Source organism: Varanus komodoensis, unplaced genomic scaffold (assembly GCF_004798865.1).
Source record: "Varanus komodoensis strain SLA01 unplaced genomic scaffold, ASM479886v1 scaffold19, whole genome shotgun sequence".
NCBI classification, from domain to species: domain Eukaryota; kingdom Metazoa; phylum Chordata; class Lepidosauria; order Squamata; family Varanidae; genus Varanus; species Varanus komodoensis.
The window spans coordinates 3,671,156-3,742,493 of record NW_025335550.1 but is presented as its reverse complement, the minus strand read 5'-3'; the positions used below and the strand labels follow the sequence as shown (position 1 = coordinate 3,742,493).

General features: G+C 46.5%; 1 protein-coding gene across 1 annotated transcript; it reads left to right on the top strand.

The window, feature by feature from the left end:
* The first annotated feature begins 16,402 nt into the window (after positions 1 to 16,402).
* Positions 16,403 to 43,862, top strand: SHCBP1 (SHC binding and spindle associated 1). Its single transcript, XM_044428059.1, has 14 exons — positions 16,403 to 16,562; positions 16,764 to 16,931; positions 18,625 to 18,807; positions 20,270 to 20,385; positions 21,796 to 22,004; positions 23,721 to 23,813; positions 26,517 to 26,750; positions 27,169 to 27,337; positions 28,224 to 28,344; positions 32,824 to 32,955; positions 40,103 to 40,221; positions 41,123 to 41,209; positions 41,570 to 41,711; positions 43,251 to 43,862. Exons 1-14 carry the CDS (start codon positions 16,403 to 16,405, stop codon positions 43,553 to 43,555), a joined length of 2,238 nt encoding a protein of 745 aa, XP_044283994.1. The 3' UTR covers positions 43,556 to 43,862.
* Positions 43,863 to 71,338: the final 27,476 nt, after the last annotated feature.

Below are 71,338 nucleotides of genomic sequence, written 5' to 3'. Positions count from 1 at the left end.
AGGTGTGAATTTACTCTCCCAAGCCCCACTGTGTGGGAAGTGTAACCTTTATATAATAAATGCATTGTCTTTGAGTAGGCCTACTTCATCGCAGCAGGACAATGGCAAACAATAGAGAGAGATAGGCGTTGAAGCATGGCAGGCTGCCTGGCCAAGAGAATTTCTGGCTGGGGAAGAGGCAAAGTGGGAGGCAGCTGCAGATCCGTCTGCTGTTTCTTGGAGCTGCACCATGGGGTAGCGGAGGAATTGCCGTCGGTTCAAATGAGTTCAGGTTTTCGTCAATCTCGCTGGTGGATTCCACAGTGGACTGGCTTCTTTGACTCGTTCAGATTCTGAGTTAGTTTGAATTTGCATTCACAAGTGCATCTGGGAGATTGGGAGCTCAGGAGGGCTATGTGCCCCCCAGAGGCTGGGGTTCTGCACCCTTGCTTTGAAGAGGAGGGTTCCCTGCTCAGTGATAGAAAGAACAGGGTGAGTGGGCCACACCGTAGCTGGGTTGAGAGAACAGGAACAGTCACGGTGCTTTTATTGGTCTGTCCTGTTGTCTGAATGCAGTCATGGTATTACACCATGGTAAACCTGGCCTTTGGAAACCAGGATAAGAAACTATGGGTTGCTCTATGGTTTCTTTGTACCACCATGGCTTGTCATGGTGTCTGAACCCAGGATCATGGTTTCTATGGTCCTGATATGCAACTACCACAAAATCCCATGGAAAGAGCAGCAACTGCAGAAGTTAGTCCAGCCATCTGGACCAATGAGGAAGAAAAAGGGAGCAATGTACCTTGGGATTGAATTTCAGGCACAGCTGCTGATGAGATACATGCCTCTCACCATGCTGAATTCTCCTTGTGGAGTTGTCTGCTCCTAGCTCAGCTTAGTGATCATCTTCCCCTCCTCAAATGCTGCCATCCCTGTTTTTTTTTTAATATGGTTTTCCCCCAGTCCAAAAGACGAACTCTGCACTGGCTCCCATGTTTGGGAAGGCTCTTAGGCCGTGGACTCATCTCCCTTCCCCATCATTGTCCCCAGATGCTGCTGCCTCCTTTCCCATCATTGTCAGCACTTGCTCGCTCGGCAGGCGGAGAGCCAAGGAGCACGTAGGCAGGGCATCTGTCATGCCACCCTTCTCAGCCACAGCAAAATGGGCCTATTGACAGGTTGCGATGGTGAAGACAATGAGCAATTTTGGTGGGCTTTCATCAGTAAGACCCTGCTGCAGAACGGGCCCCCACAGGGCCTACCTTTGAGGACAGCCCTCTTCTCACCCTAGAGTGCATCTAGGAAGACAGGTGGATTATGCGTTTCCCACGACCAGGTTGGTCCTCACTGGTTCATCCCTCACTTGAGGACTGTGTCTGCAAAGGCCTCTCTGGCAGCCCAACCCACCAGGCCAAATGCTTGCATCTGGCCAATGGACTGCCTTCCAGCAGAGTCAGTTCCCAGATCTGAGGACGAGCTGCTGTGAGAAATCAGCACAACGGATGACCCTCCGGGTGAGAACGTGGGTGGCAAGCCCCTGAATGGAGGCATTTTTTACACAGGGATGGCAGCTGTTGATGATGTGGAGGAGGAGGAGGAGACACTTGCTAAGCTGAGCTAGGAGTAGACAACTCCACAGGAGAATTCACATGGCCAGAGGCAGGGAGACCTTTTCCACACAAGGCATTTATTGTGTGACTCTGATTCCTCACTCCTGACAGTTATGGGATGGTGGCATCCTGCACCTGTGACATCCACTTTTATTCCAGCTAGACAACTCAGTTGATCATCCTGGATTTTCGGGGGGGGGGCTTATAAGATTGGAGACAAGAGACAGACGCAGTTGGAGCGAAAGGAAAGAAAGCATTATTATTATTGAACTGGGTACCACCAAAGGAGGAAAATGCAAAAGAAAACAGGTAGAGAACTTTGCCACCAGATGGAGCTACCGCGACACTAACTGCCAACGTGGATGTTGGAGACAGGTGAGCGACTGAGAATCACACCAAGTTCTTTCACCAAGGATCTTGCACACAACTCCCAAGAAGAACCCATCAAATATGACAAGATGCATGCCTCAAAAGGGACGTAGATGCTCTCCATACCAGCAGAATATGAAAACACGAACTGTCTCATCTAGGAAGCCCACTAGATAACGTCCCCTTATCCGTGGGATGGACCTGCAGACAGAAGCCAGTGACACCAGACTCCTGGCTAACCATTCAGTCCCATCTAAGCCTGTGTGCACAGTTCCTTTCAGGCTGCGGTCCCCACACTTTTTTGGGCTGCCACTCCTTTTCCTCTTGGGTGACTTGGCAAGGCCTAGCTTCCCCATGCTTCTTTCTTTGTATTAGGTCCATTGCTCTACCGCCAGTTCAAAACAACCTCCTCCCTGGATCTTTCTATTGGCCACTTTGAGAATCGCTGTGGATGCAGCCGTCTTGATAAGGCCTCCTGCATCAGGTCCCTTAAAGGAAAGGATGCAGATGCAGAGGATGCTCAGGCCAGGAGTGGGCCTTGCTCAGCTCTCCCTGCTTTTCCACAATCCAGTTCCCTCTGAAATTGTCTAGGCGTTCATACTCACGCACTTGCAGCTTAGGGTGGCCAGAGCATAAGCGTACGCGGAGGACTGGATCAGGTCAACCTGTGAGTGATGCTGCTGTTGGCCCTTTCAGGTTGATTTTGGGATGGCACCATCCTTGTACATTCAAAAGAAGGAGGATCGACGTGGAGACACTTTGTAGTTTCTTATTCTTGTGAGAAGCAAACTGGCGCTGCCTGTTTCAATTTGTTCCTTGGAAAGTTACTTCTGCTTATCTTGCACCGCTTCCTCTTCTCTCTCTCTGTATTAGTATTGCCCTTCCTTTCTGTTATCAGATTTTTTTAATCTCAGGTTCACCTCATGCCTCTCCCTTTTTGCTCCCTTCAGAGCTATCATCTAAAGGGAGCAAATCCAATCAGCTTGCCTGGAAGAGAAAGCCATTCATGCAACTTTTACACCTTCTCTCGCATACACAACTTTGGGAGAACTCCTCAGGTTGGCCACCTGGCATTGCTAGATTGCCCTGCAAGATTCTTTCCTCCAGGGCATCACAAAAATCATTTGACATAATAAAGCAACATCGTTAGAGCAATAGAAAAACCATTCTTGGGTTGAGGGAAAGATGGCTTCTTCAAGCACATCCTTTAAGACATTCTAAGTGAAAGAAAGCAGAGCATTCTGGTCCATTGTAGACCAAAGTTCATTCTACCATTTCACCAACTTCTAATACAGAATAATTTTCTATAATCCCAGGATTTCATCTTCTTCCCAGTCCTCTTCCATGTTCTCCTACTATTAATGTTTTGTAAATAAAGAAGTTGAAAAACAATATTCTCTTGAGAAAGCCAGAAAGCTACACAAATGCAATAAAATCCAACAAGAGACAAGGATATTTTCAGGCTCATTGAAAATCATGTTTTTCAGATATTTCTCCCTGCATGTTTCCCAGCTAGCTCAATACAAATCACCAGTTTAGGAATTGTTACCACATAGCAGGATTGTTTCTGTGCACTGACAGCCCAATTCCAGGCACGTCCCCACAGAAAATAATAAAATAAAGCATAGAAATGAATGCAACAATTTAAGACAGCAGCAGTCCTTTCAGACAGATCAGAATAGAAATGCCCAAATGAGCTCTTATTAAGTGCATTATTGAAATATATTTATAAACCATCTTCCTGCCCCATGAGGCAGGCAACACCTCTAACCCCAGCTGCCTAACAAGAACCATTGAAAAGTAATAACATAAAGAAAACTTTGAGAGATCAGCAGCCCCAAGAACAAGCAAAAACAGCAAAGAAAGCAACAGAATCACTAATTAGCTTCTCAAGAACTAACAGTGCGATCCCATGCACGTTTAGACAGAAAAAAGCACTACAAACCCCAACATGCTCTGGCCAGTTATTATCCAAGGACAGATTACTGTCAATACGAGCTGTTATTCTGGGTATTTTGAACCCTGTCCTTTTGATCTCCAGCCTCACTCACCACCAGAATAGAACCCCAAGAGCTTCTGAGATCTTGAGAGTTCAGCAGAGCCGTATTACGTCTTGGATGTGTGATACCCAGTCCACTTGGGCAGGGGATGTCCAGCTGAAGCCATCAGAATCCGAGAAGGCACCTATGGAAACACTTCTCTAGAAAGGGCTCCGGTCATTTTTCAAGGCTCCTGGGATACACTGGAACGTGTACAGCAGAGAGACCTGTGAGACCAAAGAAGGGGCAAGGGCACTTGGGTTCACTGTGTTAGGCCAGGGATGTCTGAAGACAGAGATGACTGTGTCTTTGAAGCTCCCAAAAAGGCACCGTCCCAGTAGTGATCCCCATTAGAAGCCTCCATGAGGTGGAGCTCTAGCTTGCAACGAGGCCGCCCTCTCCAGATCGGGAGGAACTGTATCTCTCCTTGGAGATTGTGTGGCGCAGCTGTGCTGTTTCTCTTTTTTAAATGCAATTACTGCTTGGTGGCCGCCTGTTCACACATACTGCACAGCGCAGTAACACAAGACGAACAAGCAGATCCTAGATCAAGTCAAGCCAGAACTTTCCCTAGAAGCAAAAATGAGGCTGTCATACTTCGGGCAATTCATGAGAAGAAAAGACTCATTGGAGAAGACAGTCATGGTGAGGAAAGTCGAAGGTAGAAGAGGAAAAGGAAGAACAAATGCCAGATGGATTGATTCCATAAAGGAAGCTGCAGCGTTGATTGTGGAAGAGCTGAGCAGAGCTGTCACGGATAGGACACTTTGGACGGCTGTATTTCACAAGGTTGACATAAGCTGGCGATGTCTTGACTGCACATAACAGCACCAACACAATCCATCACCACATTGCACCATGCTGTGATTTTGGGAGGAGCATGAAAGCCAGCCTGTGCTCTGATGTTTCACCTGATAATGTGACTCTGTGCCCCATGTGAATTTGCAGGGCTTGTTTTGCATTAGAGGTGCGAACTGTTTATCAGATGAACCCTGTTGCTTCTCTTTCCTCATGCATAAACATCAGTGCTGTTTTCTCAACATTAACTGGATGAAAGAGGGTTTGTTTGTTTCTTTTGCAAACCAAGCTACATAACTCCCACCTTCAGCACCCTCAAAGACCTTCTTTTCTCTGGCATTTGGTCCTGAATTTTTGTTCTTGCCAGTAGCTTAAAATAATTTCGGAATGCATGCACGTCTCTGTGCGTGCTGTTTGTATGTTTGCATGAATATCCTTTCATGATGTGTTTTTAAGGTTTCAATCTTTACCAGCTGCTCAGAGAGTGTCAGCTACTGGGCAGTAATGCAACGAAGGATAAATGGATGAATGGAAAGATTTGGCAGAATGCTGGTCTTCCTTCCTGAAACTACTAACCGTCCAGGTAGAGCTCGCTTCTCCAGCAGCCCGACGAGCCCAGTATTTTTAGGAAAGCTCCGATATGTTTGCATGAGGAAGTGCAGTTCCAGTGATAGTGTGCGAAGTGGTAACATTTGGCCACTGTGGTCCTTCTAAGCTTCACCCCCAAAGAGGGACTGAAAATGAGAGGAGTGTGCTGACGCCTAGCTGTGTGCTATGTTGTGTGTGTAGTTGGGGGTGGGGGGAAGAGAGGGAGCTGTACATAGCACAATACTCGTTTTATCAGCATCCGCTGGCAGCCATAAATTGTGTCCCAGCAAAGGGGAGTGCAGTTAATAGCATATTGGCTGTGGGCTGCAAAGACCTGAGGGGCCATGAAAAGGGGAAAGAGAAGCATGGGGCTTGGCCCTGCAGAATAGGACCACCTGCCCTAAATATGCCAGGACCCAGTGCTAGGAAGAACGGCTTGATCTCAAAGGGAGCAGATCTGCTCTGGCAGCTTTTCTCTGTGTCGGGAGCAGGTGTTTTGAGAAGTGAATGGGTCTTAATTGCCCATTCAGGATCAAGCCAACACAAAATGTTGTAGATTATAGCAGAGGGAGCTCATGATGGTGTATGGCAGCTGGGAAAACCCACCTGCTCCCGCCTGCCAAAGGACAGCGATCCGCTCGGAGGGGACGGGGAGTCTCGGGGGTGGCAGCTGATGCCATCATGCCCTGCACCCCATGAAGCCCTCCCCAGGATGGGGAGGCCCTCCCCTTTCTCCCCACAGGCCCAGACCATTCTGGCAGGTGGTGCTGACGAAGATGCCATCAGGGCCATTTCACTGCCTTTCCCCTTCCCCTTGTGTCTTGTCCTGTCTTCCTTTGCTGATGATTTGCAAGCTGCACGGGGAGCATTTTGTGGCCAAAGAGTGGGCTGAAATGCCACGAGTAAAGAACCCCTTTCTACTAATCAAAGGGTCCCGATGCGTCAATCTTCGAGCCCTGGATAGACTCCAAGGCGAGTCCCATGGAAAACGGAGCCTCTGAAATGAAAGAGGCTTGTTAGTTGTGACTGACTTAAACCTCATTCATTTCAGTGGGTCCACTCGTCCTACACCTAAACTCAAGTGCTACCCCCTGGCTCTACAGTACCAAATCCAGCTCCTTAGTGAATCTGGTGTCTGGCTCGACCCCAGAGCAAGTGGCAAGCACCTTTGCATACCTGAGCAGAATACTGCCAGGGGCTCCAACCTGGAACAGGAGACTCCCTTAAATGGCCAGAGTATGGCCTGAAGGTGCATAAGGCATCCACCAGATTGAAGCTAAGCATGTCTGGGGCTGGCTGGAGCTTGGAGGGGAGACCACCTGGGATCTGCATGTAGCCAGCCTGACCTCCACAGTAGGAGAAAGGTGGGATTTAAAGAAACAATTGGCTTAACACTGCCTCCACCTACAGTTCCTTGGATGAAAGATCCCCAACTTTGTAGGATCTGTAGGCATGTTTAGGAATTTTAGAAGCTGCATTGGGTAGCACCATAAGATTATTCATCAGTGGGCCACCACTTTGATATCTTCCAATCATGTTTGTGGATTTTAGCATGAGTCCTATTCAGTGCTAGTGTTTACGTTGTGTCTATTGGGCATCTCTTTAATAAGAGATGGCCTAATTTGGCTAGCTGCTGGAGAGACAATCCAGTCAATGCCTCCTTTAAACATATCTTTTGGCTGTGCTCCCTGGTTACATCACAGGGAAAGAGGGCCCTTGGAAGAGAGACACTTCTGTTCGTGGTTTGAAGACACAGAGGTCCAACTAAAGAAAGACTCAGTTATAAAACTTTAAAAGGGAGAAAGAGAGAGTTATTAAAAATGACAAACATTACACAGTCTGGACAGTGTCTCCATTACATCCCACAGGCAATCAAAGTATACCAGCAGGCCCCGATAGCCAATAAGAAGGCTTAGATTCAGCTAGATTCTATATATGGATCTGGCCAATCAGAAATGTACATGACAGTTTTCCCTTATATGGTACCTGTTTTCAACTCATGTGTAGCACTTTCTTCTACCTCATTCACAATTGTCTCCAACAGCATCTTTTTGGAAGAAGTTTGTTCCGCAGCTAAATTTTGTACTGGAACCCTCTTTCTTATTCACCAATGTTCTTTTAAATTATTTACCTGTGTCATGGAAATTAAAACTAAAAGAGAAATGGATTCTTTATGTCTTTTTGATGGCTGAAAGACTGTTATCACAAAACTGGAAAGATAAACACTCACCTATAATGCAATAGAATGAAGACCTTATATAAATAAGTGGCAACTTCAACTTTATTTGAATATTTCATCTGCTTTTCTTAACACCCGTGTATCATTGTTAGAAAGTTGTATTCATTTCATACAAATCAATGCACATATATTTAACAAAAGGGTAGACAAATTAAAAGAACTGGGGGCTTATGGGCACCTTCATGGGCACCAAAAGAGGTGTTTGCAAGCGCTGTGGTTCCCATGGGCCATTAATGGAACAAGCCATTGATGCAATAGAGCCAGAAGGGACTATTTATTTATTTAAAACATTTCTATGCCTCCCCCATCGCAACAAAGCCTCGGGGCGGCTCACAACAAAAAGAAAACAAAAGCATATAAAAATTTATACACTAAAAATATTAAAACCCGGTGCATCTTGGCTTAATTTTTTTAAAAAATCCTCAATAATAAATTAACACTTAAAATAAGTTTTAAATAAAAAGGTCTTAGCCTGGCGTCGAAAAACAAATAACGACGGTGCCAGGTGGACCTCTCTGGGGAGCGCATTCCATAGGTGGGGCGCCACCACAGAGAAAGCCCTCCTCCGGGTACTCACCCTCCTAATATCATTCGCAGAGGGTTCCTGGAGAAGGGCATCTGTTGCTGATCTCAAGGGGCAGGAGGGCTTATATGGACTATAAACATGCCTTGTAGTTTTACACCCCGAAGGGAAGGATCTGTTGTTTTGGAGAGCAATGGCATGTGCCGAAAAGAATGGTAAGACGCAGCACAATCTCTAGAAAGCGTCTTAAGGAAGACCACCCAAGAAGTGGATTATTTTAAGCTTAAAATAACAATATAAAAATCTTGCAGCAGCTTGAGATGTGGTATCTCCTTTCTTGGAGCTTCCCTAAGATAATGTAGCTCATTTGACAGTCCCCATATGTTCCAGTTTTCCTTTATGACAACACACACACACACACACTAATATATAGCCCAGTTATGTCAACTGATCGAGAAAAACTTAGGGTGCATTCCTATGCATGTTTAGATGGAAAAAAGGCCTGCATCTCCAAAAATGTTGCAGCCACCTATGTGGGGAATAAGAGACCTTTTCTCTGTCTAAATATGCAGACAGAAATGTGCCCCAAATGGTTAATTACACGTCTTTTAGCTGATTGATTAGTTATTCAGTTAAAAATAAATATGCACATCACCCAGACCTCAACATAAGGTATGTTCTTGCGATTCTGAAGAGAGTGTACAATGACTTATAGTGTTATAAACAAAAGCCACCACGCTTAGTCAGATGGAAAATATGTCTTCACAACCGACTTGTTCATTCTGTGCTCCAGGAATCTGCAAGTACATCCACAAGTCTTGCAATATATTCTAAACACAATGTGTCCTAAACTCTCAGCCTCACTGATTTAAAATCTGCACTGATTGATTTAAATCCCCCCACTGATTAATTGTCTAAGGCTTGAGTTGAGTAAGCTAGCAATTAAACCTTGCAGATTTGGAAGAAGAATCCAGAGGCCTTCAGAAAATGCGATGGACACCTTTCCTGTCTTGCTGCTTCTGAATGAGCAGGTTCTGCCTGGGCCTCTAGCTCAATGGCTAATCGTCACTGAAGGTGCAAGGCCTCCAGTAATCTCCAGCCAGAATGGACCCGGGGAATGAATGCTACCGAATTTGGCCTTTCATCTCTTTGGACTTTTATTGTTGACAATTAGTATTTTCACAGTTAGATTCTTATTCTCATTTTTTAATATTGTATCTTATTTTGTACTAGTATTATACCTCCGGGCTGATCCAATTGCAGTTTCTGTGGGTTTATTGTTCCTGTTTTAATTCATGTATTATTTTTGCTGATGTTATGTTATTTATTGTTGAGTATTCTTTGTCCATTGCGTATTTTAACAATGTGAACTGTCCAGAAGGCATTTTAGGCTGATGGATGGTATAGAAATTTTACAAACAAATAGTGAAAGGGACTGTCGTAGTTTTGATACACCGGACATTTTTGTCGGCTCTGGAATACAATGCTTCATTGTGGAGAAGCCCAGATCCTGCCCATACTTGTTGCCATCAAGTTGACTCTGACTTAGAGTGACCCCCTGAATCTCACATCAGAAGAAGGCAAACCTCCTTGGAGAAGACAACCATGTTAGCGAAAGTCTCAGCCAGGATGATCTCTTCCACTGAGACTTGCCTTCTCATGATGTACCCAATGTTTGACAGCTTCAGTTTCATCATTTTGGTTTTCAGGGCAAGTTCTGGCCTAATTTGATCTAGGATGAACTTGATTGTCTTTCTGTTAATTCAGGATATTCTCAAAACTCTCTTTCAGCACCACAGTTCAATAACATCAATTAACCTCTGGTCATCTTCCTTCGTTGTCCAGCTTTCACACCTGCCTGACCTGACACTAATTCCTGACTTAGGGATGCTCAATTTATGTATTTATTATTAGTTTATATTTTATTTTATTTTGTTTATTATATTATTTGATTTTTAGCCTGCCCCATTAGTCACATGGCTCCCTATTCTTGGACCCACGTTGTATGGAGATTCCAAATATTGGAGCTTTGGACTTCGAAATATCTGTATGTAGAGAATTGCGCTGGACTTAATGTGATCTTGGTTCTGCCCTTCTTCAGCCACAGAGTCTCAGGTCATCCCACACAGAGGTTCCACTGCAGTTTGCAAGGTTGTTATTATTCTGAGCATGTGTGCAGTGAGGCTCAGCTCTCCCTCTAGAATCCTTTTCCTAGTCTCAGAGCCTTCCTTGTTGTGTACTGTCTAGGAAGACGGCTGCTAAGAGACATTTGGGTTCCTTCCCTCCATAAGGAACTCCTCCAAGAGCTGTAGCAAAAAGACACCAGCTGTGTGATTTCTGAGGCCTGGGATGGTTAAGTCAATTCTGTGTGATCCTAGAATGGGTGATGGCAGGACTGCAGCCCCGACACCCAGATTGGGATGGGAGCCACAGCATAGCAGGATCCAGTGTGGTGTAGTGGTGAAGAGCAGGGGACTGGGACTCAGGCGATCTGGGTTCGAGTCCCCGCTCAGCCATGGAACCAACTGGGTGACTCTGGGCCAGTCACAGACTCTCAGCCCAACCCACCTCACAGGGTTGTTGTTGTGGGGATAAGATGGAGGAGGAGAAATGATGTAAGCTGCCTTGAGCCCTTTGTAGGAAAAAGGCAGGCTATAAATTGAAAAATAAATAAAATAAAAATAAACCTTCTCCACTCGGCCATTTGCTTCTGGACTTCCCCAGCCTCCTCCCATGCATGGAAAAAGGGCTCAACCAGCATCAATAGAGGCTTTTGTGTGGGGGACTTCAGCAAGCAAAGGAGGATGTTGATGGAAGGAGGTTTAGCTTCACTTCCCTGGGCAGAGTGGTTCCAGGCCAAATGAGCACCATGTGCACTTACCCAGCAGTAGAAGGAGCGGGAGGGAAGCCCCGGCGATGCGTTCTGCCATTAACGCAATGTGCACTTTGATCCGAAATGCATGGCCATCGGTGCGTCTTCTGCAAGCCCTCAGTTGATCATGTGACTCCGATGCACATGCTTTGCCCAGCCTGGTGGCTTCCAAGAGTGCTTGGGCGGCGATCCAGCACACCTGGCGGGCTGCAAGAGGCATTCTGGAGACTTGCCTCCAACTCAGCTCATAGCCCATCTGGCACTCCACATACTTCTCAGCACTCTGAGATTTGCTGACTCATATGTGGCAAGTGATGAGCCAGAAAGACCAGAAGACACGAAACTGACTCATCCAGGGCTTCCGTGGCTGTCCTCAGATGATTCCAAGTTCTTAGATGCCTGATTTCACCCCCACATTGGGAGACAAATGAAGCGCATGCTGCGGTGTGCCAACTACACGAGCTTGATGGCTTGGGGGATAGTTTAGTTTTTGCCTTGTTCCTTTGGGTTATGTAGGCTTTCAACCCTGGGCACCCGAGTGGAGTGGTCTGTATGAAATCACCTGCTTTGAAATGTGATGATGAAACAGGAGAGGGAAATGGAGATTGCATAGTAACGCAACTAAACCAAGAGATAGGTAAGCTTCCAGGCCATCGGTGTGTGAAGATTTCCTGTAAATGAGCTGCTTTCATGTCTTTGGTAAACAGTTAGTTGTATAACAAGGAAAAAAAAGGGCAGCAGAATAGAAGAAGGCAAACAAATTTTCTTCACCTTGCGATGCCTCCTTCTCACAGCCAAAGCAACGTGATTTTTTGATGCTTCAGTAGGTTGTGGTGGGGTTCTTGATGCACTTTGATGCATTTTGTGAATTATTTGTACATTTTATCTCAACATTTCTCCAAGGAGCTTATGGGATGATACTTGGTTCCTTCCCTTTGGATCTGCACAACAACCCTATGAGGTTGGTTGGGCTGACAGAGAGTTGTTCAATAGGCACCCTGGCTAAGAATCTCTGACTTGAAACAAGAGGGGTCTTCCGTGCCCTAATCCAAAACTGCACCTCGTTCACCAGACCTTACTTGAGTTCTCCGGTTCTATCCCAAACAAGTAACACTGAAGATTTCTGTACTACATGTTCCAATTCCAAGAGAAATGCAAAATTATTCTGATAATGACACATCTATAAAATATATAGATCACTGAATTATGAATAGAATTGTCAAAGCATTGCTCATTAATGCATCCTGTGCAATTTATTCCAGAAGCAAACTTACTTTCTTTTGCAGGATATGGAAAGGACTGCAAGAAGGTATTGCACTGCAGAAGTGATAGGTTCTAATCAAATACATGGCCTCTGCTCTCCTCTTCTCTCCTCTTCTCTCCTCTTCTCTCCTCTCCTCTCCTCCCCTGAGAGCTCTGTTGAGGAAATGTTGAAATTGGCTCCCCATTTGGTTTATCTTCTGAAAAAGCTTCTGGACATCTTGGAAAATATGACCATCTTCCTTCTCCCCTCCATGCCCAAGCCAGCCCCAAACCTGCTAGCTTCAACACAGTGGATGCCTTATGTGCCTTCCGACTGCACTCTGAGCTGAGAGATGGTTCTTCTTTTAGTTAAGGATATTCTCTAAAGCCAATACAGTTTGATGTGACAAGCAGAAATTGTGCAATTGTTGTATGCTGCCCAGAGTAGCAAAGTATAGAAATATTTTTATTTTTATATAGAAATAACAACAACAGTAGCTGCAGGTGAGCAACTGGTTTAGTGGAACATTCCATTCCTTCTCTGTACGTGGCCTAGAAACCAAGCAGGAAGGCATCTTTTTCTGCTGAACCCAGCGGAAACATCTAACTGGCTCCGGCAACTCGCAGGGGACTAGTACACCTTGGTGCTGCTTTTGAAGGCCAGTCACTTTTGGGAATGAGCCATGGATTACCCACCCCTGCTGTAGAGATTTGCAACCTATGGTTCCTCCAGAGATGGATCTCCTTAAATTTGATCTCCTTAAAAAATAAACTGATTTTTGTTTTTCTATTGTGTGCGATTAAGAAAAAGGAGAGAAGCTGTCAGAGGGGAGGGAAAACACACGAGGTCTGCAAGTGGGAGACGGCAAGGTTCAGACTCCTGTTTGAGCAGGGCAATTGCCGAGTCTCAGCCCCATCCGGAAGCCACAAGAAAACAAGCCTCAACCGAACAATGCTCAGCCTAATGAAAACCAATAAGGTCTCTATTACTTCCATCTCAGGAAAGATTTACTCTTTAATCATTGGAATGCAGGGCTTTCTTAACGAGACAGCTCATTCTATTCCGAGAATTACAGAGTGTTGTGGCGTATTGGCGATGAACTTAATAAGGCTGTTTATTGGAAAACATATATTACCAGACAAGAGCCAGGCTGTAGAAGCAAGCTGTTTGTTTCTGAGTCAGGAACAACATCATTAATGAAGCGGATTTTCTTTCTCTTTTCTTGCTTGGATGCTGTTTGGATGCCAGGGGATTGTCACCCACCTTAGAAATAAGCAAGACCTTTGTTCGGTACACACAGCCCTTCCTGGCTCCCATCTTTCAGTCACTCGGATGTGCACAGGCGGCTGACCCAGAGGTCTTGCTGGCCACCAGTCACTTCGCAGTTGCCCAGCTTTTGTGCCATTTTCTCCCTGTGCCAAAAGGCTCAAATGCCTCTTTGAAGGCTGAGTTTACATCAGGAAGGTAATTTTAGGGTGGATGCTGACATATGCGACTTTTTCTCCTGCTCCAGCCACCTCTGGAATGCAGTCCCCTAGAGCTAGAAGGTTCTGCAGCCTTGTTCAAGCATGTCTCCCATATGGTACAGTCTCATCTGGCTCATTCCCTTTGGTCCTGGATATTTCTGAGATGTGGCTCTTTCTCTCACTCCACGCTGATCCCTTGAGGGATGCCAGTGCTGTGTAAGGGTTAGCTTTGCCTCCAGTGTTGGCTCTCCATGACTGACTTCCATGCAATGGTGGAGAAATGCCTGGCATGGGGAGTATCTTGAACCCTAACCCATATGGGCATTCTGCACAAATTACCAGGCTGGCCCATTTCAGACACTCACCCTCTGTGCAAGGAAGGCAGCACTGGAGACATGACAATGGGGAGGGGTGCCATATCACTGTCCCCCCTTTGGTCTCTTTTCTTCCAACCTTCCTCTTCCTCCCCTTTCAGACTTTGGACTGCCAGAGCCTCAGGGCAGGGGCTGGAGTGAATCCTTTTTGCTGTTACTCTGCAATGCACCATTCGTACTGATGGCCGGATGAGCAACTGAGCAAGCCAAGGGCACTTCTTATTTTGCTCCTGCTGAGATTCTGCAGCATGGTTCTCACACTGCAGTTTGATGCTCCAGGCACTCTCTGGCCACCTGCATGTGTGGAACAGAAGTGGGGGTGGACCGTCTGCTTTGCCAGCATGATTTGAAAAGCTTCGTGGCCTCCTTGTGGCCATAACAATTAAAGTATCTAAAGGCTCCATCCTATGCATAAGCCAGAAAAAAAGCCCCACCATTCCCAGCATCCTGCAGCTGGTGTACTTCAGCTGGCTGGGGATGCTGGGAGTTGTTGCACCTTTTCCTCTGTTGAACTGTGCATATGATTGTGCCCTTAAATTCTAAACTCACACCTGTGCACATTCCAATTATTTCTACAAGGGATCATGAAAATTGGCATTTCCTTTGGTCAAACCAGGAATCAAACTTGCTTAGTTATACAGATGGGAATGGTCTATAGGCCATTTCCTGAAGCTGACATGAAAAGACACACAATTTGTTCTCAAACTGGGGCCTTCTGTGGTCCAATTGTCTTTTAGATTTGTTATCGGACAAGGCCTTTCCTTATATTCCGTTAGGTTATATAGGTACTGTCTTTTTTAGGGCCTAGTTTTGTTGGCAGGAAATGCTGGGAGATTTTTCTGTCTAAACATGTGTATTATATGATTATTAAAATACACTGATATCCTGCTTCTTTTCCTCTTGTGAGGAAGCCGAGGTTACTTATGCATCCCTCTGCTCCATCTTGTCCTCACAACAACCCTTTGAGGTAGGTTAGGCTGAGTATGAGTGACTGGCCCAAAGTTGCCCAGTGAAGTTCATGGCCAACAGGGGACTGGCTCCCCAGTCCAACACTCCACCCACCTCGCCACATTGGCTCTCAGCATGTTTAGGATTGAGTCCTTAGGGTTTTTTTTTAAATAGTTATTGTCACTAGGAAGGTACGTAGTACAATCTGTCCTGGTCTACCTAGAAATAAGCGCCACTAATTTCAATAGAACTTACTCCCAGGTAACTGCACAATCTTGCCGCTTGCATTGCTCTGAAATAGTGTGTATGGTTATAATCTTTTATCCACTTACCTGGCAGTAAATCTTATTGCAGACTATAGGGCTGAGTAGACGCTCTCCGAATTGCCATGACAGCTGCAAAAACATGAGCATTGCAACCTGTTTTTATCACACGACTTATGTTGATCTATGTTGTGCCAGGATGCGTGTGTTATCAGGAGCAACATTTTGAGCATATGCACTTGTGATAGTGTGACTGCCGTTGCCACTACTTGCTGCGTTGGATTCCTTTTGACTTCCCCCACCCACCCTCTATGTATAAAACCTGAAACTCTCTATAATGCGTCAGGGATCTGAAGAAACACACTATGGCCCTCAGACGTTTAAGCTGGAATACATGTGTTCGTCTAAATCTCCGTAACACTTTGCACTTTATACCACGAAGCAAGTCACGCCCATTTAGTGCTGTAGATCTGTGTTGAATAATTGGCAGTTTACCCCTAGCACTGATTTGGGAGAGCAACCCCAAGTAGAGAGGCCAGTATAATCCTAGGCGTGTCTACTCAGGAGCAAGTCCCATTTAGTTCAGTGGGTATTATCCCAGCCTGCTGTGTTCAGACTGCAGTCTAGCAGTCCAAATCCTACACACATCTGCTCTGGGCCACTCACATATGCTCAGCCCAACCTACCTCACAGGGTTGTTGCTGTGAGGAGAAGACTGAGAGCAGGAGAGTGATATAAGCTGCTTTGAGTTCTTTGTAAAAATGGAGGGATAATATTAATAATAATATTAATATCTGTCCGGAGAACTATTTCCCTTGGAGCTCAACGGGGGTTTTACTCTTCGGTAAGCGACTACAGTATCGGATACTATTGTAGCTACACAGGCGGTGCTTGTGTTTGCTCCTCCACCCTTGCATCTGCAAATAATTTTCCTCTGTCCCTGTATCCCTTCATTCAAATAGCGAGGAGACGTCCCTATATAAAGACACACAGAGACTTTGGCAAACTGGCATATGCAAAAACCTGCGTTTATTTTGCCCTGTGCACTTGGATCCCGAGCCTTCCCGCCCCCTGCGCTTCCGCCTTCCATGCGGATCGAATCCTGCGACAGCGCCCCCGTGTCTCAACGTTCCACGATTCTCCTTTCCGCTTGCCGATTGGCTCCGCCGCGTTCGGAATCTCCTCTTCGGACCAATCGCCGCTCTCCTGCGAGCTACGTACAGGAAGAGAGGCACGCCGCCCGGGAAGGTTTGAATTTACAACGGAGGGTCGGCGGCGGGTGAGCCGCGCGGGCGGCGATGGACGAGCCGGACGAAGGCGGATCCGCGGGAGCGGCCAGGACAGAGCCGGAGCCCGAGCCCGAGCCCGAGCCCGAGCCCGAGCCCGAGCCCGAGCCCGGATCGCCGTTGCGGGAGGAGGTGGCCCCGGCGGAGCCCGTAATCGTGCCAGCAAGTGGCGCGGAAGGGGCGAGGGAGAGCCGGCTAGAGGGGGCGGTGGAGGCCGCGAGAGGAGAAAAGGGGAACGAAGAGGGCGATGCACGGGAGGGGGAGCCCTGGCAGCCCGCGCCGGACGACGGCGGCACGGAGCCGCAGGCAGCGGAAGACGAGCTTAAACTTGGCAAGTAGCTACTCCCCCCCCCCCCCCCCCCCTGAGAACGATCGCGCAATTTGCAAGCCTTTGGCTAGCTCGCCGTGTTCATTGTTTGGTTGCGGTTCTCAGCCGAGCTTCTTCACGAGGAGCCCTAGAGGAAGGAAGGCTTAGAAGTGCAGCTAAGCAGCTGAGACAGCAAATGAATGATCTTTCTACCCTCTGCTTTTGCAACCTTCCTTTGCATGGTTGTTTTTTTTGGGGGGCAGAGGCTGAACCCCAAACCCTTCTAGCTACCTGCCCCGTAGGGGTGGGCTGACTAGTCCTTTTATTCTGCACCAGCGGCCCTGCGACCATTACTAAGCTGTCTGGCAGGCAAGGGGCGGATCGGTCTGTCTAGGGCTGGCCCTTCCTTTGACGGGGTGAGGCAGCCTCCATAGACAGCTGACGATGACTGCCTTTATTACTTTAAAACATTTGCATGCTGCCTATTGTGCTGCAGCACCTCTGGGCGGCTCACAATCCTAAGAGAAAAACCACAGCAAAAACTAATTGCAACAGTTAAAAGATGCAGTACTAATTAGGCAGTATTATGATGGCCGAGGAGGAGAAAGGGGGCTTGCGGGATGTTCTGACTGGTGCCAAAAATAACGGGAGTAGCTCAGGCTGCTTTGCACCAGGACATGGGCAACTGTGCCTTGGGCGGCAGATTATATTGGGCTGTCGGTGACTTTGTCCCAGCAGCCTTCGGTGTTTCTCTGCTCGCTGTGTAGGAAGAGACTTTCCTTCTTCCATGGCTAGCCCAGAAAACAGACAGACTGGCCGAGGAGCAATGGAGTGACCTCTCTCCCCTCTGCCAGCTCACTCAGCAGCTGGGTGAGTGGTTAAACACCTTCTGGCCTCTTTCCACTCTTCCGGGAAAGCCTGGGGCCATCTCGGACCAGAGACTTGAAATTCTGCCTGCCTCCGTACAAGTCTGCCTGACTCTCCAGATCGTTGTAGGTCCTGCGTTAATGTGCAGCTCCTAGAGGCAGGGCCTTCTTAGAAGTGGACCCTCCACTTTGATCATCTTCATGGCATGTCTATAGCATTGTATAGCCAAAGCTTGCCAGGCTGCTTACAAAGATTAAAACCACAATATTACATGATAGAAGCCTTATATATGCAAATAGATGATACATGCATATTCCTAAAAGCAATAGAAAGCCATCAACAACAAGAAAAAAGACCTGATTAAAATCTCATGTGCCATAAAGGGGTGGGAAGGCATAATTTAGTATCCAAAAGACAGCAGTGTTGGCACCAAGGTTGCAGAGATGGTTAGGTCGTCATCACCAAGGTACTTTTTCCCCAGTGCAGTCCTCTAAATCTACTTTTCAACGGATACCTGGAGGAGGGGCATATCTAATGTTATTCCAGGTGGCATGCTGTGTCCTTCTGCCAAACAGTAGAGAATGTATGGAGGAAACTCTGCAAAAGTGACCTTTTCCTGGGAGTGTGTGGAGGGCAGGAGGAAAACCTTCTCTCCCCCAGTCTTCTGAGAACTCCTGGCTCAACACTAATTGAAACTGGTGCATGTTTGGGTATTCAACTGCAAACACATAGGGAGAGTTAGCTTTTTGGTAGGAGACAGACTAGAGGGTTCCATCAGATGTGCTGTCCATCAAAGAATAAATCCACTTTGGAAACTAACTGGATGGATGACTTTTGTCTTTGGCCTAAGATGGGGGCGATGAAAGCGACAGCAGTGACTGTTGCAGCCGCAGTGACTACGGGAGTCGTGGCAAGCCGGGAAGCGCCTTGCAGCGGCTCGTGCCGGAAGGGAGCGTGCTCTTCCCGGACACCTTCCAGACAAACAGCCTCCTCTTCTACGAGCGCTTCAAGGCCTACCAGGACTATATGTTGGGTGAGTGACCCCCTCGTCTTCTCAGGCCCTGCTTTGGATCTTGCCACCATTCCAGGTTCACTTCTCATTCAACCCTACCTTCTCTCATCCCAGTTCCCTTCAGACGTGCAGTTCCCATCATCCCCAGCCAGTGTGATGGCTGGGGATGATGGGAGCTGTAGTCAGCACCAGAGGGTGCCAGGCTGGGGGAAGGTTGATTTCTGCATTTGCTTGTGGAATTTATATCCTGTCTTATTTTAGACTGCAAAACTTCACAAGACAGACATGCAGAAAGTACCCACGATATCAAGGATGCAACAACCCATTTTTGCAGGCCTTCCTTTGGAAGCTGTCGGCATTCCCTGACTTATAGGCCTCTGCTCATCCGTGCGGTGCATCCCGTTCTGCTTGCAGGGCCGAACTCCTTCCTTCCTGCTCCAGTAACAGTTGAGCAGCCAAGTCAAAACTGTTCTTTCTGTGTCATAGAAAATGCGAAGCTGGAGAGTGCTTTTCTGGTTGCTTTTGGCTTGGTTTGCTCTTAGAGGCACTCCTGTTACAAAGCTTTTTGCTCAGCAGGTCAGGGGCTGGCTTGCAGGGTCTGCTTTATCTGTACTCACTACGACGAAGGTCCAGATCTGTCTGCACTTTGTATTAAAGCGTCCAGGCTGCTGTTCTGAGTGCCAGAACAGAAGGGCTCTCTCCGCCCTCCTGCCCAAACATTAACTCCTGGTTTCTTCATTTCAGTAGTACAGTCTGGGACCAGAGGGGCCCATGCATTATTTTGTGGTTGCTATTGGAGCAGGAGCAGTGAACTGTGGACCCATGAGTCACAATTCCTAATTTTTGCCTGTTTACAAGAGCTGGGTCATCATGGGAAGGACGTTTTACTTATTCGATTTATATCCTGCCTTTTTCCTACCAAGGGCTCAAGGCAGCTTACATCATCCCTCCTCCTCCATCTTATCCCCACAGCAACAACCCTGTGAGGTAGGCTGGGCTGAGAGTCTGTGACTGGCCCAAAGTCACCCAGCTGGCTCCATGGCTGAGCGGAGACTAGAACCCAGGTCGCCTGAGTCCCAGTCCCGCGCTCTTAACCACTACAACCACTACCATTTTGGAGAGTATTCATTCGTAGGGTTTTGCATAGTTGAAGGACACGTGACTGTTGCTGTTATGTGCCATCAAACGTCTCTCTTCCTGAACCCAAAACGAAAACCATAGAACGGTTTTCCTTATTTACGGATGGCAAGGGTGCTAAACTAAAGTAGGCCAGAACTTTGTAGCTTTGCCTCTGGAATCAAAGGAATGCAGCCCCTTGAGAGCTTCTCCAGAACTGGAGGCAGCCCTCGGCCTGCATGGCATGATTGGGAATCGGAAATGCAAATCACCCATCAGTAGATCTAGGAGTCCTCTCTTCCACACATAGATGGTGCGTGCTAAACGTCGATCCTCATCTCCCCTGGCCCCCAAACTTTGTTTCCAGCTGACTGCAAAGCTTCAGAGGTGAAAGAATTCACAGCGGAGTACTTGGAGAAGGTCCTCGAACCGTCTGGCTGGCAGGCCATCTGGCGTACCAACGTGTTTGACGTGCTGGTTGAGGTAAAAGGCTGGTTTGCTCCTTAGATCAGGGTGGGCTACCCTGTTGCAGCCCCACAGACCTTCTGGCCTACAGCTCCCCAGGGCACGTGGCCAGGGGTGAGGCCGATGGCACAGGCTAAAATACCTGGGAAGCCACAAGGGTGCTTGTCCTTCTATTTTAGACATTGACCTCCTTACATTAGCTGATTCCTTTAAAATAATGCAGGGATGTGGCCCTGCCAGAGTTTAACTGCAACTCCTGTCATCCCTCGCCCTTGACGAGGCTGGTTCAGGATGATAGGAGTTGCAGTCCAGCAATGCCTGCAGGCCCCTGTGTTCCCCATCCCTATAGTAATAGGTTTAGGAGAGCCACCTAGGTCAACGGTTCCCAAACTGTGTTCCAAGGGTTCCACAGAGGCTCTGTGAAAAACCTCAAAGATCGAATTTCAAATGAATTTTAAAATGGAACCACACGAGGCCAATGAATCGATTGTCAGTTGGTGCCCAAGCAGCAAAAAAGGAAACACATCACGTCATTTGGTTCCTAGGACTCTGTTGCGTAGTGCTGGGAATAATCAAAAGACTTCGTTTGAGATATTACCCTATAATTGCTTTATTCATTTGTTCTGCTGAAAATGTTTTCTCGCTATTTCCAGGCCTACTACCTTATGCAAAAGCACTCAGGCAATAGGAACAGATGAAAGAAGGAAGATCGTTGTGGGTTCACAATGCTTAGTAAAACTCAGGGGTAGAGTTAGGGTCCCGCAGGGGGAAAACTGTCTTCAGAAAGGTTCCATGACTGGAAAGGTTGGGAACCGCTGACCGAGAGGGCCAGTGGTAAATCTACATGGATGCCGAAAAGCTGCAGGCATTGTGGGAGGGTGTGATTTTTGGCTGAGAAGTGCCCTCCCCTGCAGCTTTCCCCATGCCTCTTCTTTTCCCCCCACAATGCAGCAAACAGTTCTTACTGCTGCCCTGTGGAAATCCAGAAAATAGCCCAGTTTTTCTCTCAAACAGCTTCACAGGCTGATCGGGGGCGAAAATGCAGCGATGCTGTCAGCACATAAGCTGGGCAGGAGCTTGTTTCAGACACCCTTGGCTGGCAGCGACTTGCTGGCTCACCAGCCTTGTTCTTAAATGAAAAGGACATCGCTTGGTCCCACGCACCTCTGGCTGGGTGACCTGCAGTCCTAGGAGCTCTGATCCAGTGCTGCCTTCAAAGCACTTGCTGCAGACAGACTCTTGCTGCAGTTTGGGTCCTTTCGGCATGCTTGTTTTGGGGTCTCGGAGCTCTCGCTGCAGCCCCCAGGGGGTGCCATCCATGCGTCCGATTCTGCCCTGACTTGGGGTTATTTTAGAAGGAAAAGCAGACTGTGTGTTCTGCAGTTGAAGTAAATAAAAACCATGCACCGCTTCTGTGACGTGTGCCAGGTTGTCGACGTGGAGTGCGCTGCCCTGAAGGCCGTCGTGCGGCTCTCGGAGCCCTTCCTGTGCGAGAGCCAGGAGGGCGTCTTCACGCTGGAGCGCATGCGGGAGCTGCTGGAACTGAAGGAGCACCGGCTGCCGCTGCAGGAGCTGTGGGTTGTTTTCGATGAATCGGGGGAGTTTGACCAGACGGCACTCGCGGTTGAACATGTCAGGTATATGTGGGGCGGGGAGAAGGCAGATCGGGGGCTCCTGGGAGAGCTGTGGGGGTTTTGCGGAAGATCTGCGGGGTCTTCTGGCTCCCAAGATCAGCAGGGCGTTCCGGATCCCAACAAAAGCAGCGAAACAAGGAGCCTAGGTTGTTGAAAAGAAGAAATGTGGGATTTGAGGTGGTGAAAGCAAGGAATGGATATTGTGTGTGTGAGTGGGAGGGCGGGAGGGAGGGAGGACGGACTGTCAGCTTAATCCTGGAATTAATTCATAAATCCCTGGACTGCGTATGTGCTCTGATCTAACTGCTTAATTCTGTCTGCGCATCGAGTCCCGCAAGCTGCTCTTTCCCACCTGCATCCACTTGGATTTCCACTGATCTTGGGAAGGGCCGAACCTCCCATGAAGCAGGGAGAATCCCTCCGTTTACATGGCAGGATGAGAGGGGCAGCAACTCTGTACTCCCCCTTTCCCGACAGAGGACTTGCTCTTGCCATCGTTCTCCTCCCACCCCACTAGTTAGCTTTCCATCCGTTGGAGCTGCAGATTAGCAATGTGAAGGCCTGGGGGGAAGAAAATCTGAAAAACCCAGCAAATTATTTTGGGGAAAAAACTTGTTTCCTCCAATTTTCCCCCCCTTAGGTTTTCCCATCTCTACTGTGGATCCCCTTGGAGAGAGCAATAAGTGCCTGATCTCTCTGGAGAGCTGTATTTTCTGGAAACATAGCCTGTGCACCTCCATCAGCTGGCGAGACTCAAATGTTTCATAGCTGTTTCTCTCCCCTTCCTTCCAGGCAGACCTGGACAACACAAAGCCTTCCATGTTAAAATGGAACAGCTAGACTAGCTTTGTAGTACAAAAGAAACAAGCCAAGTTAGAATGCGGGCCAGTAGGGAAAAGATATGTAGCTTATTTTTTAAAGCTTTTATATGCCACCCAATACTAAACGTCTCTGGACAGCTTAGGGTTAGCTTAATGATACCAAACTGATTTCGGGCTGAATGCCGGCCTCCTTTGCAAACTGAAAAAAGCAAAACCACTCCTTTGAGTTCGGTCCTCCAGTTTCAGGGCTGATTGCTTGAAGCAAGAATTAGACGGTCTTTTCCTGACCCTCCAGCCTTCAGATTAGACTTGTTTGTTTCTTAAATTTCCGTACAGCCAGTATCTGAAGCTCTCTGGGTGGTTCCCGGCAATTAATGCATACGTACATGCAACATAAAGTGCACTGTAAAATTTTAGAAGTATAGCATGAAATAGAAATAAAATGAAAGTAAAATGCAACAGCTAGCAGCTTGCTGAAAGGCTACCTAATTTGTTTTTGTCTTCCGTCCCGATTCCTCGTTCTTTGTGTGCCATTTCTCGTTGATTGCACGGCTGTGGGAAGGGACTGTGTTAATTTTGCTGATTGCATGGCACCCACCGCAGGAGTTTTTATGCCTGAGGAGCAGGATAAAAATACTTTAAATGGAAACAAATGTTTTCTGAAGCTGAAACGGCAAAAAACAAGAGACCAAATTAATTTGGAGAAGCAAATTAAAGGGGGACTAGAAGGGTTATCGTGGGATAAGAAGATACGAAAGCCGGTGCAGCCAAAGACTGAGTTAGACATTGAAATGGGAGAAAATGTTTTGTGGTTCCTGCATTCTGGACTGCTTTGTGAATCTTCTCCTCTGTTTCCGGGTCCGAATCAGCCACCTTGATTTAATCTTTTCTTTGGCAGGTTTTTCTACAAGCACATTTGGCGGAATTGGGATGAAGAGGACGATGACGACTTCGATTACTTTGTCAGATGCGTCGAACCTCGGCTCCGATTGTAAGTGCCCCGGCAGATACTTTTGAGCCCTGGAGCCGGCCGTTCCGGGGGATCTGGACCGCACTGTGCTGCCTTTGTGGCATAGCTTTGCTGCAACTCAGGTGTGCTGGTTTGGGGTATTCAGGTGCTCAGGCCACAAAGGGATGGGTAGTCCAGTTCCTGTGTGCAGGTAGTCTCCTCTCTGGCCCGGGTGTCAAATTGGGTCTGTGAGGCTAGTCTGCCAGTCCGTGGAGCCCCCAAAGAGGCCTTGTCCGATGAAGAACAGACAGGATTCCCCTGCATGTCACCTGACCCTCTGCAGAGGTGGGTTCTGTCGTGTCTTTGCCTGCTGGTCCTAGGAGGGCAACCGGTGCGAAGAAGCAAAGGCAGCTGGGCCGCATTCCTTGGCTTGCCCCACTCCCTTCTAAGCCAACGAGAAGAGCTGAGCTGGTTTGGGCCAGGGACGCACCAGTCCAGCATTCCCTTCTCCTGGTGGCTGACCAATGCAGTCCAGGTAGGAGTGCAGGTGCACCTGGCCGCTGATGTTCTCGACTTACAGAGGAAGGCACTGACGCTGGAGGCCTGTTGCAGTGTTAAAGGGCTGGACCTGCAGGTACACATTCCCACTCAGCCATGTTGCCTAGTGGGTGGCAGTCAGTCTCTCAGCCTGATCTAGCTCCAGCGGAGCGAAGCTCAGGGAGCCAAGGTTCCATTTGGATGCCAGGAAGCACTTCCTGACAGTCAGGACCCCGAGGGTGTGGAATGGGCTTCCACAGGAGCTCGTTGAGGCCCCATCGGTGCGGGTGTTCAAGGATAGGCTGGACGTCCACATGGTGGGCATGTTGTGAGTGGAGCCGGCTGGGGCCAGGGGCCAGACCAGATGGCCCGGGGGGCCCCTTCTGACTCCCTCTGTTTCTATGTTTCTAGCTCATGGGGTTGCCATGAGGATAAAAATAAGGGGTGAAGGAAGGTTCTGTAAGCATTCTTGCAGTCCTTGCAGGGGAAAAAGACAGGGTATAAATGTAATATGAGCCCAGTGTTACAATGATAGCTCCATTCTCTGTTTCTAGTTTTACAGACTGGGGGCGGGGGGGGGGTTCTTTTTTTCCTCTTTTGCAGCAGAAACATTCTTAGGGAAGATTGCAGAAGCATTGATTAATGCTGTCCCATGCCTGGCACTGACTTACCTCTAGATGGCAGTGCAAAACTGACTTGTAGGATTTTATAGGTGGGATGGAAACATTTTTAATTCAAGGCATTCTAGTTTAGACCAGAGACATCAAGATGCTTTGAGCCTTCCTCTGGTCCAGGAATACACGTCTCCGCTGAATAAAGCAGGATTTGTCCTTTTCCACCCTTTTTGCTGAGTTCCTTTTAAAGTGAACTATCTAAATCAGGGCTGTTGGAAGTCCTTTGGCCCATGGGGTGGATTCCTTTTTGGAGGAGCCTTTCAAAGGCCACCCTTTGGCCAAAATCAAATGCAGACAGGGCCAAATATCAACGTATTCTAGCCTGAAGTGCTTGCTACTTGTAACTAAGCATTACAGAGGCATTTAAAACCTGGAAACAGGAGGAAAGTATGTAATAGCCAGGAATCAACCCACCCAGTTGTAGTCGGGGTCCGCAGATGTGGATCCCAGGAGACAAGATTTGGCTTCCTGGCTTGAGGTTCTGCTCTTCTGATCTAAATCCCAGACCCCAGTGGCCAACTTTTGGTTGCTTGGAAGCACACAAGCATGGACAGAAGACAGAAAGCCCCCATGGCTGCTGACTGTTGATCGCCAAGGTGGGGACCTTTTAGCTCAGTGGGGGTCCATGCACTAGAGGCCGGAGGGGCCTGAGTCCAAAGTGGGGTGTAGGGAATCCCCTTTCCTTCCCCTCCCCATCCCGGTCCATCAGGTTTCCAGGGAAGGGACAGGCCCCTCTCAATGAAGAACTGAATTTCTTGCTTCTAGAGGGACTTTTGAGATTTCTATGGCTGCAGGTTTCTGGCCACTCATTTGTCATCTTAGGTTGCTGCAAGCAGCTGGAATTTGGAAATTGTGAGATCTGAGCATGAGCAGCACAGGAATTTGCTGCTGATTCACTGGTTCTCTGTGATTCATGTATTAATATTGATATGCTGCCTTTTTTCCTCCAAGGAACCCATGGCAGCTTATCTAATCCACTTCCTCTCCATCTTATCCTCACAAGAACCCTGAGAGGTAGGTTAGCATGTCGTGAGCGGAGCCGGCTCGTGCCGGAGGTCAGACTAGATGACCCGGGAGATCCCTTCTGACTCACTCTGTTACTATGTTAGGTTGAAGGGCAGTGACTGGCCCAAACTCACCCCTTTTAATTTATTAGGACTAGCCTGTTGCACTAGTAAACGCTCACATGGGCTCGTAGACCAAATAAAAATAATTAAACAGCTTGCAATAATAAAACCTGTAATCTCACTAGCTTAATTCCTTAATATGGTGTTTGCTGCAATATCTTATGGCATAAATGAATAATGCGTGGTGAGAAGGGCTTTTTTTGTCTTGGATTTTTTGCCAGTTTTTTTCACTGGGCCTCAGCTGCAAGTGGGTGGTGAAGAGTTATTTCTGGCTCAGAGATTTTCAGCTGGGATCAATGACTGCAAGTTTTTAAAAGCTCGAGCTTCCTCGTACAGCCTTCAGACCCATTTTTCTTGCCAAATCTGTTCAGATCTCCTCCTAACAGCCCCCTAATCCTGACTTCCAGGTACTACGACATTCTGGAAGACCGCGTCCCTTCTGCTCTTGTTGTGGACTACCACAACCGCCTTTCCCAATGTGAGGAACTCTACCGCATGTTTCTAGACCTCAGGAACAGCATTTCTGGCAGCGATTCTGAGTCTGAAGCAGAAAACATCTCCATGGTAGAAGGGATGAAACTGTATGAAAGGATAGAGCACCTGAAGCAAAAGTTGAAGATTATTGAAAATCCTCTGTTGAGGTAAAGTGATTGTTTTGTTTAATATTTAAAAATAGAGTGAGCTCAGTGCAACAGACTAATATAGTTGTGAAGGCCTGGGGAAAGTCCCCAAAAGAAAACCAGGGTGCAAAACCCAGAGAAAATTGGGGGAAGTCCATACCCCAGTACACCCCATCCTCCATATATGAAGGACCCGTTTCCGATCAGAGCTCCCCACAGCTGCTAACTTTAAAGTAGGGGGAGTATGTTAAATGCAATCCTGATTTTTTTTGGTGGCCTTCTCCCAGGTGTGTTTGACTGCAATGCCCATGATTTCTAGCAAGAATGAGGTGGAGGGCGTCAGGTTGGGGTATCGCCTCTTTTGACCCCCACCCCCTCCTAGTGCAAAATCGTCTATGAATTTTAGATGCCCCTCTCAGCAGCGTTGCTCTTTCTCAAGGTACGTGTTTGGTTATCAGAAGCACACCGGCCTGCAAGCGAAGGGCGTCCGTCTGTCCGGCACCACCATCACTCACGTCGTCTCTTCTACCGTGATGTCCAGCCTCTTGCAGTGTCTGATCCGGGACAAGCTTTCGCCAGAGTCTTTCACTGAAGAAATAGAAATCCAGGTATGGTCCTTGCATCTCTTTTGGTGACACATGAAATTGTTTTGGCCCAAGAAAGCACTTTCTTCCCTGGCATCCCTCAGCTCACATTCTGTACTGTGATTTACACATGAGTAGTCCTCCTGACTTGTTCTTCTCGGACCTTGTTACAAAGTGCCTAGTCTAAAATGACTCCAAATTTCAACCTCCTGCCTTTTATGTTTTTTTTTTCCATAAAACAAACCTGCCTGGGACTGCAAAGTACCCCAGAATCGCTATAGGAATAGCTGTGTGGGGTATTTTCATATCTTAAATAAAAAGCCCCCACAAAAGGAACAAGAGAATGTTCAGTACGGATCGTTGAGCCAGTGTCGTGTAGTGGTTAAGAGCAAGAGACTGGGACTCGGGGGATCCGGGTTCGAGTCCCCGCTCGGCCATGGAGCCAGCTGGGTGACTTTGGGCCAGTCGCAGACTCTCAGCCCAACCTACCTCACAGGGTGGTTGTCGTGGGGATCAGATGGAGGACAGCAGGAGGAGGAGGATGTAAGCTGCTTTGAGTTCTTAAAAAAGAAGAAGAAGGCAGGATATAAATCAAATAAATCTTGGTCTCTTTTGAAGGCTGAGCCTGGCTAAAACCTCAGCAAAGCAGAATTAAAATCTATGGAGGGAAAGCTTGCTATGATTAAAAAAATAATAAGAGGCCAAACTGCAGTTATGCAAAGAAAACATCAAGAAATGGGTCTCGGATGCTGGACCTAAAACTTCGGCAGGCTCATACGGGGCTGGAAGGCGGCTTCATATTGAATGTTCCATGTGTTCTGAAACCCCAGAATCCTGAAATGGAAACAGGCGGGGGAAGCCACCCAGGTTGTTCCCCTTGCTTTTATGGCCGCCGTGGTTCTCTCCCCAGTTCCACCATGACCTGCAGTCCGCTGTGAACGCTTGCTATGAAGGCGATAGGATCATCGTGTGCCCCGGTCACTACTTTGTGGAGGGCATGTTGTACATTGCAGACTCCATTGAACTAGAAGGTAAGTGCCTCTGCTCAGCAAAAGGCCCGACGTATTTTCCTCCTCGCTAAAGAAAACACGTGCCTGTGTTTCTCTTGTTCTGCTCTTTCGCAAGCGGCGGCTGGTTTTCCTTTGAAGCTTATTTCCTTTGTCAGTGGCAGAGGAAGGCGTGGGGCAGGAGGAAGATGGATAAAATTAGACACAGTGCAAAGGAAATGCACCAGCAGAAGGGTTTTCTCTTTCTCATCATTTATTTTGTGTTATGAGGTGAATTATGAAATAGGATCATGTTCCGTTTCCCAATTTATGCTATATCTTGGTGTTCTGAAGCTGAATTGTGCAAAATTCAGGACAGGCAGAAGTTGATACTTCTTCGGATGGCACATACGATATGGAATTTGGTCCCGCGAGATACAACGATGGCTGCTGTCTTAGCTGGGGATTAGACAAATTCACGGAGAACAAGGGTATTGATGGCTCCGAGCTGTGATGCTTACATGTTTTCCCAAGTCTTGGAGACCCTCTAGTCCAGAGGGAAAGGCTGAGGACCACAAGCATCTGGGCGCTGCTGTGTCCCTGTCTTTATTCTTGGCTTTCATAGACATCTTGCTGGTCACGGTGGGAAGAAAAGGCTAGGACAGGTCCTTAGTCTGATGCAGTAGGGTGTTGATGTTCTCATCCATGGGAACCACTCCAAAAAGATGCTCCTGAGAAACTCTCCTCAGCTCTTCTTGATTGCTTCCATGAAACACTCCTGCTTTCATCTCCACAATTTTATGCCCGTGAAGTTTGCCGAAGGACAGAAAGCTGCTTTATCCTGGACCATGTAGTCCAGCCCTGTCGACGTGGGGGTTTGCCTGCCTTACGTGGAGATACTGGGGACGGAACTGGGGACCTTTGCCATGCAAAGCGTGTGCTCTGCCACCCTGAGCTGTGGTCCCTCCAAATGGGTGGGCTTTTGTATAGCCTGAAATGCCTGATCCTGCCTAACCTTGGAAGCTAAGCAGGGTCGGGCCTGGCTGAAATCTGGATGGGTGACTTCATGTTGTAAACTGCCCAGAGAGCTTCAGCTATGGGTGGTATAGAAATATAATGAATACTAATAACTATTGTAATTGTTATTTCAGGCCTGCCGTTCAGATGCTAATAGAATAGGCTGTAATTTGGTGTCAGGCTGCCACCAAGTTCTGGTGGCAGGTTGTGCTGAGATCTCAATCTTTATCTTGTCAAAACTTCTTAATGGAAAGCGAGCTGAGGGTTTAATTTCTTGCGGCTCTCAGCTCTTGCCCCCTTCCCTTGCCTGTCTTTTTTATTTACTTTTATTATGATGATTTTCTTTTTCTTTCCCGTCTCTTGTGCACTTGATTTATATACATATCTGTGACAGTCTGCAAGGCCCCTGCAGGATATAGGGTTTCGATAAATTTATTTTATCTGTGGGAATGAGGATAAGATGGTTGGGCACGCGGGGTGGTATTTATGACAAATCGCATCCCCATCAGAGAGGTCAGGCGAACGTTAGCAAGGAAATTAAAGCCTGTGAGAGCAGACATAGCCACCAGCTTTTAGGGAACAAAGGCCTATGCTGAGTTTATTCACAGAGTCGACTCAGTGATTGAAGAAGCACTATTGCTTTTCATCGGAAGGATTTTTTTTCCTGTCCCCTTTCTGAAAGCCACGGAAGCTGGTGAAAATACAAGTCTTCGGTGACACTTTAACGATATGGGGGTATTAACGAGGTTGGATGAGTGTTAATGATGTGGGAGGAGGGGTGTGGGAGAAGGAGACCTAATTGATCCATTGTATATTGGCACAAAGCACCTAAGGTCAAGCTGAAGAGATCATTCTTTGGCCAATTATCGATAATTGCAAAAAAGAAGAATTTGAGGAAAAATGGTCTAGTAACGCTCTCTGGTAAAAGTTGGCGCTGGCCCTGTTATGCGGGGAGTACTCCTGTACTGGGGGATTAGAGCTCCTTTTCCTGCACAGGAGCTCACTAATCTACCATTTAAAATAATTGATAAAATGTAGATAAGACTTCACAGTATGAGCTGCAAAGATAGATTAATTAGTGTGGTGGCTCTAGCTTGGATTCACGGTGAAATTGCAAAACTTGAAAAGACGATGTGCCACTGCAGAAGGCTAGCTAGTCAAAGCAAATGATCATCTGAGCAACTGGATATTTGTAATATTGGGGTCATGATCTAATTCATCTGTCCTGCAGCGCGTTTTGCATGCGGTTGTGAATTAGGAAACTGGTTTGCTTTTGGCTTCCCGTTTACTGGTGTTGGTATCTTTTTGTTCTAAGTTTTAGCTGTGTTTACAGATTATTGTAAGAGGAAAGCATTGCTGTATTGGAATGGGGTGCCGTTAGTCAGATCTCCTTTTGTAAAGGAGGGGAGGTCAGGTATGACTAAGCCTAAGCTGGCCTGAGGACTTCTTTTTAACTAGGCCAACTGCTGTGTGTTCCAGTTGGCCACCTCAAGAAGAAGTGCTAGTTTACTGTAAAAAATATTAAGAGTATCCATATCTGGATGCACAAGCTCGGTTCAAATGAAAGAGCAGGAGATGGAGTCCCAGCAGGACTGGTCTTTTTTTATGTTTTGGGTGGTGGGTCAGGCAGGGCACTCCATGCTGCCCCCCAGTGGGCCCCTGCCACTGCCACCCTCTGCTGTAGCTCCTCATCCATTCTGTTGGTGACATGCAGGTGTGTCAGGGGGTGCCACGCAGAGGTGGGTCATGGCCTTTTACCCCCTGCAGAGGAGGGCAGGACATGTTCCAGTGGAGCAAAGCTCAGGGAACCAAGTTCCAGTTTGGATGCCAGGAAGTACTTCCTGATGGTTAGGACCCGGAGGGTGTGGAACGGGCTTCGATGGGAGGTGTTGTAAATCCCAAAGGTGAGGGTACTTAAGGACAGGCTGGACATGTACATGGTAGGCATACCATGAGTGGAGCCGGCGGCCAGACTAGATGGCCCAGGAAGCCCCTTCTGACTCGCTCTGTTTCTATGTTTCTATGTGCACTTGACAGGCAGGGTCATCAGCTCAGTCTTCCCTTTGTCCTTAAGCTACAAGCAATAGGCAGACTCTTTGTAAAACAGATATCTATTGGCGCTTTGCAGCCACAAAGTAACTCTCTAGTAAGCTGGAAGATAAGCCTCTGCATATATTAAGAATGATTGCTGAACCCAAACTGCGAACTTCTCCCCAAAACCTTTCCCTTTCAAGTAACTCTGTACATGGCACCCCGAGGGCGGCTCCACCTGGTGAAGGGCCAGCTAGCAAGATCCAGCCAAGCCCTGGGCAACTCGCCTCTCCTGATGCCTCATCATGGGGTCATGGACCAAGCAAGGCAACACCCTCTTCTTCCTTCCTTCCTGGGGCCCCTCCCATCTATTCCAAAACATTTTCACTCTCCTGTTTGAGCTGGGAACCGGTGGGTAGTGGCCAGTGACCCTTTAGAATGGGGAGAACCACACAAAAAGTGGATACAATTGAAGGATTGGCCTTCGGCTGAAAGAGGCATGGCTTTGGGAGATGCTGGCTGAGGTCAGTAGGGTCCATCCAGACTGGGCGAAGTTTGAACTTTCAGGAAAAGTAGCCCAGGTGCTGAAATGTACCACCCAACACAGTTTTTCAGCACCTTGGACAGTTCAAGCCATCCCAACGGCAGCAGGATGGGACATGCACTTCCCACCACAGCCCCAACCCCCTTGAGGAGCTATCCATGGTGCTGAAGTTGCAGCCCTTTGAACTCCAGCACCATGGACAGCTCCTGCTGCCACTATCAGTGGGATAGTGTATGAACCCTGGGCTCCTGACTGAATTTTAAAGGCGCTCTCCAGGGTATAACCCACTCACTGTAGAAGAGAAATCAGCACCACGGATGGCACATTAGGAGGTCCCACTACCCCCTCCAGCAGGGAAACTGCCCAATGATCTTGGTGTCACCAGCCTTTGCTGGCCCAGGGCTATTTGGGCAACCACAGGTGGGGTGGACTTGCGGGTCACTGCTGCTTTCTTGCTACCTGTGAGCTCTCTTGAAATGCTTCCTATTGGTTTCTGTCCCTTGGAAAGTTTTTACAATCAAGCTTAATGGTAAAGAGCCAGTGAATAGCAGTTTGTGGACTCTCGTTTTCTTTAGTATTCTAAAAGGATCCTGTGGTTCTAATAGTATTTATATTATTGCCAGATGTGGTGTTGTTTTTGCTAGTGACAAGCGGTAAAAGCTTTACGTGCTCGTAAATTTTTCTAAGTGGTTTTGAGTAAACAAGTCTGGATGGTTTAGTTAACTCAGCAAAAGAAGGTGGGTGGCGCTACCTAAATGCCATGGAGCTGGGTAATTCTGGCATTCACTCATAGAGTCCCCATAAGTCAGAGGCAACTTAGGCAAGCAATCCCTAAGGTGTTCAATTAGCGCCCCCCAAGGGGTTTAATTAGCTTCTGAGCTGTGCTAACCTACCAGGGTATCTCACCTTTTCTTCTGCGATTTTTCCTAAAGGCTACGGTCTGCCGGATGACATTGTGATAGAAAAACGAGGGAAAGCTGACGCCTTTATCGAGTGTACGGGAGCAGACGTCAAAATCTCCAGCCTGAAGCTGATTCAGCACGAGGCAGTGGAGGGCATTTTGAGTAAGTCCTTGAGCTTGGCATCAGCCTTGCAGAATCAAATGATCACAGATGCATATTTCTCATTTAGTTTATGTATGGAGGGTGCCAAAAATGTATACACATTTTAAGAAAGGAAAAAAACTTTATTAAAATTGTAATGCTCAATATATACGGATCACAAAAGAGGAATCATGTTTGACTTCTGCAATGACAAGGTGCTCAAAGTGGTTACCTTCAGCACCCAGTCACTTCTGATTACGGTGAACTGCTGCTTGTGTATACATTCTTTTGGCACCCCGGGATGGGTTGCTGCGCTGAAATCTCACCTTTTATTATCCCCACCAAGGGAGAACCCAAAGGGGCATTTATAGTACTCCTCCTTCCCATTTTGTCCACAAAAAACCCTGTGAAGTGGGACACTTGGGGCTTCGGGGACAAGTGGCAGCTACATCCTGGCTTCCGTAACAGGGAACCTGCGATTCCATTGTTCCAAGAGCTTCAGCAGCTTCTGGTCTGTTCCTGGGGACAACTGGAAGGGCTGCTTGCGAGCCCTAAAGTCCTGTGTGGCTTGGGAAGAGGCTCCATGGAAGACCTCCTGTAGGAACAGGCCTGCTTCTTCCGATCTTTGGGAGAGGTCCTTTCAGTGCTGCTGCCTTCAGAGGCATGTTGGGTGAGGGAGCGAGGGGGTCTTCAGGCTGGCCATTCCCGGGCTCTGGATTTCGCCGCGGTCTTCCTGCCGCAGGCAAAGACCATTTCTATTCAAGCGGGCCGTTGGGCGTGAACCGGTCCTTGGATCACTGCCGCTTCTGTTCTGCTATGGATTCCGTCCCATGATTGTGTTCCCAATCATGTTTGGATGCACTTGTTTCAGTGTGGCATCCGGCTGTTTTCATATATCTATGATTTCAGCTGCCTTTTCAAGTGCCCTTTCTTGGGGTAGAAATGCAGCGTACAGAAATCCACTTGCCCTGGGTTAGTCCACTGGGGGGCTGATGGGCCATGTCCTTGGGCTTCCTGGCTGGGACGGCAAAGCCAGAGCGGTGTGGTGCAGAACGGCAGAAGGCCTCTTAGGTGGCCAGGTGTGGTCCGTCAGCCACATCTGGATTGGTGGGTCATTGATAACAGCCTCTTTTCCTGTCTGCCTCGTTGCGTTCCTTGTCCTCCTGCTGAGCAGATGTGGCGTTTGCCATGCTGGTTTGGTTATTAGACCTCCTCCTCCTCCTCCTCCTCCTCCTCCTCCTCCTCCTCCTCCTCATAAATTTTATCAGAAACAAAACAGCTATAATGAACAGAGCAAGCTAAAATAGACAAAGTTGCCAAGGGAAAGCAATCAGTACGGATTCAACCTATACAATTAGTCCCCAAAATATTCCTGTCTTCCAACATTCCTTAAAAATGTAAGGCAAAAGAAATCATTAATCTATATGAATGTGTCTTTTCTTCCACAGCTCTACACCCCTTTGCTTTATCAAAAAGTTAGGTGTTAATACTTTCCTTGCTCTTTTCTCATGTTCTCTTTTTCTTTCTCTGTCTTTTGTCTCCTCTCCTCTCTCTCTCTCTCTCTCCCCCCATGAAACACATTTTGAAATTGCCTCTGTATCCTTCTGGGAACCAGGGCAGAATATGATAAGTCAGATTCAACAAGTCATACTAAATCCAGTGCACAGTAATGGCAACCAAAACTGTTCTTCAGCCTTGGGAAGCAACTAAGATCCCACTTACAATGCACAACGAGATTCAAGAATTATAGAGCTCTACTGTCCATTTCATACCAAATTACTAAAAGAAAATCCAATTAATACAGGGATATTTTCTTGAATTATAGAGTAATATGATTGATTGCAAACCAGTGCAGCTGAGGAAAAAAAATGCTATACACAATACAGGTCTTTTAATTGGACTGGTTTTATTTTTCTTATGTTTTTCTATAGCTATTTATGTGCCCAAGTTCTGCTTAATATTGTTACTTATATACATGAAATTGTTTTTCTTTAAATATGGGATAGTATGGAGACGGTACAGGGAGAACAGGGGCAGGAGAAGGGGGGAAAGCTTTCCTGTACATACTGAGCTGGAAAATGAAAAACTTTTACTAAACTGTTACTAAAATACCAATGACAGAACCATTTCAAGCAGCAAGAAAGATGGACAAACACTTAAATGCTTGGGTCAAATATAAATATGTTGCCTTTGTTTGAAAAAATGGGGAAGTTGGTTTATTGGAAGGGTATTCTGCAAGTATGGGGCGGCCATGGAGAAGGCTTTCCCCCAGGTCTCAGTGGTTCAAATGGCTGGGCCTTCTCTCCCTATAAAAGAACCTTCAAAGGTTTTGGTTTCAGATTCTGATTCTGATGCAAGGCAGAATTGACAGCTAAAATGCCAATAATAAGCCACCGCAGTTGCTGAGAATCAGACAGATTCAAATTCTGTGGCAAAGTTGAGTAAGCAAACTGAGGAGGATGTCAGATGGGCCTAACTTGATTAAGCTGAGTTGAGGCATCAGAGTAATGGGTCTGACCATTTTGGGAGCGTTGGACTCCAAGTTAGTTGGCCTTGAATCTTCTTGGAAGGCATGGGTTCCTCTTTTCTATTTGGAAGGGAGAGAGGGTATGCAGTTTGAAATCAACCTCTTATTTATTTATTTATTAACTAACAATTTTTATACCCTGTCCTTTACAAGACATCCCAGGATGGTTTATAACAATAAATAAATCACACAATAAATAAGTACAACAAAATACAACATAACATAACAAGCAAAACAGCATAACTGAGCATAACAATGTTAAAACCTAGTTAAAATAATTAAATATTTAAATATTAGGCAAATAAAAAGGTTTTTGCCTGGTGCCGAAAAATACAATGTCTTTTTCATTCAGCTACATTCCCCTAATATCTAGTATTCTAACTAGGCTCGTTTTTCTTGTTACTCACTTCTGCAGAGCTCTTCTTTTGTACTACAGAGGCAGCTTTGCTGCTCAGCTTTAACATAATAAACATAATAAAGCCTTTAAAGCCTTTTAATTTGAAAGATTTCATCCTGGTCTGTTTGGCAAGTAGTGGGGAAGAATTGGCCAGGGCAGTAGCTTTACATTCTGGACTTAAAACTGGGTTTAGTGTTTGTGTTTAGATGGCAGTGCACATGGCTTCACTTCAGAATGTGGTATGTTGCCCTGCTACACTTAAGGGCACACCGTGTTGCGTTGCGTTGGGGCCCTGGACTACTCCTTCCTCTGGTTGTCCGGTAACCTTTCCCCAGACGAGAGTCCTTGGAGAGGAACGAAGAGCGATGTCCTGCGGAAGGAAGCCTTTGTTTCTGGAGATTTCCTAGCCTGCAGAACCCTGCTGGGATATTGCAGGCAAGGCGAGACAAATGACAAAGGCAATTTTCACCTCTCTGGCCTCCTTGTTATCTCTTGCCTCTGAGCCCATCTAGACAAATTGTGGAGCCCGGGCTGGAAATACTTCGGATTCTGTCCCCCTCCCGAGCCGGAGATGTTTCCAAGGTCATGCCAGCAAACTCAGAAAGCAGTCAGCACGGATCTTGCCATGATAGCTGCAAAGGGTGAGAGAGGATCATTGGAATTCAGGGTGAGGATAATCAGAATTCAGGCTCTCAAAGCCAAAGCAGTGCCTTGGACTATTGGGGAGGCCCTCTGAAAATCCTGCAGTCTTTGGGGTGCTCTCCAAGAGTTCACAGGGGCTCTCTTCCTTAGTGATATCACTAGCTTAGTTATCCCTGTTCCTCTCTATTTTGCTTATACGCAATATTGATATTCCGTACCTTGACGGAACTGCTCAGCATGCCCACTTGCCCTAGCACCGGGTATCAGGAGATTTCTCTTTTTAAATGTTTGTTGCGGAATGGAAAGCTTCCGCCTGTCCTCCTTCCCTCCCTCCCTCCTTCCCACCTTTGAATTTGACAGTAATCTTGTTGACTGTGTCCTTCTGCCTTTTGGAGTAGGTGATAATTAACACTTCATCATCGTGAGGTAGATTTGAATAACAAATGTTACATGGACTATCAGGACTATTTCAGCACCTTTTTTTTTAAATGTGAAAATATATTCGCACACCAAAGGAAAGGGGGTCTTGGACCACTTTTTGGTGAGAAGTTCCTAATTGCATCTCCCTAAAATAGTCTTAAAGGGTAACTTTCTTTACGGATGTTGTCCTTGTTCTGAATGTGTAACGGACAACTTGAGGCTTAGAGGCTGGGCCAGTTTAATCCAGGCTAAACACCCAGGGCTTTTAAACCCTGGGTTGATGTGAACGAGTAAGAATACTTGTGTGTGTTGGCCAACCCAGACATGTCCCCTGGCTAATCTGTCGTGATGTCTGAACTCTGTCTTATTTCTCCCCCAACAAGCCAGAGAAATCTCACATGGCTTATGGGTGGGTTGTTCTTCTGGCTTGTTCAGGCAGAAAGAAGCCAGAGCTTCTCAAAGAAGCATCACTGGGTTTTTAGTGCATTAGTTGGAGTGGTATTTGCGTCTGAAACTCTTGTTTCTGTACTTTCTGTGCTGCCCATAAGCCCCGAATGGCTCTCAGGGCGGCTATAGACTTGTTTTAAGGCACATTCGGCAATTTGAGGGACTGGGTTCCACTGCAGAATGGCTGCCCTGTGAGGCACAGCAAATAACAAGCAATCTGTCCATGCCTCGGCATAGCCTGAAGTGCCTGATCCTGCCTCATCTTGGAAGCCAAGCAGGGTCGGGCCTGGTTGCCATCTGGATGGGGGACTTAATGTTGTAAACTGCCCAGAGAGCTTCGGCAAGGGGCGGTATAGAAATGTAATGAAGAATAATATTCGTAATCTATCCAAAAATTCAGTACAAGGGAGACATGGGGTCTGAGCTCCTGTCCATGAAGGAGGTTCTTTGAGACGACAGATTTTCGCTCCTGGTGAACCACTTTTGCCGCCATTCCAGCTGCCAGTGATACATTGCATTATTGTTCTTAAAAAGTAGAAGGGTTGGGCATCCAGAAAGGTGTCCCAGGGTGCATTGATGCTTGTTAGCACCATGTACACTTCCCCAGTCTATGCCATTGTTTGTTCGGGTATTTGCAAGCATTCTACTCTTCTTCTCACTAGGGTGCTTCTCCAAGAGGGAAGCAACAATTAAAACCACAAAATGAGACCCAAAAAACCACACACCAAGGAAACATTAAGTGGAAAACAACAGCTAATAAATCAAAGGTACATTAATGTGCAACCGTCGCGCCTTCCAGAGTAACAATAGATCTTAAAAATGGGCTTAAATTAACCGCGAAAATGTTCCTCTTAAAAACAAATCTATAGCCAAAACGAATTTCATAAGAAAATACTGCAGCAGCTGAAGTGTAATTAATGCATACCCTCAAATTGGTGCAATTCCCCAAAGGGAGGATATTGGTTTATACAGGGCTGTTCTGCAACAAAATGTTGCAGCATGGAATGCTTCTCGTCCGTGTTTGAGCCATGTCCTTGTCCCCTTTGGGATGCTCCATTTCATTTCCCCTTCTCTCCCCCTATCGCACAATGCATTCTGCCCTTACTGCGTGGTTTGAGGGGTTACTAGGCTTTTAAATTCTACTTTTTGGGGGACTTCTGTGAAGACTGGTATTCCTTATGCCTGCTGCTATCTGGTCGCTCCTCTGGAGCAGGGCAGAATCTAAGGCTGGGGGCCAAACTGGGCCAAACTGCATCCCTCCTGATGATGGATCTGATGGGACCATCTCTTGTCTCCAACTGATCCTGAAAGATCCTGTCTTTCCTTTTTGGGGAATGACTTCAGTCTGCCCTGACAGACTTAAACTCGGCAAACAAGGATTTCAAGGTTTCTTCCTCCTCAAAGGAGGCAGACAGGGAGGAATTAAGTCACTTAAGTACTTAAATTACTTTCATTCCATTGATTACATTTCTGTATTGCCCAGTGGCCAAAGCTCTTCAGGTACTGTGGCAGATTCATCCTTGCCTAGGAACATCACATGGGAGTTTAAAAATTTAGGGTTATGAGATAATCAGAACAACTCTACACGCTTCCGGGCACCGGAGGGCAACAGAGAGTGTCTCTCATCCCCTTGCTATCCCGTAACTTGGATCAGCTTCCTTTCCCTGTCTTCCCCTTCTTCTCTCCTTCCTTCTCTCCAGCTGAGAAGAAAGTGAGTCCTTCCTCCACGAGAAGAGCAAATAACCGCATCTCATGTCAAGCCATGTTAGTCTTTCTCCAGCAATGTGTAAGAAGGACATCTTTTAATCCAAACTGCCTCTAATCAGCAATCCTTTGCCTCTAAAAAGTTAACTGCACTAAACTCTCCCAGTGATAAACCTGTCATTCGGTGACTTCCCAGCTTTGTCCAGCTCCCCCTCCCGCCGCCAATTCTTAAAGGTTGTAATGCATCTCCTGAGGCTTAGTTGTTGGCACTAAAAGCTTTAAAATAAAATATTCATGCGAGTTTTCTTTTCTTTTGGATTTTGACCCTGTTCCTCTCAGCCACTGGATTAGGACCTTCAAAATATCAAATTTGGCTCACAAGCTGAAAGATGCTTAACATACCTTTTCCACCAGCTGATTACAGTTAATTGTGTACTACTGAGATCCTGAGAATTAGGAGAAATCCCCGAGTCTTCTCCAAAAGCAGAGGGCCTGTTGCTACAAGTTTGCATTGATTGCTTGTTGACTCTAATTTGTGCTTGTTTATGAATGTTTGTATCACCAAAGAGAGAAATTTAATAACACAGTATGGTAACACTGTATAATGAAATGGTGCCTCTTTTTGACTGAACTGACTCATATTGGAGGGAGCAAAGCTCAAGGAACCAAGATTCAATTTGGATGTCAGGAAGCACTTCCTGACAGTCAGGACCCCGAGGGTGTGGAATGGGCTTCCCCGGGAGGAGGTTGAGGCCGCATTGGTGTGGGTGTTCAAGGAGAGGCTGGACGTGCCCATGGTGGGCATGTTGTGAGTAGAGCCGGGGGTCAGACTAGATGGCCTGGGAGACCCCTTCTGACTCACTCCGTTTCTAGGTTTCAAATTGACCCATGAGTGACTAAAAATACCGGAGCTGAAACATGTACCTCAAACACTGTAGAATTCCTTCTTTGTTTTACTGTGCTTTCCTGGGTTATCATGGCTAGAACCTGACTGCGTGTAAACTGATTCGGAGTGTGACGTTCTTTTTCAGGTGTTCACCAAGGGAAGACTGTACTGGAGAACTGTGTGCTGCAGTGCGAGACGGCAGGAGTTGCCGTCCGGACCTCTGCTGAGTTTTTAATGAAAAACTCTGACTTGTATGGCGCTAAGGTAAAAATGGAAATCAGCTTGCAGGCTGCCCTTTACAACGTAATTCTTTGAAAGTTTGCAGAGGGAAGTTCCCCTGAACTGAATGGGGCTCAGCAGGTGGGCAGCCTTAGGTTTGGACTCGAGAGTGTTAGTCCTCACTGAGCCTGGAAGCTTACTGGGTGACCCTGCTCTCAGCCTAACCTACCCTGCAGGGTTGTTGTACGGATAAAATGGAGAGGAAGGTTGCGTATGCTGCCTTGGATTCCTTGCTGGGAAAACGGGAGGGATATGAATAGAATTTTAACAGATGCAAATGCTTCTGAAGTTCCTCTTGAATTATTGAAAATCTTGCCACACACGCGTTCGAGATGTACACCTTATCATTACGTGTGGGTCAGACCTTGGCATCCATTGTAGGAACGGCATCGTGCCAGGGTTCCGAAGCGGTCCCCCATCCAGTCAGGGACCAGAGCTGGGCCCGCTTGGCTTCCTCAAGTAAGCTGCATCTCATGCCTTTAGGCCAAGGACAAGTGAGTAGGGACCCCTGGATGCTGGAACATAGGAAGGTGCTAATACTGGATCAGAGCAAGGATCCATGTAGGCCAGTTTTGTGGATGCTGATGGCTAGTGTCTCACAAAGAGTCCAAGGCAAGATTCCGCCTCAGTCCGTCTAGCAAAGCCGAGGGTCAACACACAGGCTGTTCCATGGAGCCCTGGCCCTATGGACGGCAGCCCGGATGATGTGAGGGCTGATGGTGGTTGTAGTCCAGCAGCATGCGGAAGGCCACACAGTCCCCAGCTCTCCTGCAGAGGGTGTCCTGGGAGCCGAGCGTGTGCCTCCAGGTCTGTCTTTTCCATGCCTTTGGTCCTCAGCATCTCTTTCTAGACCTGCTTATGCACCGTTTCTGCCTCTGAATTTCAGGGCGCTGGCGTAGAAATCTATCCAGGGAGCACCTGCGCCTTGATAGGGAACGGCATTCACCATTGCAAAGAGGGCGTCCTCATCAAGGTGAGTCCTCGCTCGGGCGTGGAGGGGGCGGGCGTGCCCGCTGGACTGCGGGGCTTGCTCGAGGCGCACAAGGAAGTGCCTCGGTATTTGTGGGGCTCCAGTCCTGCCCTCTCGGGCCAGGCCAAGGGGGACGTCAGGGCCATCCAGTTGTGGCCAAGCAGAGCTTTGTCCTTTGCTTCTTTACAAGGGCTGGCTGCAGGGGAGAATGGGATAGGCCATTGCGTCAGCATGGCCATGGGGCAAGTTACTGGGTCTCAGCCTCCGATTCCCATCTACACACTGGGAACCAGCGGGATTTATTTTGCCAGAGGGACTGTTGGATCGGGCGAGCCTAGCACACTCATTTCTCTGTGCTGTCAGGACTTTTTAGATGAGCATTACGACGTCCCCAAGATCACCCTGGTGAACAATGTCATACATAACAACGAAGGCTATGGGGTGGTCTTGGTGAAGCCAGCCGTCTCCTCGGAGGCCAAAGAGAGCACGCCAGAAAGCATGGAAGGTAAGGTGCAGCTGTGGCTCCGTGCTGCAGCATGAGCTCTGCCTGCTGAGGGTCCCAGGTCCATCTCCAGGCAGAGCTGGAAAAATCCCGCCTTGAAATGCTGGAGCGCTACTGCCTGCCAGTGTCAACCCTATTGGGTTAGATAGACCAATGGTCCATCGTATAATAGTTCCATGGTAGAAGGCACATCCTTTCTAAGACTGAGGCTGTGGCAGTCCAGCAAGTTCATGGAGGAGAGGACCACCCATGGCTATAAGCCTGGATGGCTGCGTACGACGACTCCTCGTATCGGAGGAGTTAGGCCCGTGTGCACCAGTTGCTGGGGAGCTTAGGCGTACAGGTGCTGCTGTAATCATGCCCGGCTTCCTGGTTTCCCATGCACAGCCAGCTGGCCACCATGGGAATGCGATGCTGGACTGGATGTACCTTTGGTCTGATCCAGCACAGCTCTTAATGCTCTAAATGCTTCCACTAAGCCCTGCAACTGTGCACAACAGTGAGGGTCTTTTCAAAAATCTCCAGCTAGAAATGTTTGCAGGAAGACCGGGGCACATCCCGTTTCGCTGTCTGTGTGTCTTGCATTAGCTCTGCTGACGAAGTGAGGATGGTGGTGATGTCGCCCACCTCGGGATGGGCGGACATGGGGAAATCATTCTGTCTTTGTTTCATCGATTGGCAGGTGTCTTTTGTTCAGTCTTAGGCTCACTGGCCGAAATGCATTTTGTGTGAATGCTTAGTGCAAATTTGAACTTCTGGAAAAAGTGTAAATCCCCCCAAACTGCACCAATCCTCTATGTATTTTCTTACTTTTGCATATGAGGGAAATGCACATTTCTCTTGCAGGCTTTTGTCTTCTATGTAATGAAATTATGGAACTTTAAAAAATGCAGCTTCATGGAAAAGCTGGTCCACTGTGGAATTTGTGGATCTGATTCCTGAAATTCAAACTCATTTAGCCTGTTGTGGATTTCCTTGACACGCCTAGGCTCATCTCAGTGGAACATGGGTGCCGAAGTTTATGGGCATCGTAGAAATTCTGGTAGGTGGGTTTTATTGCATCCTGCTTGCTCGCTTCCACAGGCATCTGTCTGGTTTCTGTGCAAACAGAATGCAAACAAAACACATCTTTTGTCGGATCCAGTATGGTTGCTCTTATATTCTTATTTTCCCCTTACTAGGAGCAGGTCTTTTGTAAAACTTTTGGGTCTTAACTTCCCATTCAAACCAAGTCACCCCAACATATTTGACGTCACAACAGGGAACAATCTATTATGGTTTGGAAAGTTAATTTCCTCCCACCTACTGTGTGAATTACAGCTAAGCTCCAAGGGAATGGGAAATTCCGAGGAGGGTGGCACATTTTGTCAGCGTCCCTGCTAATCAGAAATCGCAGGGCAGCATCCCCGTGAATCCTGGCGCCACTACATCACAGAGGGATGGAAGCGTTGATGGAGGGGCAGCTTGTTAAACAGGGTGAACTAAATCGATCGTGTGAGTGGGCGTATGTGGATCTATTAAATAGCCTTGTTTCTGATTCAGAGCAAAAAACGGTCATGCAATCCCCAGAGGCTGCTGCCAACCCCGGGACGGAAGACCAGCCTAGTGATGAATTTGGCCTCTGCGGAAGGGTTGATGTCGTGGGGCACGCGGAAGGCAACTCTGAAATCGCCCACGAACTTTCGGCCGCCTCGCTGAAGAAGAGCCAGCTGCACAAGAAAAGGCTGAGTCACCTGAGAATCACGGAGGCTGACGATGACCTGATGACTCAAGAAATGTTTGTGTCCATTGCGGGCAACCAGTTCAAGCGAAATGGGAAAGGGAGCTTTGGCACGTTCCTTTACTGACTTTCTGGAACGACACGGAAGTCGTAGAGCCATTGCGGCTGCAGGCTGGCGTTGTTCTGAAGCAGCCGACATGTTCTTGGCACCTGTCCTTTTAACTGGGCTGCATTTCTTGCTTCAGTGTGAACCTGGCGTATTTATTCTTTTTAGCAGCTTGCTCATTGCACAAATGAAATCTGTATTCTTTGGAGTGAGTGTTGAGCCTGGAACTTGAGAGCAAAAATCTCTCTGGTGGAATCTTTTGAACAGAAAGCTCCCCCCGCCCTACCCACTTGCTATGCATGTCACTTTTTATAATATTATTTATCTCTAATATAAAATACCCCTTTAAAAATAAAAATGAAATAAAAGGGGTTGTAGAAGGATACAAGCAACAATACTATAAAACCCTTAACCTTTTGACCAGAAGTAAAATGAATGTTTTCTATGTAGTATTTGCATACCAATTTCAGCTGTATTAAATAAAAACATTTTTATATTTAGCAAACTGTAGTCTTGTGGGTTGGATTTTTGGGGGTGGGTTGGAAATGTGATTGGTCCTTGAAAAATATTATTCACTGTTAAGAGCGTTGCTTCAATTTACGGATTGCATTAGTGGTGCTTTGATTTGTGAAGAGTGTTAGGAAAGTGTGTGATTTTATGTTCTAGTGTAGAAAGCACTTGTTCTTGAGATGGTCTCAGGTAACTTGAAATGTACTTTGGTGGAATTTGAAATGGGTGGGCAGAATCTTTCTCTCTGACTTTGGGAGAGGGAGAGGGATGGATTCCGGAGCCCTTGCCCGAGGCAGACATTTTGGGAGCCCCAAATTTGCAACCTTTCCATATTCCTGAACAGAGATTTCTCAGTGTACAGGAAGTGCACAGCTCTGTCAAGGACTCTGGAGTGACATTTGCTGGTCTCCAGGCTTTCACACCATCAATTGCATTTAAGAGGTTGAAATGCCTTTCCTAAAGTTTAGTTACCAGCAGTAAGAGATTGAAGCTAAAATATTTGTCATGGCATTGCATTTAAATCCTGTCTTTTTTCCTTCCTCTGAGAAACTAGGCTTACCTAGCTCTCCATTTTTATCTTCCCAACAAACCCAGGAAGGTCCAAGATTGGCCTTTGTTTGGGAAGCCATTCCTGGTTTGGTCCCATTTCCCCCTTCTCTGGAAATGAGAGGTTATTGCTGACTTCCTTACAGGGCTGTTGTTGTTGAGATTGCATTGGAAGTGCTAGATAAAGCACTGTCCCTCCTGAAAGTATTTTTCATTGCATGAGTGCTAACAGGACTGTAGCCCAAATGGTGGCCGAGGTTTGCCAAAGCGCAGGCAGGGAGGCCGAAATACTCCTCAGGCAGTCTCGGGAGGACCGATCGATTGTTTATATTTCTACCCCACCTTTTTTCCTTCCAAGGAACTTAAGGCAGCTGACCCACTTCTGTCTTATCCCCACCACCACAACAGCCCTGTGGGGTAGGCTGGGCTGAGAGTCTGTGACTGGCCCAGAGCCACCCATGGCTGAGCAGGGACTCGAACCCGGACCTGCCAAGTCCCAGTCCCTCACTTTTACCCATTTACATCACACTGGTTCTACCTGAGTGGAACATAATGTGTTAATTGGAGAATACAGTCCTGTGTGGAGGGAATGGAACCCCTACGGTGAGGACAGGGCACATGGCAACATCTTATAATGGATCCCATTTCTCTTCTTACATTCATGTTTTATCAGTGGCAAAATCAGCATCCATAAAACCGGTACTATGGCTTCCCAAACGTGCTAAAATCCTTTTAACAGCTTGCTGCGAGATTGTGGTCTGTGCTTTTTTAACTGCTAGAAATAGAAATACGCCTGTCAAAAAATCCCTGGATATATAGGTGGGTAGAGAACTGTTCTGTTGTGTTTGTCTGATGGTATTGTGTCCTATTGTGTTGGTGGAGTCTGGAATTTATTTCTGCCTTTGACTGAGCTGCCCACCACTACTCCCAAAGCCCCTTTCTAGCTCAGTCACTGCTAGTTATATATAAAATATAATGCATATTATTATAACAACAACAACATACCTATTGCTCTTTTAAGCTGCACTGACCCCACTTTCTCCTACTGCAAGTCCATCATACTCAAAAAATGCAGATATTTGTTTCCCTTGGTTTAAAAGCAATTGTATGTTCCTGGGGAGAGATGTTTGGCGGAGGTGTTGAACCTCATTCAGCCCTGGGGCCCATTCAGTTTTGGAGAAGCTCTTGGGGGCCTTCCCTCCGTGGTGGAAAGGGGCAAAGGGAGACCAGCCAAAATTTCAGAACCATCTGCGGATTTTAACTTCAGCCTCCTACTGCTAGTAACTCAACTTTAGGAGAGGAATTTCAACCATCTAAAATGGGTCAGCAAAATGTGCAAAAATGCCCGGAAACTACCAAACTCTCCCTTGTCAGGATTTGAGGCAGCTTTGGGGCTCCTTCTGGCCAAAGGCCGGAAGAACAGTCCTGGTAGTTGCAGGATTGGACCACTGCCTGCTGGAGCTATTGGGGCTCTAACGAGCATCACCTGGGAGCACTGAGAGAAGAGCTGTGTAAGAACCAGCTCTTCCTTTTAGAAGCTGCCTCAGCGGCGAAGGTCTCCTGCGTTCTTGTGGTGCTTTCTGTTGCTATTTGAATCCTTGGACGCAAGCCCTGTGCTTTGGACTTCCGCTGGCTTCTGCTCCCGGACCCTGCTGAGAACTCTCTGCCCTGCACCTGCACCTGCTCCTGGACCTGGCGCCCATGCCTGCTCCTGCTGCAAGGTACCCCCTTCCTCTGTGTACTTTCTGGCTCGTGATTCCTGGTTTGTGCTTGCCCACTATTGGCTTGGCATTCGGATTGGACTTCGGTTGATCTGTTGGCGTAAGGTGTCTGCATCTTGGTGCTCCTAAGTGTAACCTGCTGCCACGCCTTGGTCTCTGGCAGCCCTCAACCGATCGGTATTCTCTCTGTACATCGCGAAACTTCTGTTCAGGAAGAGTGAAGTTTGCAGATACGGGGGTTCCAAAATTGTGGTTGTGGGAAAAGCGGCATGGGCATCTCAGGTGGGTTAGATGTGCAGACTGGGCCCCCGGGAATCCCCTCTCCACCTGTGGCCGGAGGCTTGCTCAGTGCAACAGCAGCATGTCTGTCTAGTATTTGTGGACAGTAGAAGCCAGAATGGGGGGTTCTGGGGGAATGTTGGAGGAAGATGTGGACCTGTGGGAGCCTAAACACCCTCAAAATGCCATGCAATTCAAAGCAGAAGGCAAATTGCAAGCAGCTTTGCTTCCTTGCTGCTTTAATTCTGGGGAACTCTAATTGCTCTGCCCCTCCCCCCTTCTGCCCTCTACATTGGATTGCTCTGCCCATCTTTTAGACAAATGTTGCTCCCAAGTTTGGGGTGAACTTGAATGTGTTTTAAGTGCTGGGTTCTCAAAGCTGAGCACAAAGAGGCAGAGTTGCCTGACCTGTAATGCTGATGAACGTTCTGATGCCGTGGGAATCAATAATTGCATTTTCCTTATATACCAGCATCTTTTCTTTGTCTCTCTCCTGCTCCCTTTTTAAAAGAACTCTTGATTTGGATGTGCGGCTGACTTTTGATGTGTCAGCCAAAGACTTTGGGGAGGAGGAAGAGCAAACTTCAGTGCCTTGCAGATCAATAGTTCTTAACGTGGGCTGCTTCGAAAAGGAGCCGCTGATCTGAAGCTACTTGGAAGGTGTGGACCGCCTGTCTTGCTAGTGCTGCCATTTTAAGGGCCAGTGCTATGTGTCTTGATTTCCTGCATCTCTCTGAACGTGGGTTCCTCTAAAGGCTTAATGAACATGTGTGTTTATTTGGCTATAAAGTGAAGGTGGAGTGGAATAGCTTTGCTTTCATACAAAAGGGATGCATAGGGGAAGGCCTTACTTGATTGCTTTAAGCAGTTTCCCCTTGGGCCAGCAGTTAAGTCGATTAAATAAAATGGTGCTCCTGGAAACTTTCTGGCCACATTCAGTGGGATGCCAGGAGCCCTTGGTGAATTTAGAAGCAGCCTTGCGTCCCAGCTCCCGGCAGGTGCCTCCTTCTGCCTTAAGGGCTAATTCTGGCTCCTGTTTGGATATTTTGGATACTGGATATACGATCCCTAGACTTGTACCAATTGATCAGGACAAAATGGCTTGATGTGTATTGACCTGGAACTAGCAACACATACCCCTGTGCTGGAAATTTTACTGGATTGATTTTTTAAAAAACTTCTAATGTATGTTTCTGTAGTGCATGCCAATTTGCCCAAGAGACCAAGTCACTTCCCAAATGTTTATAGTTTATAATTCCACCTAGGAAAAGACAACGGAGGAAGGGGAACTCTGGGGTGGTGGAGGAATTGGGTGCCTATACAAGGACGAGTTTTGTTAACAAAGCAGCACTCACAGCTCACAGAAAGCATCCGCTTTTGTGGGGGTGGTAGAGGGAACAAATTAGTTGTTATAGGCTGAACTATAATCCATCTTTCTTCTCTGACAGCGGTGAGGCCTGTCCCTTTCTTTCCTCCCCGATACATTTACTCTTCCCCGAAGATTCCTTGCCAACGCAGGCTCATATAACTAAGCGTTGATATTTAGATGTCTCCATCACGGTCAATAAAGCAGAATGTAAAATACTTTCTCTGTGCAAGCAGCCCATGTGCCTCGGGGGCTCGCGGCTGCTCTTCTGTGCCAAATCAATAGCTCCAGAGCTGCTCTTCTAAAAACTTTGATAAATGATTAATAAGGCGAGTTAAGAGCGGTCGATGCTTAGATATATTGTCACCTTGCCATATACGCCTGTGTATTCAGCCTTTTGCAGAGAGAGACGGAAAGTTGAGAGAAATAAAGTGCGGGTTTGTTCCCTCCTTTTACAAAGGAGAATTAAAAAAAAATGTTCCTAAAATGAAACTCAGAAAATGCTGTTGCAGAAGCCAAAGAACAAGCTCAAGCTACTTTTCTTACAGTTTGCTTAGTCACTATGGACTAGTTCCTTGAGCTTTGCCAACCATAAAGCTGATGGTACCTGCTCTGTAAGGAACGAGGCTTCTTCTACTTCCTGACTTTTTTTTTCATTATTGTATAGCACCGTTACATCTTAAGCTGTTTCCCTCCAAGAGGGAGGGAACTCACAGCTTTCCTGAACTTTTGCTATGCTGTGTGAGGACGATGGGACAGGAAGATCCAAAAATCTGGAGGTCACCAGGATATGAAAGGCTCAGTTATATGTTTCTTGTGTACACTTTGGGGTGCGGGGGCAGGACTCGACTTGGAGATGGTGGGTAGACATGCTTGGAACTTCGGTCCTTCCTGTCTTGTTTTTCTAGCAAAATTCTTACTTGCTGTCTCCTCAGCTTTGATTCTTCCTTCCTGCTACAGTCAAGGAGCAGAGCAGTGTTCCCTGGTTTAGGAGCAGACAAGCAGGGATCTTCTGAAAGATGTCTTGCAGCCCCGTTGAACCTTTTTTTGTTTAGTCGCAAAGTCATGCTTCACCCATCGGGACCCGTGGACAACACTCCTCCAGGCCTTCCTGTCCTCCACCATCCCCTGGAGTCCACCTAAGCTCACACCAACTGCTTCAGTGACTCCATCTGGCCACCTCATCCTCTGCCGTCCCCTTCTTCTTTTGCCATCAGTTGTTCCCAGCATTAGGCTCTTCTCCAGGGAGTCCTTCCTTCTCATTAGGAGGCCAAAGTATTTGAGTTCCATCTTCAGGATCTGGCCTTCTAAAGAGCAGTCAGGGTTGATCTCCTCTAGGACTGACCGGTTTGATCGCCTTGCGGTCCAAGGGACTCGCAGGAGTCTCCTCCAGCACCACTATTCAAAGGCCTCAGTTCTTCAGCGCTCAGCCTCCCTTATGGTCCAGATTTCACAGCCATACATTGCAACTGGGAAAACCGCAGCCTTGACTATACGCACTTTTGTCGGCAGGGTGATGTCTCTGCTTTTTAGTATGCTGTCTAGAGTTGCCATAGCTTTCCTCCCCAGGAGCAAGCAGTTGAACCTTTAGGAAATACTTTACTAGAAGATGCTGAAGACTGAGCTGGGCGGTTTCTGTGTGCAAGACCACAGTCATCATTACATCACAGCATCAGCCTGTCTTGCTTTGGAAATATCTTGCATTGGAGATGAAAGGTGGGATGCTGGAATGGTATAATGATTACGAAATTCCTTGTCCTTTCATAATAAAACAAGCAGGACAGATTTGGCAAAGCGTCCAGGCAGTGGGAATGGGAAAGCTCATGCAAGGACTGCATTAAACTTTATAAAATCCTCTTCTTAACTCTGCCTGCATTTCTGTAAATGTCTTGTCTAGTGCTGGCATACTTTGTGCTTTTTTTAAAAAAATAATTTGATGTTTAAATTACCATCATGTAATTTTATAATGCAATCTAGAATTATCTAGTCGTAAAAGGTGCTTGTCAAGCTACGTTGAAGGTTTGGGGAAAAGGATCCATGTTAGTCAGATGAATTACTCCTAAATTAGCATCTTTGCAGCTTGTCTCTGGGATGTGGAAGAAGCGGAAGGTACTTACCTCTGAAACACATTGGGGCGACTTAATACTTCACAGCAATGAAATGGAGCAATGGCAGAACACGCTTCAAGCATTGGAAGGGCTTCCCATTTTGAGTTTTGGAACTCTACCCGTCTCTGCCTTGTACTTGTTAATTTTCTTCCTGCCTCAACAGTTGACTTTCTGGGAAATGGGTACAAGCCCCACCCTTGTTCTGAAAATTACTCTATGAGTGTCTGCAACCCTTTCTCCATACTCCAACTGTGCTTTACTAGCTCCAAAGGGCTGAAGAAAGACTCCTGTTGGATGTAATTTTAGCAATCCTTGCCTGTCTTGTGGAGGGCAGTAGCTTTACTCTGATCTTGCAAACATGGAGGCAGTAGAAACAGCTACTTGCTCCTGCCTGTAGTCAGCTTAAAAGGCACCTGAACCTTCTGCTGAAACCTGGGCCTCACCTGTTCCTGACTTTGCCTTCATCTCTGGCACTGCAGCACCTTTGCCTGTTTCTAACTCCCCTTTCATCTCTTGACCCCCCATGCCTTGCTGGTACAGGCTCAATTGAAGTGTCTAATTTTTTAGAGGCAGTGTAGTGCAGTGGTTAAGCATGCGGGCCTGGGACTCAGGCAATCTAGGTTCTAGTCCCCGCTCAGCCATGGAGCCAAGTGGATGACTAGTCACAGACTCTCAACTCAACCTACCTCACAGGGTTGTTGTTGTGGGGATAAGATTGAGAGTAGGAGGAGGAAAATGATCTAAGCTGCTTTGAGTTCTTTAAAAAAAAGAAAAAGGCAGGAACTAAAAAGCAAAATAAACAAAACAAAAATGACTGCTGTTTGTCCCTGCCTCAGCCTTTGCTTCGGCCTTCCAGCATCTTGCTTCTCTGTCCACCTCCACCACTGCCTTCATCCCAGAGCTGGCGCTTCCTAGCATTCACTACCCATCTTCCACCCATCCCTGAGGCTCACGGACCTGAGATTACTCTCCGCACAGACTGCAGCCTGAGCATTTCCTCTGCATGCTAATTTTAGGCAATGAAAGGGACATAATGGGGCAGCATATTATCTTATGTGAGATCTTAAAATACATGCTTGATGCATCTTGTCAGAAGTGATAATTAAGTATGATAATCCAGCCAGCTTGCCAGTAGCTATACATGATCATGTGCTGAAAAATATGCCTCCCCCACCCCAGCTCAGAGGATGCGCTGCCAACTGGCTGTGCTTCTCAAAATCTGATGATTTTCCCCATGCACTCCTAATTAGTCGGAAGGTAATTTTTTTTACTTACTTGGCAAACCCCAGGAGTTGTTGTTGTTGTTTTTTTTTTTGGTGTGGAAGATATTTGCCATTGTTTCAAGACATCAGGCTCTCACAGAGCATGCGGTAGAGCGAGCAGAGCGGACTTGTTGCACCAAAGTCCAAGCGCACAACGAATGGCACTTATGGGAAATCTCCCCCCGTCATAAGCGCCTGTCCATTCTCGATTCCAGCCAACTAGCCGTGATTTCTCCCCTGGATGGACAGAAGGAGAACGAGCAGGGCTTAGATCAAACCAAGCCAGCGCTTTCCCTAGAGGCAACAAGGGCAAACCTGAGGCTGACCGACTCTGGGCACAAGATGAGGAGGAAACACTCCTGGTTGTTGGAGAAGACAACCCTGCCAGGCAGAAGATCCAGCAGAGGGGGATGGGCTCCATCAAGGGACCTCGGCCTTGAAGCGCTGAGCAAGGCTGCCATGGGCAGGATCCTTTGGAGGGCTTTCTTTCATAGCATTGCCATACGTTGGAGACAGCTTGGGGGCACCTTCAAACAACAGCCATGATGTCCTCAAGGATGCTGCTAGGGCTCTTCGGGCAATATGGAGGCTGCATGAGGTATCTGCCCCCTCTTTGCCTCTCTCATTCACGCTGCTGTACTAGGGCACTTAGTGTTGCCCACTGGAGGTGTTGGCCATCTTTGGCCTGGAAAGATGACTGTTCAAAGCCCATTTACCCAGCAAACTCACTGGGCGAACAGTTGCACTATATCTGATGAACCCACCTCGCAAGACTGTTGCAAGAATAAAGGTGGGTGGAAAGCTCCTGATGCCACTTGGAGCTTCTAGGAGGACAGGTGAGATATAAATGTAGTTGGCATGGTTTGAACCTCTTTCTTCATTTCCTGTCCCATTAAACTGGGTCAATTAAAAAAACACAGCATTAGATGATTCACCTACAGCTCTATCGAAAAACCATTTGCTTTTGTTTATTGTGAAAACCTATGCTGGTGGAAAAGACATTTAATTAAAAAGTGAATGCCGCAGTCAGAGTGACAATGGTAAAAACAGTCCCTGAAATGATAGCAAAGGAAGGCCAGGCTTAAAGTACCTGCAGGTATACTAGAGTGGTTTTTGATATTTGGGGGTGGCATTCCATGTATGCTCAGAGTAGGACCACAGAAGACCACAGCTAGTCTTCACTTAATCTTGCTGATTTCTTTGGCCCTGTTTCAAGTAGGGCTAAGAAGGATTCTGACCTTCTGTTAAAGTAGATCTCTGTGATGGGCTTGCTGGTTTTCATGTTTATGGGATCATCTTTGTTTTTCACTGGAATCCTGAGCTCCATCAACTGGAGTCTGGTGCCAAAGACCTCTGCTCAGAATGGAAGAGTTTTGAGTTCCAGGGATTTGCTTTGAGTTCTAATAAAAACACAGTAAAAGCAATAAAAACACATGGATAACAGTTAATAATCAGAAAAAGTTAGCAGTCCTCTGAGAGGGTAAATTATTGGCTGCAGGTATCGTTGCTTGAAGAGTTCAGACAGGCACTGCCAATAAAATTGTGCTTTATGCAATGCAAGCAAAACCCAGATCAGACCAAGCATTTCCCCTTGTGAGCCCAGATTTGAAAACTTTGTTCTATATCTCTCCAAAATAGAAAAGTTAAATAATGTAGGCAGTCCTCCAGTGACCCTCGGAACGGAGCTCAAAGTCCTTCCAGCCAAAAAGCCACTTCGGTTGCCCTGGTTTTCTTCATTTCAGCAGTAGTGCAGCAGGAATCAAAAATCCTTGCTGATCTGTGGATCTTTGTAGACTCAACAGATCTACCGATAGATCCTGATTTGCTTTCTGCTCACCCCTGCTGGAATGGGCTCCAAACAGCTAGAACACATCCAATTGCGGAAGGCAGTCCTATCAGACTACCCTTCTCCGCCTGCCGTGGTGGGTGGGAATCCAGGCGAGAGCACAATCTGCTGTCCCCACGATTTGACTCACTGGCCCGATCTGCCTGCTGAAGGGCTGTTCACACATGCATCCCCACCACTGCCTGCGTCTCTCTCTGGTGAGCTCACCGCTGCTTGTGCGCACCAGCAAGAAGCAGGGGGCCTGAAGAGCTTTGGGAACCCAGGCACAGCGAGCCGTGTGGAAGAGGTGGCTGCCGAGGCCTATTATTATTATTATTATTATTATTATTATTATTATTATTATTATTATTATTATTATTACTACTACATTTCTATGCCGCCCCTTGCCGAAACCTCGGGGCGGCTTACAACATGATAAAATACATTGAAATACAATAGTACATAATAAATTACCATTAAATATAAAAATACAAAAAATACATTGATTTACAAATACAAAATTAAAATTATCAGTATAAAATAAAAATATAGGATGAGAAAGAGAAGGAAGAAGAAGTTGCCCAGGCCAGATCATATGTTTTAACAATTGAAATGATGTTTAAATAAAAAGGTCTTTACCTGGCGCCGAAAAACCAGTAACGACGGTGCCAGGCGGACCTCTTTGGGGAGTGAATTCCATAGGTTGGGCGCCACCGCAGAGAAAGCCCTCCTCCGGGTACTTACTCTCCTAATTTCTTTCATGGAGGGTTCCCGGAGAAGTGTAGGCTGGCTTTAGGTTCGACATGTGCGCATATATAGGGCATGAGAACTTTTTCAATTTTTATTTTCTTAACATATGCAAATATATAGATTAAATAGAGGGAAAAAGCTAGTATAAACAGAAGAAACTAAAGAGAACAAGAGAAGCAAAATAGACAGGATTGCCAAGGAGGACACAAGAAGACTTGACAACGGGTTGCTCACGAGCAGAAGCAACTCTTCCTTGTCCTCCTTCCTTCAGCGCTGCGTGGCGTATTTTGCAGGGCTTCGCATTTTACCATGGTAATAGCCAAGCCTTCCGGTTTTGCTTGGAGCTTCATGTCACGGCTTTAATGCATCGATCAGCAGGACTGCATGATAAATTCTCTTGCATTTCCTTTTGCAGCTGTTGGCACCGGCATGGGGAATAACAGTGGAAAGGGAGGGAGGGGTGGCTGCAACGTAGAGAAGCCATATTAAGAACTTAGCAACATAGAAAAAATGAGTCAGAAGGGGTCTCTGGGGTCATCTAGACTGACCCCTGGCTCCAGCTGGCTCCACTCGTGTAACTCCCGACATTGGTTGTTCAATCTTTCCTTGAACACTCTCATTGATGGGGTCTCAACCACCTCCCTTGGAAGCCCATCCATATCCTGGGGTCCTAACCATCAGGAAGAACTTCCTGACATCCAACCTGAAGCCTTGTTTGGTGAGCTATGGCGCTCTAGACTGTGTCCTGCCTTCCACTGCAGGGAAGAAGAGGCCATCGCTCTCCTCCATATGACAGCCCCTCACATGCCTCTAACTGGCTAGAAGATCCCCTCAGCGTCTCCTCTTCTCCAGGCTGAAAAGACCCTGTTCCTTCTATCTGTCCTTGAATGTCATCCCTCCCAACCCGGCTGCCTTTCTTGTGAGCCTGTGCTGAGCCAATTCCAACCTAGCTATGCCTGGTTTGAACCTAGCTATGCCTAACCTGTGAAAAGGGAGACAAATGCTCTACAACGTGCTTCTTCTAGAGTCATATGAATCGATGGAGCCCCCTGTGTGGTACGAAATCCACCAGCCACATACCTTAATTCCCAACAATTGGCTTTCACTGGTCCCTGAATCTGGAGCCTCCATTCTGCTATCATCGCCGATCATCAGCGATCACTTAATTGCCTTTCCAATTTGTGTAATCCCCTTTAGCACTTCATCGCCTCTTGCTTAGGGGTTACGGGAGACCAATGTAGGATAGATCTGATCCTCTGTGGAAAAGTAACCATTTATTTGCATGGGCTTAAGAACAGGTTCTGCCTCTCAGATTGATATTTAACAAGGCTGGGCCTAGATTGACGCCTTGGATACATCTGTCACTTCCACACTGATGGATTAACTTTCTGTGCCACTCACTGAGTGAATGGAGTTTCTTATTTTTAGTCTCCAATAATGAAACAGATTTCTTAATGTGTTCAGCGATTAGATAGCCTTATCTGTCAACTATCTGCCATCTAGTGCGGTGCTCTCAAACTTGCTCTCAGCATGACATGCATATTAATGGAACAATTTGCTGGTGTGCTTGTTTCCTCCCTCCCATTCCCCATTTTATTTGACTCAAATAACCTGCCATGAATTTCTCCTGTGTGCCGCACACCCTTTAATACTTTCACAAACTAAACAGATGCTGTCAAAAACTGCTGGGGGGTGGTGGGGGGGGGCATGGACTATCCTGAAAACAGCCGTGGAAAAGGTCCCATTTTTCATGGCAGTGATGGATAGATCCACCCAATGAATTTCTCTGGCTTCTTCTGAAGACCATCCAAGTCATCAGTGGTGACCCCAAACTGTGGACATTTCATTACTGTGCTAAGGTGAGGTGGCCAAGTTTGCTGATGACACCCAATTATTTAGGGTGGTTAAAACAAAAAGAGATGGTGAAGAACTGTAAAGGGATCTCTCTGAAATGAGAGAATGAGTGTTAAAATGGCAAATGTGGTTCCATATAAGTCAGCATTTAATGATGCATCTTGGGCAAAACAACCCAAATTCAGGTATATGTTGATCAGAGGTGAACTAGGAGTGACATAGGAATGAAAGAGATCTTGGGATTCCAGTGGTCAGCCCAGTGCAAGCAGATTTTTTTTTCAGTGTTCTGAAAAAGGATTGATTAGGAAAGATATCAAAACAAAATGGCTAATCTCATGCTCCCTTCATACAAATCTATGGTGCGACCACACGTGAATTCTGTGTGCCATTCTGTTTACATCACTTAAGAAAGGATACTGTAGAGCTGGAAAAAGTACAGGAAAGGATCAAGTGTCTGGAGCAGCTCCCCAGTGTTGAAAGGTCACAAAGTCTTAGACAATTTTGCTTAGAGGAGCCATGAGTGAAGGGAGACGTGCTAGAGATACAGAAAATGGGGTATGATGTGCAGAAAGTGACTATGGAGACATTTATCTCCCTCTGTCACAGTACTGGAAGCCAAAAGGGTCATCCCAGGAGAGAAGAAAGGAAGGACTTCTTCACACAACGTATAGTAAAACTGTGGAATTTGCTGCCATGGGAAGTGGTGATGGCCTCCCATTTGGATGGTTGAGCTTATTCATGGATGAGGATTCTAGTGCTGACACAGTGCATTATCTCAAGTAGATGAGCACACCAGTTGTTGGGGAACACAACCGGGGTGTGTTTATGCTCCTGTCCTGCTTGTGGAGTCCCGCAGGCAGTTGGTTTGCCACTGCGTGAACAGAATGCTGGACCAGGTGGTCTTTGGTTTGATCTCTCTTTACTGACTCTCTTTGTCGTATGTTCTCAGGTTGTTTTGTGCACCTGCCGAGTAGTGGAAGAAGTTTCTTTTGTCTCGGAGGACAAGCAGAAGTGCAGGCGGTGCATGTATGATTTAACAGCTCATGACCTGCAAGATGCCTTCTGACTCTGCCATTCTGTGTGGGTGGTGTTGCCCAGCCGTTTCATACTGCTAATGTGGAGCAGCCGTTGTTTTACGTGCATAGAGTCCATGGGTCTATTCCAGTGAAAAGACAAATCTGGGACCTGAGTCCATTTCTCCACCACTTACAAACATCTAAGCTCATGTTGGAACTCGCTGCAGCATGGCGTCCCCTAACTTATCCGCAAATAACACAGCTGTCAAGGTTGGGTTCCTCAGCTCCTCACCTTTCTCTTCATTTTGGAGCTTGGGCGAGCATGGAAAGGTCTCATCACAAGGTTGTTGTTGTTGTTGTTGTTGTTGTTGTTATTATTATAACATTTCTATGCCGCCCCTTGCCGAAGCCTCGGGGCGGCTTACAACACAATAAAATACATTGAAATACAATAGAACATAATAAATTACCATTAAATACAAAAATACAAAAAATATTTTTTTGTAACGGTGATCTGAAACCGTTTTGGCTAATTGACTTTGACTGCATTCGGACTGCTCTACAATGCAAACCTGAGATGGAAAAGGAGCTGTTCCATGGGAAACAAAAGGAAGAAAGATCACAATGAATAGGAAATTACAAACCACTTAGAGGGTGAATATACATGCAGAGGCCTGTTAGCAAACACTTGAGAAAGAAATTGGAAATGAGCTTGCAGGAGGAGATGCAGCAATCAAGGATGCTTTCTGAAGCAGAGAGGGAAAAGTGTAGGGAAAAGGGTGCCGTTGAGGTGAGACAACCTTCACACAAGTGGATATGCAAAAATTAAGGGCTCAGTCCTATGTACGTTGAGACAGAAAAGTCTCACATGCTTCAGGCAAAAATTCTTAATGTGCAAATGCATTGGATTGCACCCTCAGGTACAGGAGCAGGGCTAAAGAGAAAAAGGAAAAAAAAAGAGATCGATCTTGTTTATACCAAAGTTATCCTTTTGGGGGGTGTGTTGGGGAACAGCACTTAAATAATGGAGGAAATGAAACTGTACATTTAGTATTGCATTTTCCTTTCGATCAATAAAGATTTAGCCAGGGGAAACAATCACAATAGCTGGACATTGATTTTCTTTTTCATTAGGCACATAAAATACTTGTACTGATTCTACCTTAATGATAATTCAGTTTTAAGATTTTTTTAATGCTTACTGGAATGTAGATTCTGTTCAAATAGCTGTGGACGCTTGGAGAAGAGTGTTTGAAATCAGCCAGGCTGTCTGGTTGTGCTCTGCGCTGGTTTTTTTTTTTTAATGGTGTTCATCTTTTGATGTGAAAATTGCTATTTCAAAGGGTGCAAAAAGGTCCACTGGAAATTCTCTACCTTCTGTTGTTTCACAGACTTTGTGTCTTTATGTAACTTTCATTTCCCTAGTCAGCTTCTGCCTCTGCAACGTTTTTGGTGTTTTTCTTGAAAGGACGTGCTTCTTGAGCAGTGCTGCTGTGCATTAATGCATTTGTTCAAATCAGTGTTCAAAACTGCATGGAAAGCCTCTGTGGGAACATGAGGTGCTCTTCTCCAGAAAGTCACCCTCCATGAATTCAGGGCAATGAACGTGGCATTGAAAGCACACTTTCTCTATATTGGAATGGATTATCTTTCCTTCCCCTTCCTCTTCCCTCCTTCCGCAGGATTGTAGGAACATTTTATCTTTGCTCCCCAAAGTTGCCTCCATACCCTGTTCAAGGCCTGATCGGCAGTGTCAGCGTGTCTGCCCAAAATACTTGCAAATGCTGAACATGTTGTCTTCATCATGTTCCCAATTCCATTTCCTCAGGCTGAATTAGCCATGCTTTAGTCCGTGGGGGAAATCTGCACAAATCAGGAGAGATTGGTGCAATCTCAGTTTCCCAGTGGGACAAAGAAAGTGATCACAAACAGGAATGGGTATTGGGCGCAAGGCAGTGGGATTACTAGAAGAACCCTATTAATTGCAAATGCCTCTTGTTCACCCATCCCTACTTTTTGTGATTTTAGAGGGCTTTTACAAATTTTTCCTTGGTGGAAGTATCTCCAAACCTCGACCAATTCTTAGGGGTTCTTCAGGGTGGTCCCATTTTGGACCACATCGGCTTCAAGATGTCCTCAATGCAGTGTTGCTCTGGGACATTCAGGAGAGCATCAGAAATGGGGTCAGGGTGCCAATGCAACGTCCTGGAAATGGGCAAATTCATTCATCTTAATTGTCCCCAATCTCAAGGTCTCATTTTCACTCAGCCCTCTGAATTTGAGACGTCCTCTACATAAATATTTCAGCTCAACACTAATGAAATGATAGTAAGGTAGCCTTCCACAACCTGTGGTTCTCCAGGTGTTTGGGGCCACAGCACCTATCAGCCTCAGCCAACATGGCTTATGGTCAGGGATGATGGGAATTGTAGGCCAAGCCATAGGGTGGGACTCATACCATACTGGGGAAGGTTGCTTAGAGATCTGTATGCTGGTGTCCAAAGACACTTGGTTCAATAGAAGGAAGCTAAAAATATTCTCCTTCCCATTAGAATGTTCGAAGCTTTGCCGTTCCATCCCTTCCAAGCTTTTGTTTGTGAACTGCAGCAGGCATGCAGTTCTTATTCCTGTTTGGAGCAACCCGTCACGCAGAACAGCTCCTGCAATATTTTCATATTTGTCTTACCTGACATATTCACCAGCATGAATTTTTAAAACAAACGCAGAATGTCATCATTGCCTTATTTTGGGAAAGGAATTGTTACCAGGACGGGGAAAGGCATCTCACCACCATCTCATATTGTATATTAAACAGAAAAAAGAAAGAAAAGAAAAGAAAAGAAATTACCAGGGAGGGAGGGAGGGAGGGAGGGAGATTGCTTGCTTGTCTCTAGTAAATAAGTTGTTGGAACTCAGCTCAATGGAAAGGTGTTTCTCCACATCTGCTTCCTTCCTCCCCTTGTTAAATAAATAAATATGGTATTTGCACACTTGTCTATTATATTCCAAGGCTGTGTGCCATTTTAAGGGGCAACAATTCTGATTTGTTTGAAAAGAGGAAACAAAACAAAACTTAAGGCCAGGGGTTAGCAAGGTAGCACCACAAGCCCAAGGCTTCAACTGAATACCTTTCAAGGTGTGTGACTCTTCCCATTTTAAACAGACAAACAAACACATCTTCTTAGGGGCAGCTGGAGCTCCTGTGCATGGCTTGGTCCTGAAAACTGTGGTTCCAAGGAATGCATTGGGACCTAGATGCGTTTCTGCCATGTACTCCGCCTTTACCACACCTCCCATGGGAGTCATTTTGTGGTGGTGGTCCATGGGATGCTTTCTTGAATTGCCGTATGTGTCCACAGCCACCAATGATCGCCTAGCCCGGTCTAGGCAATGCTCAAACTGGCAGTTCCGCAAGCCTTGATTCTCTGCTGGATTATTTCTGCCTCACCTGGTGGAGGCTCAGCCCTGCTTGGCCAGCTCCAAGGGCTGCTCCTGTTTGGTGGACTCTGTTTTCTGGGAAAATCTGGTGGTGCTATAATTATTCGGTTGACCTTAGAGCCTATCAGTAAAGGTTCCTAAATTTTGTCCATGAAAGGGCGTAGTCAGATAATGAGGACTGGACAAGCCAATCAAATTCACTCCCACCAATAGTTTTTGGGCCCTTTACTCTAGGGTTGCAATGATCCTGCAAAATTTGGACTTCTTCTGTTGGTCGGACTTCTTTACCATGCTCAGCCTAGGCTTTGAAAGCAACTGAACTGAGAGGAAGTCCATGAATGCTTGTGGAACTCCTCTTGTGCATGCTGGTAACCTTCCTCTGCTGCTTGTGCAGCACAAACAATGCCTGTACCTCACATGCGTGGAAGAGGATGCTGCTTGCTCGGCATTCACATAAGACCACGATGGAAGAAAGCCGCTAACCGAGCACAGTTGAGCAAGAGGGAAGCTTCCTGGATGAATGTTCATCTTGGGACTTGCCCATTTGTTAAGTAAAGGTCTGTTTATGGTCCAAAACACGAGCTTTGGTCTGCTGAGCCAATACACAAACCTTTTTGAACTGATGTGAACATAGATCAGTCTAAGACTGGCCTTAGCTGCCCAGGAATGTAAGAAACGGCCATATACTGAATCAGACCATCTAGCCCAATCCTGTTGACACTGACCTGCAGTGGTGATCCAGGATTCCAGCAATCTTACTAGGAAAAGCCGGGAACTGAACCCATGACATTACGCATGCAAAGCGTGTGTTCTGTAGTCTTTGCTTCATCTGCTTCTTGTGCCTTTCTTCCATGCTGAATGAATGGCTGCTTTTCATTCCTGGGATATGGCCAAATACTCTGCTTTGGGGGATCCAGGGCAGCAGAGGAAAAAGCTGTCCTCTGCCTGGATGGCGTGCTTCCCTTTGGCCGGGATCCTTAGGGAAAAGGTAATGTGCACACCCATACATGAAATGTTCCATGTGCATGTACACAGCCATACATGGAATATTCGCAGCCTTTTTCTGACTGCTGGGCGAACCTCATGCAATATGATTCTCATTTGATGATCTTCCACTCCCAGATTCAAGATTTGTGTATTAGGTATATTGTGAGCAAAACAAAAGGAAAACCAGAACTAATTATGGAGGAGCAGATCATTTCACTAAAGAGACAAACGTAGATGTTGGAGCAGAATGGCAAACAGCTGGGAAATGTTTTAATCAGCCGAAAGCAGCTTGCCTTGATTCCTTCAAGGAAAGAGAGATTTAATCAATGCGCGTTGCTTTGTTTATTGGTGGAATGGAAAGATATTTGAGCTAATGATGTAGAATGTGGGGAGAGGAACCCACACAGTAGTGAAACTTCAGGTGATTTAAGTAGAATGAAGGACCGTATCCAGGGTAGCATAGTAATGAGGGTGCTGGAGCAGGACTCTGGTGTGTCTGGGTTCTAGCCATGAAACCCACTGGGAGATTTTGGACCAGTCCTGGACTCTCAGGCTATCCTACCTCACAGGGTTGTTGTGAAGATAAAATGGAGAAGAGGAGAGCCATGTAATGTTCCTTGGGGCCCTTCCAAGAGGAAGAAATGCAGGGTATTTGTATTGTTGTAAATGGAATGTCATAGTAAAAATGGCAACAGTCCATATTAATTGAAGGATCACCTGCCGTCAAATGGGCCCAGGTGAGCATTGCAACCAGTATCTGATGCCCTTCTCTTTGGACCATTCAAAAGAACTCTTAGATCAATGGGTACCAGAGACTGGGTCCTTTTGGGGGTGTCCCCACACCTTTCAAACTCCCTTCCCAAGGCAGCGCACTCAACCCCACTGCTGCTGGCTTTTAAAAGGCCATCAAATGCATTTTTATTCCAGAACACATTTATTCCATGTGACATGCCTGGATTTCCTCCTCCTTTTTAAGCTGCTGATGGGTTTAATCCATGGTTTTGACATTGTAACTTGCTGCATTTATTAATCAGTTTGATACTTTTAGATGTTTTAGATCTTTCTTCAGAAAGCCACCTTGGGAAGGTATTGTGCACCAAGGGATGGGCTCCACATACATTTAAGGATAAATGCTGGCATGCTTAGACAATCTGCTACACGACTCCAGAACTCCCAGCATCCTCCAGGCAGCAGATAGAAACTGGAGAGAAGAATTCTAGCCTACACAGCTCAGTGAAGCCCATCACCACCAATTCTTTATCCTGAGCCCCGCAAATAATTAATTCAAAATATGCATGGGTTTTAAGGATGCATTTCTAAAGATGCTCTCGAAATTTCCATGGAGAATGATGCACTTCCCCATCAGGTACCGCAGTCTGGAAATGATTACTGAAGTGAGATGGTCATGGCAGGAAGATTCCCCCACCCACATACTCTCACTTTGGTTTTCACTGTGCAGGATATGATTTAAGCTCATGCGTTGGTTGTTGTTTGTTTCTTCCATTTTTTAAAAAGAGAAACTTCAAGCTTTCCAAGTGATATAGCATAAAAATTATGGCACTGCAGGATGTTTTTAAGTTGCCCTACCTTGCAGTTGGTTCTGGGTTTTGCTAATGTTAGTTCGGCTTCATAATTTTTCCCCTGAGGGTGTACAGTTCTGTGTTTGTGTGTTTTTTAAAAATTAGAATACTTTATTGTTTTGCATTTATATCTTGTGTGGTTATTGCAGCTGGCTTGGAAATAAATGGGTAGCTAAGGATCTATCCTCTGCAAAGGACCAAGCAGGACAAATATGTAAGAAGTAGCGCTACGTCTCTCGTGCCTGTTTCTCAGAATGAGTTTGGCTGCCACAGCTTTGTGCTTTTCCTTGACTCAACAATGACTGCTTTGGAATTGATTTTTTAAAAAAATATTGATACTCAATACTTTATTGATTGATAAGTTTGTTTCTAAGTTTGATGGACATGCAAGGAGAGATATTTCAGGTGGTTTAACCTTAGAAATCAGGTTGGGAAGTACAGTTGAGAAGTACAGAAGGGTTGTAGGGACCTGCCCTTCTGTGGTGAATCACTGAACTGCAAGTGGCAGACCTTCATGGAAGAAGCTTCCAGACCCAGACTGTTTCTGACCACCAAGGCTGGTCACTGAATCTTTCTGGACAGGGTGGAGCACCATGGGTTTCCTATCACTTGTCCAACAAACCCTACCAGAGCTCACGGGTGTCCTGCATTTCCATGCTCATTCTCCAGTCCTGATTTGTTGCCTGCTGAGGTCCACTGCCCAACATTGATCATTTCTTGCAATTAGGAACCCTGGGCCTTGGGACCTTGAAGACGTAGTTCCACAGCTGTTGGCTCCCCTTCCATCCAGGAAAGCAAGGCTCAGCTAAAGCAGTCCATTCTCAGGAAAACTGAAGAAGAAACAAAAAGACTTGTGTCAGTATCTATGATTAGATTCTGTTCCTTGAGTACATTGATGACATATGGATACAGAACATCAATAAGTGAAAGCTTATGCACCCTTATTTGTGAACTTACTAGTTTCTGAAGGGGATCGTCTATTTATGGTCTGCCAAAATTGCCTGGATGACTGGTACGTTAATTCTTTTTACCCAGCTGAGAACAAAGGACAAAGTTTCTTGCCATGAATTTTAGAAAGTTCCTTTCTTTCATTGTTTCAGAGGTTCTAACCCCCTGTCCTGGGAGACTGAGAGGCAGGAGAATCTGCTTCAAGAGGGCAAACAGTTTCGGTCTCACAGCAAAAGCAGCTTTTATCTACAGAATGTCTGAGCGAGGCAGCTCCCAGGCAATTATTTCTGGTAATCTTAAGCTGAAAGCCACAAGACTTTGGCATGTCTTTGAAACCTATCTTAGCTTTTGGACGCTGCAATAGTTCACTTTATTATTTATTACTAGTTATAACCTCTTCACCTTTCTTCTGGTCATGTCAGTCTAAATGCATGGTGCTTTGCTGCAGCACCTCTTGAAAATTGCCCCTTGCATGGCAATTGCGCTAAGGAAAGCACGCTAGCTTAAGGGGGAATAGATCCAGGGGCAATGCCCCAGGTACCTGTGCCCTGGATGTAGCTAAGGCAAGTTGGGGAAGTCCTATGGGGTCCCACTAGAACCTTCTGGACATGATACAAGATCTGACACAGGAGCTGGTGGGAAACGGTCAGACTCTGTAGGGTCTGTCAAATAATGGGTGGTTCCCAATGCACCTGGGTCTTGCTCAACAGGGGGAAAAATAATTGCTGGCTGAGCTCTGAATGTCACTTACCTTCAGAATGCTTTATTTTATTTTATTATTTTATTTTAGTCATAGTTTTTGATACAACACAGAATTAACTCACCAAGTTACTTCTGTCCACGAACAGCCTTTTTCCCACCCAGGAGGATCATCAGTACCCACTGAATAGGCTAGACACTTCTCAGCAGATTTGCCAAAATGATTGCATTTTCTCCAGACAAGAATGTGAGCCCCCCAAGCTAATATATTTGAAAGTGGAGGGGGGGAGAAGTAATATGGAAATTGAGTCTTGCCGCTTATGTTTATGCACTGTGCAGCCGTTCCCTCCCTTCCCTTTTAATAGAACATTCTTCTCTACAGAGCCCACACCCTTGCATGCTAACGATTTAAGATTTAAATCCAACTTTGCAACTTTATAGCCGAAGATGGCTCCTGCTGTGGGTAGGGAATGGGACAGATGGCATGAGGTATTACTGTAATTTTACTGACAAAGCACTAAGCAAACCACAGAAGTCGTTCAAAACCCATCCATCTATTTTTCCCAGTAGCAGAAAGTTTAAGTTATCCAAGAACAATCTCAATAAACATGGCGGTAGTGTTGATGGTGTGATGAAATGGAAACATTAGCTCTGCAAAGGGGGCAATTCACATGTTTGGTTCATTTGTTTCCATCATCGCAATTTATTTTTTATTTAATCCTCCTATTCTGTTAAAGCAAGTGCTGTGCTAATTTCTCAGACATCATAGGGTACTGCAGAGCAGGAGATGCATATAGAATTCAATCGCAGTCTTGCTGTGTGGTCCTTGGTACTTCAAACCCTGATCTATCGTACAGTGCAATCCAAATTTAGAGAACAGTCCTAAGGGAGGAGTTGAGCTGCAGATTATCTGTTGCCTCTAAATCCATGCAGGCTCACTCCAGCTAAGGCAGAAGAAGACTTCCTCTTGCCTTCAAATTTGCTTGATGTTCATCACCTTTTTTGTTCCCCTCCTGTTGGTTGCACTGCGGGGCGGGGGCAAATCCATACATGGGGATGGTAATGCGGCTTTGCTGAAGAACCAGACTTCGGAATCTGGGGGTTCAAAGACAACCCTGGAAAGGCCTGATTTATCTCCTGCTACCTCCCGTTACCTGTGAAAAGCCACCAGTGCTTCTCCCATGCCCGTGGTGATTTTTGCGAGCATACAGGGGCCTCCAGGTAGAAGGACTGCCACACTAGTGGAGCTCCTTTCTAGTGGTCCAAAGGCTATTTTGCCCCATCTTGAATGGGTCTCTTGATTTATCTTGGTGCATTTTTAGCACAGGGATGGGAAACCTCTGGCTGAGAGGTCCCCCAGCCTGGTTTATCCAGGCTGCGGGGCGTTGGAGGAGGCCCCTTCACTACGTCCTTCTCTGTGGGTGGAAAGCGATGGGGCAGGGAAGCTGGCACTGTGGTGGAGTTCATGGATTTGCCCCTTAGCAGCCTGAAGTTGGTTCCCTGTTGAAGAGTGCTAGATGGTGCTTCAGCTTGTGGCATGATGGGGCCCATTTTGTGAAACCATCATCTGGTGGTCAAATCTGGCCCATGGTCTCAACATTGTTGGCCACCCCTTATTTAGCATCAGATTCACCTTGAATGAGAAGATATGGATTGTTTACCTTGGATTAGACCAAAGGTCCTGTGGACCTTTAGATAATGGCCTCGCAGGTGCCTCTGGAAAGCTTCTCAACCCAGTCTTCCCCTGTTTATCTCTAGCGTCTGTCAGTTACAATGAATACTGCCTATACACGTGTGTTTCATTTCACTAGCATGGCTCATGGCTGTGTGTGAGCCTACAGCCCTGAAATATTGCCTCATCCTATTAAGTTACGGGTCTGTTTTTTCGGAAACAAAATTTGCAGAATGTTGTTGCAAGACAGTTGTTGACGGTGTGAAGTACCACCTTGAGAGCTGTCAAATGCTGGCAGCTACAAGTCTACTTCTATGAAATATTGATTCCTCCCAACAGCCGAGCCAGAGTGGGTAGGAAAGAAGAATGACTATCCAAATATGTAGGAGATAATTAATTAAGGCAATCTATTTTATTTCTTAATTGTTATTTGGTCCACTTTTTCCTCTGTCAAGGAACTGCTGGTAGCTTATGAGGCTCCCCTCTCCTTCATTTCATTTTATCTGTACAACAGCAGCCTGAAGAGGTAAGTTAGGCTGAGAGTCAGTCACCCTTCATGGCTAGAGTGTAGGCTAGTACTGAGGTATCCCTCTAACCATTACACCACACTGCTTTCACTGTTGTAGTTTCATGGTAGCTAAGAAGCCACCTTGGAGGTATCATGACCTGGGCTGCTGACTTGCAAATGGTTTTGCTCCTCTTTTGCCTTAGGCTGGGCTTGACGCAGCCATAGCAGGACGGATATTTGTACTCATATCTTCAGCTCACTCTCCCCTCTTCCTGCTTCTGTGTGTCTCCAGCAATTACTGTTTCTTTCTTCATACACTCCAACCCCTTTCACCACCATGTCTCTGTAATGGGAGAGGGAAAGTGGGTATCACCTTCCTCAAACTCGGACAGCTTTCCTTATTCCATCCTAGAGAAACTCTTTCCTAGCCGTTGTTTCCCATGGAGACAAGATGCAATGTACAAGATGGAAAGGGAGAGGCGGTCAGCAGCTGCACCAATGGTAGTGGAGCGCTTGCTGTTCCCTGTCACATAACATTTTCCGGGGAAGCGACCTGGTGCATTTGTTAATAGTTGCATAGTCAACGGATGCACCTACAAAGGGATTTGCATGCATGTCTGAACCAACCCTGAATGTCCAAAGCTCCTCTGATCCTCAAAGGCTCTGAGTGGGTCAAGTTTTGTACTTGATCAATTTCAGAGCCAAGTAAGAGAGAAACGAGTTGAATAATAAATACGGAGGTGAACATTCACAAATCCTAAATCATGTGTGTGTGTTTGTGTATATATATTCCTTCCTCCAGGAACGGCTAAGCAAGCCCAGCGGGTTTTCTGCACTTGGCATCTCATTACGATTGACAAAGCATAGATTTATGCATTCCGAACGGCCATGTGGCAAAATGTGTGCTTGGATTTTATGAAAATCCTCCATTAGCTTTTTCATATTTTCCAGAGCTATTAAAATGTCACTTGGGGTAAATAATACGTGATAATGTACCTGATAAATCTCACCTGCTTTTCTTTGCTGTCTTGATCATGTTTGGTGATAATTCAGGTGCTCGATGACTTCATTGGTGCTCACTCCAATGCCATAAAGAAATCCAAGCTTTCCGTTTGTAATTCCAATTTCATCAAACCCAATTCAGTTATTCGAGATGTCACGCAATGAGAATTTAAATGGCAGCCTCTCTGCACTACTGCAATGCATCACACCTTCAGGCTGAACCAGTCTTTTTCATTTGCTGTGGTTACGGATGCATTTTCTTTTCTATTGATCCTATAGAGCAGTTTGTGGAATGGTGTAAGGCAATCGAACATTCTTTCTAAATGTGTTGGGCTATGGCACCCATTGTTCCCACGCTCCCATTATCCCCAGATGGTCATGCTGGTGGGAGATGAAGCGAGTTGTAGTCCGACCCATCAGGAGAACAAAAGGTTGGGTAAGACGACCATCGGGGGTCAGAGGTTTTTACCCATTTGGGTAATTCAAAGAAGCGGATTCAGTTCACTTTCCTTGTGGCTTCTTGAGCAGACCATCCTGATCCCATGGCCAATGGTTCCTGGGTTGCCAAGACTTCCTTGCTTGTCTGATCCCTTCCTCATAGTGTCAAAATTCACCTCCACAAGATGGCCAACAAGTTGTATGGCTGGAAGAGAGAGCCAGTGTGGTGTAGTGGTTAAAAGTACAGGCCTGGGATTCAGGGGATCTGGGTTCTAGTCCCCGCTCAGCCATGGAGCCAACTGGGTGACTTTGGGCCAGCCACAGACTCTCAGCCCTACCTGTCTCACAGGGTTGTTGTTGTGGGAATACAATTGCAAGCAGCAGCAGGAGATTGCAAGCTGGTTTGTGTTCATAAGAAAGTGGGATATAAATCTAATAAATAACAATATTATTTTATTGGAAAAATTCTTGGAAAAGATGACTTTCATGGCTGAAACTCATCTTGATGCCTCTGTACTAACTCCAGTATGCCATGTTGATGGGGAACATGGGCAAGAGGGTGCTGTTGCACTCTACTTGTGGTTCCCCATGGACTGCACTGTGAGCAGAATGATGGACTAGATGGGCCTTGGTCTGACCCAGTAGGGCTGTTCTCATTTTAGAAGGGTCTTGTAGATGTTCAGGACTAACCCCCACCTCCTTGAATGACAGACCCAGCGGTGGAGACTCTCCCCCACAAATACTGTGTTTCAGGTCCTTCAGTGAGGGAAAGGTCCCTGCCACCAGGCACTTACTTCTCATGTCAAATCAATCTTACCAGCAAGACATTTCTCTCAATATTCTATGAAAATCTACCTTCCTGTAACATACACCTCCCTACTCCTGCTGTCCGGGGAAGCAAAGAACACTTCTTGATCCTCTTCTAAATGACAGTCCTCCAGGTATTTGAAGCATGCTTTCATGTACAGTATCTCCCGCTTCTCACTTGGTCTTCTCTTCTGCAGGCTGAAAATATCTGATCCTTTCAACTTGTTTTCCATACCCTGGCCTGACTTCTTTGCTGTCCTCTTCTGAACCCCTTCTGATCTGGCTTAATCCTTGAAGTTTGATGGCTAGAATGGGACACAGTTCTCCTGATGAAGTCTGACTAGTGTGAAACAGAGTGAAATTTAGAAATTGATTCTATCAGTGCACCTGAAATTGCGTTTGCCCTTTTTGCTATCGCATCACACGGCTGCATCATCGTCGGCTTGTGGTGGACTGCAGAATGGAGAACCTTTCCAGACTTGCTGCACCAGAGCCAGGTGTCTGACATCCGAGACCTGGGCATTTGATCTCCTTCCCAATGACAATTCTCTTTGCTGCAATCCGTTTTCTTAGTTTCAACCCAGCTTTTCATTTGGTGAAGGTTATGTCTGACTTCTAATGTTTTAGCTACTCCTTCTAGGCTTGTGTTAAATTTGATGAGGATTCGCTTCCTGGAAGTCATTGGCCATCTCTGGAGCCACTTCTGGTCCTATGTAAGCTTTTCTCCAGCTTCCATCTCACAAGTTTTTTCCAAGTATTTTGCCCTGAGTTGCTGTCCTCAGTTCATTGCTCAACCAGGCCTCCTCCTTTCAGCCAACCTGCCTCTGGGATCTTAGTGTTTTACTTCACTTGCGTCCTTTTTCCTATTAGTTTCACAGCCTTGGAATGGCTCTGTTAATAGCACAGACCCTATCTTGTTCTTAGCCCAACTGACCTTTAATTTTCTGGAGAGAAAGTGCATTGTTTGCTAGCTTTCTGTGGCTGACAGTTCCCATTCCCCTTGAGCAATTAGAATGTTTCTGAACATTCCATGAAGGCACAACAGCTCTGTCAATGGCTAGCTGGAGGTCAATGATAGGGCATCGGTTTTTAGCCTGTTAGCTTCCTGAGAGTACTCCAAGCTGACAACAGTTGCACGAAATCCTTGCCTCATTTGATTTGTGGAACAAGAGTGGAACTTCGGTGCGGGGAGACAGAAATACCTTCCCCACACCCTTATTCATGAAGAATATTAATGTCTTAACTACCTGTTTATTTTCAGTTGGACTGCAGGTGGCACAGTAGTTTAAACTGCTGTGCTGCTGGGCTGGTTGATCGAAAGGTCACCGGTTCGAATCTGCACAACGGGGTGAGTTCCCGTTGCTCCGTCCCAGCTCCTGCCAACCTTGCAGTTCGAAAGCCTGCAAATGCAAGTAGATAAAAAGGTGCCACTTCGGTGGGCAGGTAACAGCGTTCCGTGCACCTTGGTGTTTAGTCATGCCGGCCACATGACCACGGAGACTGTCAGCAGACAAACGCTGGCTCCCTCAGCCAGGAAATGGAGATGAGCACCGCCCCTAGAGTCAGGCATGACTGGACATAACGTCAAGGGGAAACCTTTACCTTTACTTTAACCTCTGTTGCTTTGGCCATTTCTAATTTGTATTTTTTATTTGATATATAGAAAAAGAATGGGAGAAACAAAAAAATATAGGCACACAACTGTGGCCAGAGATGTATTAAACTGATCTTGACAGTATTACTGCTAATCCACCTCCTCCTCCTCACCATCATTGTGAAGTGCTCCTCAACCTTCTTTCCATCACTGCTTCCCCTCCTTTCCTTAGCAAGCAGAGAGCCAGTAGTCAGCAGCATCGCAGCATTTTCCTTCTTTGCACCACCAGTATTGTCCAGGTGAGAGCTGGAAGCAGATGCACAAGCAGGTGAAGAGGAGGAGATGCTCAGAGGGTCCTTGTCCATGGACCTCTTGTGGGATTCAAGCCTTCTGCAAGTGCCTGGCCTTGATGCTGGCTTCCCCACCATGTGTCAGGTGCAGAAGCTGTATGAGCAGGTCCTTATGACTTCATTTGTGTGGCCTCCTAAGCAAACACTCTGCTTTTTCAACCTGCTTTCCAATCCCTTCCATGGTCTTTGGTAGTCCACCTTTCATACCAGCCTTTGGAGAAATGAGAATGATAGGAAAGGCATGCTTCAAAATCATGAGAGCGAAACATTAATTTGCTTCCCCAAATTCTCATCTGTGAACTTTGTTGAAAATCCACATCTCCCCAAGTATGTGAACGTTTGGCCAGTATTCCCTATGCATTTAAGTCTTTATTTGACATTCCACAATATTTGAGTTCTGTATTTGATGTTTGACCATAATGGGGATATAAGAGCATTTGGACTTTGGTAGCCGACACTCAATAACATCCTATACCTGGCATTATCTGTTGGTTGCCATGCAACAGTATTTCACGTTGAAGACTGCCTTTGCTGCTAAATAGGC

Excerpts from the sequence above, each read along its gene's own strand:
- SHCBP1 (XM_044428059.1), top strand. The coding sequence starts at position 16,403 with ATGCGGATCGAATCCTGCGACAGCGCCCCCGTGTCTCAACGTTCCACG. Across the intron at positions 18,808-20,269 it reads CTACCAGGACTATATGTTGG|CTGACTGCAAAGCTTCAGAG; the intron begins GTGAGTGACCCC and ends CTTTGTTTCCAG. Across the intron at positions 23,814-26,516 it reads GTCGAACCTCGGCTCCGATT|GTACTACGACATTCTGGAAG; the intron begins GTAAGTGCCCCG and ends CCTGACTTCCAG.